At 35.7% G+C, this 72,089-nt stretch overlaps 1 protein-coding gene across 1 annotated transcript; it reads right to left on the bottom strand.

Moving 5' to 3' along the window:
* Positions 1 to 31,213: 31,213 nt before the first annotated feature.
* ugt8 (UDP glycosyltransferase 8) lies at positions 31,214 to 63,986 on the bottom strand. The gene is made up of 6 exons (XM_073842979.1): positions 63,815 to 63,986; positions 53,033 to 53,859; positions 45,073 to 45,215; positions 39,442 to 39,518; positions 36,342 to 36,561; positions 31,214 to 33,615 (listed from the first exon to the last, which is right to left on the bottom strand). The coding sequence occupies exons 2-6, from the start codon at positions 53,855 to 53,857 to the stop codon at positions 33,255 to 33,257; spliced, it is 1,626 nt and encodes a 541-aa protein (XP_073699080.1). The 5' UTR covers positions 53,858 to 53,859; positions 63,815 to 63,986; the 3' UTR covers positions 31,214 to 33,254.
* Between the last annotated feature and the right edge of the window lie 8,103 nt (positions 63,987 to 72,089).

The raw sequence follows: 72,089 nt of genomic DNA, 5'->3' as shown, positions 1-72,089 counted from the left end.
TATGACCATGTCTTACATAGTGCCATGGAGGACATTCTTTGTTTGCGGTTTATACAGGGAGGACACAACTATTGTTTATAGAAGATAAACAGGTTTCCGTGAGCACATTTGTTCAACCGAGGGTTATGGCAGGATTTCTTGTTTGTTTGTTTTCGATTTGTACTCTTTGTCTTTGGAAGCACTGGTTTGTGTTTGTCTTTGTATTAGAGTTTACGTGTATGTGTGTGTGAGTATGTATAGTTGTTTTGTACATAAAGCGATTAATCTGTGTGTGTGTGTGTGTGTGTGTGTGTGTGTGTGTGTCTCACTGTGACAAGGTTCCAGCAGCCGCAGCCATCTTTTCCTTGTAGCCTCCCCTCTCCTCCGATCAATGCGGCTCCTGTCTTAGCCTTCACCTCCAAGAACACACATTAATTTCACACACACATACACACCCTCGAACAAACCGCTGACTTTTCTGCAGAGCCCCAGCACACACACACATTATTTATGACCTGATGTGACAGATGGATCAATAGTTTAATATCAGTGTTTGTGGAGTGCAGTGCCTCTGTCTATCAGATATCCAGACAGGCTACTAAACGCACACACACGCAGAAGTAGCACTTGAACACGCACATTTGAGTGCCATCTGTTTGGTGGACAGACCGCTGCAAAAAATCATTGACACTCACTGACCCTCAAACATGACAACCACATGAGCAGCCCATCAGTGGGCTTTAGCAGCAACAGCCCAAAAGCTATACTAGATGTCTGAACAAAAAAAAAAAAAAAAAAAAAAAAAATTCTGTCTAGAGACAGGCTTTTGAAGACCTCTAACCAAACAGAATGTGATCTCAGGCATGGTTACTGGTCATTCATTATAACCGAGACAGATGCTCCAGACTTTCATCATTGATGACTTCTGATTATGTAAAATAACCAGATGACACAATTAGTTAAGTGGGACATCACATTTGAAACGTAAATTCGGCGCATGATTCACAGCAAATTTTTGCACGTGGGGTAGACGAGTTACATATGAACTGAAAAGAAAACTCTGACAAAAAATATATCTGGTATGACTTTCTTTCTACCATGGAGCACAAAAGGGAAAGGGATTTCTGGGTGACCTGTAGAGTTGGAAAGCCCGTTTCCGCCACTGAATAATAGTAAAAAATAATAATAACTGTGAAACATAACTGTGGTTTATCACACCTGAGTTCAGTTTCTCTAGCCACACCCAGGCCTGATTACTGCCACACCTGTTCGCAATCAAGAAATCAATTTAACAAAACTTAAATTTTGTAACAAAATAATATTTTTAAAAAATATATAATATTTTTTTTCCTGTTTATTAATGTTTTTTCTCCACATTTGTGCAGTTTTCGTAGGATTTATGCTATTTTTTTAAATATATATAAATTATTAAATAAATATTTATTTTTAATAGTTTTATATGCAAAAACAGCTTTTTATGTAAAATTCACTTTACAAAATACCCACATTTTAAACTTTCATTCATGGGGATAACATGGATAATTTGATATGGTTTAGTGTAAGATTTTTGGAAAATACAGTTTTAAAAGTAAAAAAATATAACTTTTACCACTAGATGGCTGCTGAGCACTACTAGTAACTAATTGCTATTTGACCAACAATAAGATATTTTTTCACAAGTCTTTTTCAGTTGAGTACATATCTACATATTATGAAATCACAATTATAACAATAAGAAATGCTTTTTGTCAAAGTTAAGCATTTTTTGTACTGAAACAAAACCAGTTCTATTACATTACATTACATTGAGTAGCAGTACACAACATGAACATAAGAATGCAACAACAACATCTTTTTTTCTTTTTTTTGTGACAAATTATAAGAGAGCAGTTTTTATGGTCTCCAAATGTAGTCCTGTGTGTTTCATGATATGTAGATATGAACTCAACTGAAAAAAACTTGTGAAAAGATATCTTTCAAGTGGTCAAATAGCAAAAAGCATATAGTGGAGTTCTGCAGCCACCTACTGGTAAAAGTATTTTTTTACGTTTAAAACTGGATTTTCCAAAAGATGGGCAAAAATCTTACACTAAACCATGTGAAATTATCCATTTTATCCCCATGAATGAAATTTAGACATGTGGGTTTTTTATGAAAGGGAATTTTACAAAAAAAGCTGTTTTTGTGTACAAACCTATAAAAAATATTTATTTATTAATTTACATATATTAAAAAATATCCTAAATCCTCCAAAAACTGCACACTTGAGGAGTAAAAACATTAATAAACAGGAAAATAACATTTGTTTTGTTTTTTTAACTATTATTTTATAACAAAAAATTGCATTTTAGACCCCAAAGACCATGAACGTGAGTATTTTTTTCACAACATGGAATTGTGAGATTGAGTTCTCAATTCTGAGATAAAAAGGCACAATTGCAAGATATAAACTCGCAATTCTGGGAAAAAAATCACAATTATGAGATATAAACTCACAATTCTGAGAGAAAAAAGTCAAAATTGCGAGATATAAACTCGCAATTCTGAGAGAAAAGTCATAATTGTGAGATATAAACTCACAATTCTGAGAAAAAAAGTCATAATTATGAGTTTATATCTTGCAATTCTGACTTTATAACATGTAATTGTGAGTTTATATCTCACAATTTTGAGAAAAAAAAGTCAGAATTGCAAGATGTAAATCACAATTGCGAGAAAAAACAAGTCATACATATGAGATTAAATTCGCAATTACCTTTTTAAAAAATGTCTTATTCAGTGGTTTCATAGTAAAGGGATGGTTTACCTGAAAAAACAAAACAAAACTCTTTCATAACTTACTATTTCATGTTGTTCCAAACCTGTATGACTCTCTATTCTCTGTGAAACACAGAAGACAATATTGTGAAATTTAATTTATTTTATTTAAAAAAAAGACATTATCCATAATAGAACAGAAAATAAAATTAATTTAAAAAAAAATTTAAATGTTAATTTTCTTACCCACTGACAAATGTTTTCCTGTTTTCAGAATAAACTGTGCTAATTATTAGTACATTGATGCTTAAAACAAGATTATAAAGCAACATTTGCCACTGGGGTAAATAAACTCCAGTTTTTGCTTAAAATATTAAATTCTCAGAAAAAAAGTCTTAATCTGCAATCTTGCTTGCTGAAGTATTTACTCTTTTTTTCTCATTTGAAGCTGTTTAGACATGTTTACTGGCAAACAAGGCTAAAAATAAAGATAAATCAAATGACTCTGTGATGTAATACACTGTAGAGCACATTGTTAGCTTTTTACAGCATTGCCTTAACACCAGGCGAGAACTTTATATATCTCATATGCGGCTTATTTGTCTTCTTGTTTAATGTTTTGTTTAGTCTGTTTTACAGCCAATCGGATCTCAGCCTCATCCGGGTTATTGATTGCTTGCGTGCCCTTATCCTCCAAGGCTGTTCCTTTAATAGACTACAGAGGGCTGTAAATATTATTGCTTACTGTGTGCCCGGCGCACAACAAATGCAATCACGGTTTTATGACAAATATAAACACCAGTGAGCCAGTAGATCAGAAGTTATCTGAGGTAAGCTTAAAAGAGGGATTTTATTCTTTTAATGTGTCACCCTATTTCCTTTTCCCTTTCTTGTCTTCAGTTTTCATTTAAGCAGGTTGATTTGACAGAGACCTTTTCTCAGAGCACCTCAATTGCATTTTAATGAAAATAATAGGAATAGTTTTTCACATTTATAATATTATACACTTTCAGTGAAATGCAGGTGAACTGCATTTTTAACCTGTTCTGCTGTTTTAATAATACATTATTTGTTTTTAATATTTCAGTAATCTGCTGTAATGTTAGACATTGCATCTACATATCAAACATTTATAGACTATGTACTACCTCTGCAGTCATACTTGCACTGCTCTTTATGAATATGATTGACATGGCATCCTCAGCTAAGGGATGTCAGAGGCTAAGCACTTGAAAGCATGTTGTGCATCTCTTATGGTTCCCTTGCTGCATTTTTTCCCCACATTGCACATTTTCTATCTGTCTCATTCTTTCTGTTCCTTCTGCTTGCTCTCACTCTCTGGGTACGGCTGACAGCGAAGAGTGCCGACAAGTTTGGGAAGTGTGTCTTCAGAGTTAAAGTGGGTTAAAGTACTGCAGGTTTCAGTGCAGACTGTATGTTCTCATAGTAATAGCTCAGATTATATAGGCAATTTCAGTAAAGTGACACTGTTTAATTTCACTTTTTTTTTTTTTTTTTTTTTTTTAACAGTTTTAGACCACGTTCACACTGCAGGCAAATGTGGCCCAAATTTGATTTTTGATTTTTTTTTGCTCATGCCACTCAGATGTGTTTTTCTCATGACAGTGTCTGTTATCAAAACAGTTGCGAAAGGTAGTCAGTGGAAGTACAGTGATGCATCAGAACTCTTAAGTATTACAGTGACAACTCTATATACAAGCAAAATAAGGGCTCGTATCATAAGAGTTTTAAAACCTTGCTCTCTTCTGTCACATTCCTGTCTTTATTTTTCATGTTGCCTGTGCATAATTTCACTGGCTTCTGACATAATAATAATAACACATAATTGCTTACTTTATGTCCTCCATGCTTATTAACGTATGACAGTGCGCTGCATAAGTGTTGCCAAGACCACAGTTTTCCTGCGGAATTGGGCTACTTTTCTTAATGTTGCCTTGGGTTGAAGCGACCGCACTAATGCGACACTGACCCTCTCGGAATGCAATTGGGCTAGTTATGGACTAGTTTTGAAAGGCAGTTTGGTAGATTTTGTTGTGAAAACCTGGCAACCCTGTTCATATTGTAGTTTTGTTTGTTTGTTTGATTTTGGATATTATTATTATTATTATTATTATTATCATTATCATCATTATCAATGTTTTTGTTTGTGTTCTTCTCAGTCCTTGATCTTGTGCAATGTTAGTCATGGGGTTGTTCTTCTGTCACATGTGGGGTTTGTGTTGGGTGGGGTGGGGTTGAGCATTGTGAGCTGGTGTGTGTGTGTGTGTGTGTGTGTGTGTGTGTGTGTGTGTGTGTGTGTATTATTATGCTGTCTTTGACTGTGATTTTTGCTCTGCTGTCTTGGTTCTTTTTTTTTCTTTTTACTGTGATGTACTGGAGGACCCCCTTGAAAACGAGATGTTTCATCTCAAGGGGTTAATCCTCGCAATAAAGATATGTTAATAAATAAATAAATAAATAAATAAATAAATATTGTTCTTTTTCTTTTAAATAATGTTGTTGTTTAATTAATTTTGATGTAACAATATGAAGCACATTTAACTTTTTTTCCACCCCCCTCAAAATGTCAAAGTTGTTCTTTTCCATATTACGAATATGTATGATGACCACTGGCTGTCATGTTCAGTTCAGGTTACACTTTTGCTTGGTTTATTAAAAATACATTACATATTAAGTCAGGATTTGAACTCAAGTTCCCTTGTGTGCACCGTAGCACTAGATAGCTTCATCTTGTACGTTGTAAAAGGTGTTATTTTTTTATTTCTAGGATACCAAATGATCCAAGAGTACAACTGGCACTCCTTTCAAACATTAAAAAAAAAAAAAAATTCATAAATAAAATAATAGCTGCATGATGCCTCTGAACAGAGATAATTGTGTGTAATATACATTTTTATTTCTTAAAAATGTGTAACATTAAAGTGTTTAGGCTCCACCCAAAGCAACTGTTTTGCCTTTTTCTAATTTCACAATGTAGTCACATGGGAATCATCATGGCCAAAGGTCAAACCCACTGAAAACCATTCTCTAATATCAATTGCGGGGTAGCATCAATACTACATTTCATTTATATTCATCGGTATGAAGTGAGGCAGTAATTGTTGCCAGAATACCTCATGCCCATTCTGGCAAAATTGTCCCCTATTAGAGCAAGGAACCATGCATGACCAGTGGCTCTGCCATTATGATGCAAATGACATAATGAAGGAATCAGTCAAACACATTCTAAAGTGAATTTGTAATATTCTATAATATTGCTTTTCAGTTCTGGAACCATTACCCATGGTTCCATTGTCTCTTCACTCGAGGTGAACTGATAGGGGACGAAATTGACTGTGACACTTCTGATGATGTGACCGGTTTGGAAACACAACTGTCAATCAGTCAGAGAGAAACAGTTAGGCAAATGAGGTGCTCAAAAACAAACATTTGAATAAATAACAAAGCATCAACCAAGAGCTGTACCTGGAGTCTGCACAAGTTTGAAACGGCAATCGACAACAACTGCAAACTTCACTTTGATATTTTGAAACCAAAACCAGCTTCCACAGTCGAAGCCAAAAGTTCACATACACCTTGCAGAATCTGCAAAATGTTAATTATTGTACCAAAATAAGAGGGATCATACAAAATGCATGTTATTTTTTATTTAGTACATGAAATACGTTTACATAGCCCACAAGAGAAAATAATAGTTGAATTTATAAAAATCATTTTTCCCTTCTGGAGACTGAGCATAGTGTAATAGTTGCATAATGTATGAGTCCCTCAGTTGTCCTCAGTGTAAAAAGATGGATCTCAAAATCATACAGTCATTGTTGGAAAGGGTTCAAACACACAAAAAAGTCAAATGAGTGGTTTACAATGGTTAAAGCATATGTAACATTTTACCTTACACTATCATCAAAAAACTAAGACCACAATGTAGTGTGTTTTTATTCCAGTAACCAGCTATTATTATTAAAAGTCATCTCTTCCAACTGTCAGTTAACAAGTACTTTGTAAACACAGCAAGAAGCAGTCTCTTTTTCAAAACGATAACTGTAACAAAAGCAATTCTTTTAACACACACACACATACACACACACACACACACACACACACACACACACACACACACACACAAATCTTGTTCTCTTTCTTATTCTTTTCTGCATCTGCTCTAGCTTGTATACTAATCTAGCTAATACTTGAAACTTGGCATTGTGTACAGCAAATATTCTTGGCTGTAATGATAAATTGCTTGCAGTGTTCCTCATTTGTAATTCGCTTTGGATAAAAGCAACTGCTAAATTAATAAATGTGAAACGTAATGTAAATGATGGCGGCAGGCACAAGGTACACCTTTAATTTAAAAGAGCTTAGTGCTTGCTAAAAAAAAAAGTTGCTCATAGATCTTCATTTGAAGTAATTTCCATTCAGATGAGACCAAAAGTGATAATGTCTAAGTGGGTGAGCTGTTTACTTTTAGTTATTCTGTCTGTTTCCATCAGTTTCACTTATTCAGGCAAAGCAGCTGTGAACATGATAGTCGGTTGTTTTCGCATTGACTAATTAGCCAATCACAACAACGTAGAGGCACTGTATCCTCTCAATTGATGTTATTTAAGAAAAATGAGTGCTTAAAAAAGGCCCGTTCACACCAAGGACAATAACTATAAATATAACGATAAAGACATAGTTCTAAAAATCGTTCTCAATATTAAAGAATAGCAGAGTCCACACCACAGCTACAACGATAAAGGCACAGAGGAATGATATCATTGGAATCACTTTCAGAACAATTTTTTTTTTCCGGCTAATGACGATAAATGACGATAAAAACATTGACACCCAATCAGAATCAATCCTACTATCATGAGCTCCAGAATTTAAGATGCATGTGCACTTAGAATACACAGATGATATCCTCTGCTGGTGTGGACCCTCAGGTGCATCTCAATAAATTAGAATGTCGTGAGAAAGTTCAATTATTTCAGTAATTCAACTCAAATTGTGAAACCCAATGCACACAGACTTAAGTAGTTTAAGTCTTTGGTTTCTTTAATTGTGATGAATTGCCTCACATTTAACAAAAAGGGGCTCCTTTTACTTTAATTACTGCCTCAATTCGGCGTGGCATGGAGGTGATCAGTCTGTGGCACTGCTGAGGTGGTATGGAAGCCCAGGTTTCTTTGACAGTAGCCTTTAGCTCATTTGCATTTTTGGTCTCTTATTTCTCATTTTCCTCTTGACTAATACCCCAATTCTCAATTCGTTATGGGGTTCAGGTCTGGTGAGTTTTTCTGGCCTGTCAAGCACACAACACCATGGTCATTTAACCAACTTTTGGTGCTTTTGGCAGTGTGAGCAGGTGCCGAATCCTGCTGGAAAATGAAATCAGCATCTTTAAAAAGCTGGTCAGCAGAAGGAAGCATGAAGTGCTCTAAAATTTCTTGGTAAATGGGTGCAGTGATTTTTATTTTTTTTTTAAACACAGTGGACCAACACCAGCAGATTACATTGCACCCCAAATCATCACAGACTGTGGAAACTTAACACTAGACTTCAAGAAACTTGGGCTATGAGCTTATCCACCCTTACTCCATTCTCTAGGACCTTGGTTTTCAAATGAAATACAAAACTTGCTCTCATCTGAAATGAGGACTTTGGACCACTGGGCAGCAGTCCATTTCTTCTCCTCCTTAGCCCAGGTAAGACGCCTCTGACGTCTGTGGTTCAGGAGTGGCTTAATAAGAGGAATACGACAACTGTAGCCAAATTCCTTGACACGTCTGTGTGTGGTGGCTCTTGATGCCTCAGTCCATTCCTTGTGAAGTTCACCCAAATTCTTGAATCGATTTATCTTGACAAGCCTCTCAAGGCTGTGGTTCTCTCTGTTGGTTGTGCATCTTTTTCTTCCACACTTTTTCTTTCACTCAACTTTCTGTTAACATGCTTGGATACAGCACTCTGTGAACAGCCAGCTTCTTTGGCAATGAATGATTGTCTTCTGGACAACTGTCAGATCAGCAGTCTTCCCTATGATTGTGTAGCCTAGTGATCCAAACTGAGAGACCATTTTGAAGGCTCAGGAAAACTTTGTAGGTGTTTTGAGTTGATTAGCTGAATGGCATGTCACCATATTCAAATTTTTTGAGAGAGTGAATTGGTGGGTTTTTGTTAAAAGTGAGCCAAATCATCACAATTAAAAGAACCAAAGACTTAAACAACTACAGTCTGTGTGCACTGAATTTATTTAAAACACGAGTTTCACAATTTGAGTTGAGTTACTGAAATAAATTTCCATGACATTCTAAATTATGGAGATGCACCTGCATAGTTATCATTCTTGGTGTGAACATTTCTTCTTTGATGAAAAAGCCCATGCTGTGTTAAAGGGACAGTTCACCCAAAAATTCAAATTCTGTAATTAATTACTCACCCTCTTTTCATTCCAAATCCGTAAGACCTTTGTTCATCTTTGGAACATAAATTAAGATATTTTTGATGAAATCCAAGAGCTTAATTTTTCAAAAGAACAACATTAGAACGTTAAAAAATATGAACCTTACAAAGTCAGATTCAGGACAAACACAGGCCTATAGACCCATGTTAAATTAGCATACTCAAACTTAAGCCTGAGGGATATGCTCACAACCCACTTAGAGCGCTCACAAGTTAAAAACACAATTTCGTAAAACTGAATAAGAGGTTATTCAAGGTTAATTTGAAGCCATTTCCTCTTATCTTTTGTTCTGATCTTAGTACTAAAGTTATGGAATGTGTTACTCATCATTTATGGACATGTTTTGTTCCAAAAAATGGCTGCCTGGTATCATCTCAGAAATGAGGTTTGTCTTCGAATGGGGGACTAGGATTATGACAGCATGAATCTGTCCTCAGTCCAATATACTTTAAAAGGACATCTCACACTTGGTGACAAATGAGGGTAGGCTCTCAAAGCAGGGTTTAAACAGCGTCACAGAAAAGGTTGGAGGAGAAACATCTATCAAATCCTGGCTCAATGTTGAAATTCACTGACAGTGATGGAGAAGACGTGTTAGACTATCGTCAAGGGTGAGAAAATTCCTTGTCTTTTTCAAAGCAACAAAAATGCTGATTAGAGGAGATGAGACGTGACTATATAAGACGAGAGAAGACAATGTAGAACTGGGGAGAAAATACTGATTAGAATTACTGAGAATTAAGAAATAGACAGATAAAGGGAGCATGTCAGGCACAAATCAGAGAGCTGCGTCACAAAGTCTTACAAGACAAAAGACAAATAGACAAAGAAAGGGAAAGGGAGGGAAAAGGAACAGGGATAAAAAGAATGATGATTCATGTTGAGTATGCTGACATTTGAGAAAGCTGGTGATGAAGACACATCAGAGGGAGTAAAATACAGCTTGACGTTTAAACCGATCACTTTTCATATGTTCATCCATCCACCACTATGACTTTCAAATCTTTTTGGCAGGTTTGTCACATTAAAGATCTGACTGTCAAATAACAAGTCACAAGTCAACATAATAAAGGTGATCATGAACATTTGGAAGAAAACCAGCATATTTTCAAGTTTAACAATTTTCTGAAATTAAATAAAATGTAAACTTATTATAAAATTATTATCCTATTATTAGAATAAAATGGCAAAAAGTGATTACATTTACATTTCATTAAGCACATGCTGTTATCCAAAGTAGCTTACAAATGAGGAATACAAGAAAATCAACATATTTTCAACAGTATTTCTGAAATTACTGTAAATTAAATGTTAAAAAAATCCCATGCCAATCTATTTCAGAGAAATGATGATGTATGATCATCAGAGAAATGATGTGTGAAATGTGAAACGTGAGCCGCCGGTCTGAAGTTTGTAGTTCCCCCAGCAAAGCAGCCCATCACCGGTTTAGATTTCAGTGACACAATGGCATGAAAACTAGCACTATTTCAGTGAAAAGTGATTACAGAGAACTTATTAACTACACTTATTAAAATGCTACTTTTAAATGTTACATTTTTTATTTCTAAAATGACTGTTAAAAAGTTTAATGGTATATAATACTGTAAACTATGTTGTATTCACCCAAATAAATTAAGTTTGTCCATGGGTGTTCTTGCTTAACCCCTTATCCCTCCTTAATTTTTTCAAGTTTGACATCAACTTTCTTAGTATTCCTCAATCTATTCATTATAAATATTATAACAAGAAATAAATAACAAAATATAAAAGAATGTCTCTTTTCTGATTATTTTTTTTGTAAAAAGTGTATAGGGTCGCTAGAGATAGAGGTGTGTAATAGTGCAAGTATATTTTTGGCGCAAAAATATGCAAATATCTGATGCCTAAATACATGCAATTCACCTTTATTGGCAAGTAAAAAGTAATATGAATTACATAATCTGAGACTATTTGTTTTGCATTTGAATTGGTTTAATTGAAAGTAGACATTTCACTCTCTATAGATATATTTTTCATGTCTGTAAGGCAAGTATACACAGAGTTCCGAAGTTTTGTGCTCAAGTTCACAGAAACCGAGACGGCAGAAAGCACATCCTGAATGCTTTCATTATTTTACAAAGGCGCAACATTTTGTTATTATTGTGAGTGTACACAAATAAATGTAAAGTCTTTACAGATTTGAAAGATGTATTACTTTTATCTGTATAAGCCAAAATGATGAGTACTTTAAGAACAGGTGACCGCACTGGTGCCTCCATCTGTCATGCAGCTTCGACACTCAATATTAGATTTGGCTGCTATGTAAAGTTGCTACTACTTACATCTTTCAGATAAAAGGTCGATGAATGATAGGTGAGCATTCAGATGCCCTGCCCAATGTACTATATTACCACACAGACCAGCCGTTAATGATCTGTCTGTCACGGATTGCGTGACTTCGCTACTTTCGCTACTTTCTGTGGATGATTTTTTTTCTGCGACTAAGCCACTAATAACATTTTGGTCAACCAATCCTCTTCTCGTCGACTATTAGGGGGCAGCCCTACTTTCTATTTCTTTTTACATCAGCAGGACACAGTTAAGACTAGTTGGTTAACATGCCGGTCACATAGTCTCTTCCTGTCTAAACAGGCATTCCTTGGCCAGTATCCACCTTTTCCTTCCCGCAAAAGTGGGAACGGCCATTTGTAAATTTTATGGGTCTGGCTTCCAATCTTATCCGCACCCAGCAATTTTTAGCTGTACAAAACAGCTTGTTTTCCTGCCTGATATTGCAAATTGGTGTGTCTTATGACGTTATTTCAATGTACCATCTTAATTATGAGCATACTGGTTTGTAGTGCAAACAATTTTACCATTTACTGCACGTTGTTATTCTTCTCGTTATTTCCCGATAGAAGATAATGAACCGGAAGTCTCGGCCATAGGCTTACTTCTGCGTTGAGGAAAAAGGTGGATAAGATGCAGTGGGGACCAGATGTTACGCCATTAAGTCAAAGGTCTTGACTAGCCTTAAATCAACATCAACAATCCATGTAAATATGGAGTGAGTTAAGATCAGTCGTAAGCCAATCTTAAAACGTCATATCTTTTAGAGATAAGACATAGAAAGGAGACAAGGGACGCTGTTAGGCTGATGGAGGTCAAGAGATGGGTTGGAGGAGAGATAGAGATGGCAGCGATAACATCTGAACCTTTCAGCTGAGAGAGCCCAAAGCAAGGGTTGATAGAGGTGGTGCGATAAAATCAAACCTCCCTCGTGCCAACTACTAAAGGAGAGCAAGACAGAGAGAGACAGAAAGAGAGAGGAGGAGTAAGAGAGAGGGGTCATATTCAGCAGTCACCTCTCCTCTCCAGACACCTCCAGACTTTATCATCAGCCCATCAGAATGGCCTGTGGTCAGCACAGAGAGAATGACTCACGACTCTAGTCTTATGAGACCACCTGAACGTAGCACAGACATTTAATTCACACACTTCAGCATAATTTTATCCTTAGGTTTACCTGCACCTTTTTTACTTGAAGTTGAAGAAGTTGTAATATTTCGTACGAAAATGTACAAATTTGGTCACATAAAAACCTCCTACCCAATCCCTAAATCTAAAATTGACATACAAAATATTTCTATTTTAAATAAACTCTAGTTATGACTAGGTCTGTAAGTCCTGTAACATACACACAATACTACACTCTTTAAAAAATGCTGGGTTATTTTTTTAACCCAAATGCTGGGTTCAGCCTGTTGGGTCACTTTTAGGGTTATTTTTAGTACTTCTACCCAGGTGTTGGCTAGTTTTTCTGCACTCTAAAATTGCTGGGTTTTTTTTTTTTTTTTAATGCAAATGCTGGGTTCAGCCTGTTGGGTCATTTTATTGGGTTATTTTTAATATTTTTAGCCAGATGCTGGGTAGTTTTTCTGTAGCCAAGCTGCTGGGTCATTCTTAATGGGTTAAATATTGGGTTATTTTCTTTTTCTAAAACCAAAACAACCCAGTCACAGTCAGAGCACAGACTTTTTGCGTTCTCGACAGGAGATTTTATTCATTATAATACTAAATTTAATTGATTAATTTAATTTAACTTGATAAAGTTAAAATATTTTCTCAGTATTGTTTGTTTATGGGCAGGTTATGGAGTCAGTCATGGCATCTTTCAGCTATGAGTGAAACGCAAAATGGCGGTCTGAGGTTTGTAGTTCCCACATTGAACAGCAGCCCATTATCGGCTCAGATTTTGGCAACACAACGGCATGAGAATTAGCACTATTTTGGTGAAAAGTGATTACAGAGAACTGTTAAAGACACTTACACTTATTAAAATGCTACTTTTAAATGTTATATTTTTTATTTCTAAAATGATTGTTAAATAAGTTTAATAGTATATAATATTGTAAACTAAGCTGTATTTACCCAAATAAATAACATTTGTTTTAGATTTTTGTCCAGGGTGTTCTTGCATAATAATAAATGTTCATCTTTTGATTATTGCTGTTGCCTCTGTGTGTGATTTTTAATTTCCAGCCCATTTTAAGCCAGCAAAATAATATTTTTTTTAAAACAATAGTTTAAATAAAACAACCCAGCGTGTTGGGTAAAAATAATTAACCCAAAGCTGGGTCTAAATAACCCAGCATGTGTTCAGCCCAATATTTACCTAGTGCTGGATTTCCAAATAACCCAAGTTGGGTTGTTTTTAACCTAGCATTTTTAGAGTGTAGGGCTGGGTTTTGTAAATAAACCCATAAAAATGGGTTTTTATGATTCGATTCAATTTGAATTTACAAGCTTGCGATTCGATTTGATTTCCTATGCATTTCAATATCGATTATTTTGGATATGTTAGATAAAGTACATGCCAAATTTTCTCAAGGAAAAAATCTCTCTCAACTAATGTGAAACATAGGCTACACAAGTTAGTTGGTACTACATTACTATAATATTAAAGGTTAAAATGAACTGATTTGTATACAAAAACATAAATTACACTCAATAAGTTTTTATAATAAAGTTACAATTACATAAAATTTTATATTTCTAATCCAATTTGTTTTTTTGTTTTTTGAAAGATAAACATGTAAATGGTGGGTGTCATAAAAATTGACTGATTTATTCAAACATAAATATTAAATAACAGTACATTTAAATTGTTTTTAAACTGTATATTTAGCAAAATGCTCCTCTAGAGATCATTTTTCTAGCTGAGTAACAAGTTTATGGTCACCAAATATGTTTTTTCTGAGGTAAATGTGACGTTACGTGACATTATTTACAAGCTGTTATACTGACATCTTTCAGCGGTTGAAACACTGATTGAACAATTACATGAGACAGGATACGGATTTCGGTACTCTTTATTTTTACATACCTTCAGATGTTTATTCATTTTTAGTTTGAGACTTTGTTTCATATCAAAAGTAAGAAATCACAACGCTTATTGCGATTTATTGGATGTGAGGTGTGCCACAATGTTCATTTCATTAAGTGAAAACCAGCTAGACTAATCGATTGGCATTTAAGGATCGATACTGTTTCATAAAAAATTACTCGAAAAAATCGAGGGAAGGATACCATAAAGGGCTAATTTCTGGTAAAATTACATTGGTAACGCATAACCAGGTAGGCTATTCATCTAACTAGAAAAGTATTTCTGAAATGTTGATTTAAATAACTGTACTGCTCAATAACACAAACAATATAGTATTTTGTACAGAGGAATTAATATAAGTGCTTTAACAGAACCATTAAACACAATTTTGGCTTGTTTTTACAAACTGTTTATAATAGCCTATATCACAGATGCAGTCAATTGAGCTGAACTTCTATTGAAAAAAGAACGTTCCTATGAATTTTAACACAACAGTTGTAAGCTACCACTATTCACCAAATGTCCTACAATAGTGCACAAGAGGGTTTAGGAGTAAATCCTTTTGCTGTATAGCATTGATTGTTTTGTGTGTGTGTGTGTGTCCAGTGTTTTGCCCCGGACTCCAATTTTACTGAACAGTATCCTGTCCTATTTTTCCCTCTCTCTCCATCTTTGTCATTGTGTTGAAATATCCGCACCCCAAATAAACGATTTGTCTTGATGAGGTCACCATACCCTGCATGAGATGACAGGAAAAGGACAGAAAAGCCTGCAGAATTGAGGCTGGTATAATCAGAGCCAGGACAACAGTTGGCTGACCATGTCCACTGGTTCTCTTCCAGCTCTCTTTTGTGTGTGTAAGTGTGTGTGTGTGTGTGTGTGTGTGTGTGTGTGTGTGTGTGTGTGTGTGTCGCCTGGTGTAGTTCCAGCTCATTTCAGCGTTAAACCTCCCAGAGATGATTCCTGTGTGTGTGTGTGTGTGTGTGTGTGTGTGTGTGTGTGTGTGTGTGTGTGTGTGTGTGTGTGTGTGTACCTGGTATTCATCACGTTGTGGGGACCAAATGTCCCCACAAGGATAGGAATACCAGTAAATTTTGACCTTGTGGGGACATTTCTCAGGTCCCCATGAGGAAACAGGCTTATAAATCATGCACAATGAGTTTTTTTTGAGGAAGTAAAAGTATGCACAATCTCCTGTGAGGGCTAGGTTTAGGTGTAGGGTAGGTGTAGGGCGATAGAAAGTACGGTTTGTACAGTATAAAAACCATTATGCCTATGGAATGTCCCCATAAAACATGTAAACCCAACATGTGTGTGTGTGTGTGTGTGTGTGTGTACGTGCATGTCATGTCTAAGCTGTTTTCGGTGCTAAATCTCACTAAGACGACTACTGCTGGAAATGAAGAATTTAATCTTCAATCTACACACAACCTGTAAATATAAATCATAAACACTCTTACACACACACACCTGACTTTGACTTGACTATGACTCAGTTGTCACAATCTGTGTGGGTTTGTTTGGGATAATTCTATGTATTTATATACAGAAACTGTGATTCTGCACAAATATCCACACAAGGATGATAAAACTAAAATCATAATTAACATGTTAAATAATTCAAATGCAGAACAGTTTGTATGAGTGGTATGTGCCCTTCAAGTGGATTTTTAATTATGAGTTCTGAGCACATGAATGACTGTGAGAGTCATATTTATGAGTGGGAAAATCTGAATTCTAGATGATACATAAGTCGCCGAGTTGACGTTATAAGAGTCAGTTTAAAACATTGTGTAAACATTAATGTAGATAGAATATTGATGATTTCATCTCTTTGTAATTTACAATGTAAAAAAAGTATGTTTTACGAAACAACTATTTAGGTTTACCACTTTAAAATTTCATGTGTACTTCACCATTTTCAGTTTCTTTGTAATTATTACTAATATGTTTTAATTTACTACAAATTTCTGAAGGAATTTTTTATTAATAAAGTAAATCCTACAGCATGTATAGAGATCAGTGAATGTAATGTGAGTCTGTAGTGCATATTATAAGGAAAGATTTTTCAAGTTGCTTTCATTTTACATGCTGTATTTCAATTCCTTCAAATGTATGGAATAGTGTTTTCACAAAGCCTCATCAATCGGCCATATTGGCAGCACTGAACATAAACAATGCCACTGAACTGAACAAAACTTGCATATTTTGCTGTTCATTGCTGTTGAAAATGGTCAATTATTGTCATGTTTTGGGATGTACTATTCGTCACAGACTGCCAAAAGGGGAGAAGAATGCAAAAAACAAAAGGTGTTTGTGGTTGGCCAAACTGAACCAGGATTTCCAGGGCAAGAATCTTGACAACATTTGTGTTTGTTCTTATCATTTCTGGTCCAGTAGATGAAATATTAAACGTATATCCAAATTAATACTGCTCATACGCATCTTTAGCACCTGTTAACTTTAGTTTGTCAAAATACAGTATTCCTGCTCCTGCTCCTATATGATTTAGCAGCTTCCACACATTTATTCTGTGGTTTAGACAGCATAAATTAGCAGAGCAACATATTCAGTAGTACATTAACTGTGCAATTCATGCTGTTATTTACATCCAAGTATCGCAAACATGGTTGTGCTTCTAAGTAACTGACCAAATTGTGACCTAAGTGCAAACCCTCTATACCTTTGTATGTATGGAATAATATTCAACAAGTTAATCACTCGACTTTCCTGATTTGTTAGTGAAACATTCAATTTTAGGAGTCAATGTATAAATAAGTGTTAAATTCAGAGTTATTTAGGTTTATCATTCACAAAATAATTCTGTTGTTTAGGTCCTTCTGTGTTATGTTTTCTACTGGAATGTGTGATGTCTTTAGGCCTATACGCAAGTAGATAAAACACGCTTCATCACAGTTCACAACCTAACACAAGTAAGCAGTGCATTATCAGTGATGGGTGCTGTAAAGGCAAATAGTGTAAACAGTATGAACTTTGATGAGCAAGTTAGTTAAAGTGTGTTTGGTACATTCATAGCTACTTACCTGAACCTGAAGATACCTGAAGATATTTAATTAAACTCAGTCGCCTCAGGTTTGTTATAGCCAGACCAATACAGGAGGACAGGTCATGCGTTGACAGCGGCTGCATCCAAAAACCTGGACAGCTGACTTGTTGCCTCGCTGCCTTGTCCAGCAATGACTTCGCAGACAGCGTTTGCGGATGAAGGCACCTCCCAAAATGATTTTTGCTTCTGACATGCTTCTGAGGCAGCGTAATGATTTAATGATCTACAACAAAATAGAACAAGCTTTGGTGATAACCAAATGAATATTTAATTACTATGATACTGATTTCTCAGTATAAATAACATCAAAAGTACAAGAAGTTGGTCATAAACATACATTTAAACACAACTGGCCAAACGCAACTTTCAGACGCCATCTTTATTTTTTGCTGAACCGTCACGGAATGGAATAGACAGAATTGTGGGATATCACAGGACACATCAATGCTGCCTACAAAAATCGACCAGAAGATATCTCAGGAGGCAGAGAGTGGAGCTAACATTGAATTTGAATCTGCCTTGATGATTTCCTACCTTGAAATGTGGCCGTTTTTAAATGCAGCCAGTGAGTTGGCCAAGCGTTTGCATACTTGCGAAAGTTTCGATGGGAACGCATCCGTTTTAATGTCAGTCATTAGAATGTAACTCTATCGCCCCCTTGAAGGTTTACCGCGTTTAAAGTGCGTCTTTTAGAGCCTTCCTTCGCGTCCTTGCGTTAAGCATGTGTATACTATCCATCCTAACTTCTATGTGATATTAGTAATTTTCAATACTACTTAGGACAGATAGGGTGGATAGCCTATGCACATTGGGACGCAGGGCATGTTTACATTTTCATTTAACCACGTTTTTGGCCTTAGGGTTAGGGGAAAAAATATATAATTAGCTCATTATAAAAACAATAGATGTCAAAGACCTCACCCACTATCGAATTAACAAACGTGAGAGTGTTTCAACTGACGGCCAGTTTTTTCCTCAGTGTAATGTCTTTGCTACTATTATCTGAGTGAACAAAAATTATATGGTGTATGATTGATAGTGAGCGCGAATTTATGTGTGTGAGTGCTGCATATTTTATCAGCAGCTCTTCCCCCTCCTGTATTTGACCCAACCTTGATTCTTTTTTAACACTGTTCTAATCACAAGGTGAGGTGTCTAGGCTAGCAGATGCTTTTAGATGATTACAGCAAAGAGTCTCTCAGCTGAAATAAAGCAATGTCATCTAAATGCACAGCAATATTAAAGCAGTGATATTATTTTTCCTTCCCACACACACTAATTCTCAATATTGCAGTAGTTTACATCAGAAAAGCGGCCGTTTACTAATTCATCAAGAAGTACATGAGATGCAGTTATAAGAGTTAATGAATGGAGAACAGTGCACCAGAAATGAAACGGGAAATACCAGCGTCTGGCTTCATCTTGCTAAACACTGTCTCGTGCGGGTAAGGTTTACTTAATGTTGGAAGCAACATGTTGTTCAGATTGCCTACATTTATAAATCAACACTGCCACCTGGTGTTTTCAAATAAATACCGCATCATTTAGGACCATGGATGCTTATGTAGAAATTTACAAGACACACTCAAAAAATATTTACAGCAAAAATAAATAAATCAAATTTGAATCCAGTCCCATCCGAAATCCAATGAGATCATATAAAACTGTCTTCAAAAAGTTACAAAAGCTGTCGCTGTGGTGGTAAAGGGTGCATATTAGTACCTTAAAGGTACATATTATTACCTAAATGGTACACTTAAGTACCTTTTGAAAGAATACTGCCGCAGCGACAGCTTTTTCTTTTTTCTGTTTTGTTAAGTTCATTATTTAGCTAAAAACCCAACCTCCAAAGACATGCCAAATAACCTGAACATATAATAGACAAAGACAGAGCACGTTCTCTATTCGGACATAATTTCTTTTTTTATTTAAAGCAAAGGGTCAAGGATTGGCTGGTTAGCATGACCCCGTTAGCCCCTGCTGATAGATTTTAATTAAACCATCTGGCTACAGAAAACATCATTCTCCATTGCCATTCAAAAATGGTCATGTATTCTGAAAATTTGTGTTGTTTTGCAAGTCAAATATACAAAGCAGCTATATCACTATATTTTAATTTGATTAACAGCTTGTACTGTATAAATATGAAGCTGGCATATTTTTACCTGTTTGCTGCATATATATATATTTTTTTACACTGTGTATACCCTTTGCAGCTATAACAGATTCAACTCTTCTGGGAAGGCTGTCCACAGGGTTTAGGAATGTATTTATGGGAATTTTTGACCATTCTTCCAGGAGTGCATTTGTGAGGTCACACACTGATGTTGGACGAGAAGGCCTGGCTCTCAGTCTCCGCTCTAATTCATCCCAAAGGTGTTCTGTTGGGTTGAGGTCAGGACTCTGTGCAGGCCAGTCAAGTTCATCCACACCAGACTCTGTCATCCATGTCTTTATGGACCTTGCGTTGTGCACTGGTGCACAGTCATGTTGGAAGAGGAAGGGGCCAGCTCCAAACTGTTCCCACACTGTTCCTTTCACTGGAACTAAGGGGCCAAGCCCAGCTCCTAAAAAACAACCCCACACCATAATTCCCCCTCCACCAAACTTTACACTTGGCACAATGCAGTCAGACAAGTACCGTTCTCCTGGCAATTGCCAGATGGAGAAGCGTGATTCGTCACTCCAGAGAAGGCATCTCCACTGCTCTAGATCCAGTGGCGGCGTGCTTTACACCACTGCATCCGGCGCTTTGCATTGCACTTGGTGATATATGGCTTGAATGCAGCTGCTTGGCCATGGAAACCCATTCCATGAAGCTCTCTGCGCACTGTTCTTGAGCTAATCTGAAGGCCACATGAAGTTTGGAGGTCTGTAGCGATTGACTCTGCAGAAAGTTGGCGACCTCTTCGCCTCAGCATCCGCTGACCCCGCTCCGTCGGTTTACGTAGCCTACCACTTCGTGGCTGAGTTGCTGTCGTTCCCAAATGCTTCCATGTTCTTATAATACAGCTGACAATTGACTGTGGAATATTTAGGAGCGAGGAAATTTCATGACTAGGCTTGTTGCACAGGTGGCATCCTATCACAGTTCCACGCTGGAATTCACTGAGCTCCTGAGAGCGACCCATTCTTTCACAAATGTTTGTAAAAACAGTTTGCATGTCTAGGTGCTTGATTTTATACACCTGTGGCCATGGAAGTGATTGGAACACCTGATTCCGATTATTTGGATGGGTTAACGAATACTAGCAATATAGTGCTAGTATTGGTACTGTAGCTGCGCGGATCTCGCGGATCTCAGGCTGCCTGGCGGATATCTCTGCATGGATGAAGGAACACCATCTACAGCTCAATCTAGCAAAGACTCCTCATCTTTCCTGCCACTGCATCTTTACAACATGAATTCTCCATCCAGTTAGGTTCATCAACAATTACCCCATCGACTTCAGCCAGAAATCTGGGTGTAATCTTTGACAACCAATTGACCTTTAAAGATCACATTGCTAAAACTGCTAGATCTTGCAGGTTTGCATTGCACAACATCAGAAAGATCAAGCCCTTCCTAACAGAGCATGCTACACAACTCCTTGTCCAGGCCCTGATCATTTCCAGGCTGGACTATTGCAATGCTCTTTTAGCCGGTCTTCCAGCATGTACAATCAGACCTCTACAAATGATTCAGAATGCAGCAGCACGACTGGTCTTCAATGAGCCCAAAAAAGCCCATGTCACACCTCTCTTTATATCTCTGCACTGGCTACCGGTTACAGCCCGCATCAAATTCAAGGCACTGATGCTGGCATATAGGACAGCCACCGGCTCATCACCTGCCCACCTCCATTCACTACTACGAATCTACACTCCCTCCAGATGTCTGAGATCCTCTAGTGAAAGACGCCTCATTGTACCACCACATAGGGGTATGAAATCACTTTCCAGAACATTCTCGTTCAACGTTCCTGCCTGGTGGAATGATCCTTCCACCCCTATCCGGAATTCAGTCTCCTTAACAGCTTTCAAGCGACTGCTGAAAACCCATCTTTTTCGACACTATGTGACTATAAAAAAAAAATTCTCCTCTCTTTCTTGATCTTCCCCTTCTAGCCTGCACTCTTCTAACAACGCCTGATATATGGTATTTTTGAGCACTTCCTATGTTGATCTGCCTAATGAATAAATGTAAATGTAATAGTGCATTTCATTTCAGCTTTATTTCAGTTACCAATTAAAAAAAAAATATATATATATATATATATATATATATATATATATATATATATATACACATATACATATATACATACATACAGGTATTTTAGTTAACAATAAGAACCCTCTATATAACATAACAGCTGTAAATTGATGCCCAATTTATGTTTAAAATGGGAAACACACACACACACACAAATAAATGACAAGTCCTGCTCCCTCTAGTGGAGAAAAGAGTCTTTCACTCATCTAATATTCTCTTTTGTTATGACCAAGGGGTCAAATTTTGCTTGGCTAGGTAGAGATACAATAGTTATATAAGGTGTCAGAATACAAAGTGCAGATCAGTCAGGGTGCCCATGGAGGAAGGTGGCCAGGTCTGATGAATCACATTTTCTTTTACATCACGTGGATGGCGGGGCGTGTGACTTACCTGGGGAACACATGGCACCAGAATGCACTATGAAAAGACACAAGCCAGCAGAGGCAGTGTGGTGCTTTGGGCAATGTTCTGCTGGGAAACCTTGGGTTCTGCCATCCATGTGGATGTTAATTTGACACGTACCACCTACCTAAGCATTGTTGCAAACCATGTACACCCTTTCATGAAAACAATATTCCCTGGTGGATGTGGCCTCTTTCAGCAGGATAATGTGCCCTGCCAAAAAGAAAAAATAGTTTAGGAATGGTTTGAGGAGCACAACAAAAAGTTTGAGGTGTTGATTTGGCCTCAATTCCCCAGATCTCAGTTCAATCAAGCGTCTTTGGGATGTGCTGAACAAACAAGTCAGATCCATGGAGGCCCCAACCTTGCAACTTACAGGACTTAAAAGATCTGCTGCTAACATAACACCACAGCACACCTTCAGGGGTCTAGTAGAGTCCACAGGTCATAAATATATACTCGACTATTTTATATATATATATATATATATATATATATATATATATATATATTTAAATATATATTAGCGCTGTCAAAAATAACGCGTTAACGGCGTTAATTATTTTGTTGTTGTTAATTACGTACATTTTTTTTAACGCATTTCACGCATGCGCAGTGTGATGAATTATTTGTCAGGAAAGTGGTTGGGGAGCTAGAGGCGAGATGGAGCAAGGTGAGCCTTTGGACATATTCAAATATAAAAATAATGATGATGGTACAGTTAACAAGTACAAGCATGGGCGACAGCCCCTCTGCAACTGGAGTGGTTAGCCAAGCTTAGGCCCGGTTCCACTGGGGTAGACGGTGCTATATACCCTCAAACAAAAGCAAAGCTATTGAAGATCTGGCAAACAATCCAGCGTGTATTTGCAGCGTTGAGAAGTGTTGATTTCGAACAATTAGAAACAGATTGTCAGAATTCACTGACCGCTGAAAGCGCCGGATCGGTTTTTATTGCCGTTTTGCGTGAATCATCTCATGACTAAGTGCAGACGCGATGTAAATAAAAGATTCATTGTGTAGTTTAGAAAGCTTGATTGTAACGGAACTTTGTGAGATCTCTATAAACTAAGATTTGTGACGCTTTTAGTGATAATAAAGGGAGCACGCTTTGCACTTTCCATGCCATAATCCATTCAGAGTTTGCATGAAACTTTCGTTTTTCTTATGTTTTGGGAATTACATCTGCATAGTTATGCTCGGTTCATTCTCGAAAGAGCGGTGACTGACACAGTGATATCAAAGCAATTGCCGGGGAAAAAAATCCCCCTTAGTTCAATTCTGTATGCAAAGTGTATAGATTTAGTTTAGTTTTTTATTTAGTTAATTTAGAAAAAGGTTTGGAGCATCGTTAAATATATTTTTTTTTTGTTGTTGTTGTTGTTTTTTAACGAACAGCGCCCAGCAAAAGACTGATCATAGTCTGTTTGATCAGTTTGCCTTCTCAAATCATCACGACTTGCCTAAAATAAAATCTATAGATATAAAACAGTTCAAGTATAGTTTAAACGTTAAAGATAAATGTGCACGATTAGGCGCATAATTTGTGCAGAGAGTGGAAGATAAAGGACGCTTTGCAGGTCATCGTGGCACCAGCGCAATCACTTGCATTTTTTCAGTGGAAGCAATTTAAAATTATCCGTCATTTTTGCTCACAAAGGAAAGAGTAATACATCAAAAAACGTTACAGTGTTTTTATAAAATAAAGAAAACAAAAATGATGCGCTTTCTGTCGTCTAGTTCTTGAACAGGAGTGCTTAACAAAAATAAAGCAAAATGCATGCCAATATTTACCTTTTGAATGTTGAACGTTATGAACTGTTGAATAAATGCTGACGCGGGACAAAATGCCCGATTTCCCAACACGTTGAACTGAGCAATGCCATTGTACCATTTTAATAGGCTACTTTTAAACGCATATAGCTCAGTAATGTCAGCTTTATGTATTTTCTGAGAGGGGGTGGAATTTTTGTTGGGAAAGTCGTGGGAGAGACGCACACTTCGATTAGACTGGATAAACACATGCAGCATCTTAATTGTTAAGAAAATGGTATTCCTAATAAATGTCTCGAATATTTTGATTATGTCCAATGCTTCTCTTTCTTTTTGGAATTATTAGACATATTTCACTATGTCTTTTCAAATGCCTAGGTCTGTTTAATTTCCTTAATTATAAAATTTCTAGCGCTATTTTTAAACGTTTATTCAAGCAATAATATATAAATTATCTCATGTATATGCTTGTTTAAAACCAGGGATATAAAACGAAATCCAAGTAAAAACTGTATTTTTTCTTTACATTTCCAGAGAGCGAAACGAACGAAATTAAACATTGTTTAATAAATTCAAGGCACTGTAATTTCCTTATTGATTTGATACAACTATTATAGCTATACAAATATAGAATAATATCAATTTGTCATATTCGTGATTCCTGAATTTATATATGAAAACTTCGTTTTGAAGTGCATTCGTTATGTTTGTATAAGAAAATTCGGTAACCTTGCCTATTAAGTTGCTTTAATATTATTGATATTTTTTTAGAAGAAGTTAAAAGTTAAGAAAAAATGAATTAGCTTGTAGTCTATATATGTTTAGGGGTATAGGCTAATCTTTTTCTTAACTTTTATTACACTGTAGATCGAAATAAAATAATTCTTGATCAAATTTAACATCGGAGAATCACTGACATAATTTAGAGTACTTCAAAAATGAAATCTGTATAAAGCAAAGACAAAATAAATCACAACAAGAACAATCTTGTAATCAAGAACATTTCTTTTGACAAAATTACCTAATTAATGACGAATGATGTTTGACAGTGAACGCATCTCCACCGCACAGCCGCATATAATCGCTGGTGTCATATTAAACATGCGGGTCAGGAAGCAGGTCGGGTACAATATTTTCTTTTTCTTTTTTTTTCTTTTTGCGGTCCGAGTTGCGGGCGGGTTAGTTGAAAACGTCGGTCGGGTTCGGGTTGTTTATACATTGACCCGCGCATCACTGATATATACAGGTCCTTCTAAAAAAATTTGCATATTGTGATAAAGTTCATTATTTTCTGGGTAACACTTTACAATAAGGTTCATTAGTTAAACATTAGTTAATGTATTAACTAACATGAACTAACCATGAGCAATACATTTGTTACTGTATTTACTAATCTTTATTAACGTTAGTTAATGGAAATACAGTTGTTCATTGTTTGTTCATGTTAGTTTACATTGCATTAACTAATGTTAACAAAATTTGAATAATGCATTAGTAAATGTTGAAATTAACATTAACAAAGATTAATAAATGCTGTATAAGTGCAGTTCATTATTAGTTCATGTTAACTAATGTGGTTAACTAATGTTAACTAATGAACCTTATTGTAAAGTGTTACCATTTTCTGTAATGTACTGATAAACATTAGACTTTCATATATTTTAGATTCATTACACACAACTGAAGTAGTTCAAGCCTTTTATTGTTTTAATATTGATGATTTTGGCATACAGCTCATGAAAACCCAATCTCAAAAAATTAGCATATCATGAAAAGGTTCTCTAAACGAGCTATTAACCTAATCATCTGAATCAACTAATTAACTTTAAACACCTGCAAAAGATTCCTGAGGCTTTTAAAAACTCCCAGCCTGGTTCATTACTCAAAACCGAAATCATGGGTAAGACTGCCGACCAGAAGGCCATCATTGACACCCTCAAGCAAGAGGGTAAGACACAGAAAGAAATTTCTGAACGAATAGGCTGTTCCCAGAGTGCTGTATCTAGGCACCTCAGTGGGAAGTCTGTGGGAAGGAAAAAGTGTGGCAGAAAACGCTGCACAACGAGAAGAGATGACCGGATCCTGAGGAAGATTGTGGAGAAGGACCGATTCCAGACCTTGGGGGACCTGCGGAAGCAGTGGACTGAGTCTGGAGTAGAAACATCCAGAGCCACCGTGTACAGGTGTGTGCAGGAAATGGGCTACAGGTGCCGCATTCCCCAGGTCAAGCCACTTTTGAACCAGAAACAGCGGCAGAAGCGCCTGACCTGGGCTACAGAGAAGCAGCACTGGACTGTTGCTCAGTGGTCCAAAGTACTTTTTTCGGATGAAAGCAAATTTTGCATGTCATTTGGAAATCAAGGTGCCAGAGTCTGGAGGAAGACTGGGGAGAGGGAAATACCAAAATGCCTGAAGTCCAGTGTCAAGTACCCACAGTCAGTGATGGTCTGGAGTGCCATGTCAGCTGCTGGTGTTGGTCCACTGTGTTTTATCAAGGGCAGGGTCAATGCAGCTAGCTATCAGGAGATTTTGGAGCACTTCATGCTTCCATCTGCTGAAAAGCTTTATGGAGATGAAGATTTCATTTTTCAGCACGACCTGGCACCTGCTCACAGTGCCAAAACCACTGGTAAATGGTTTACTGACCATGGTATTACTGGCTCAATTGGCCTGCCAACTCTCCTGACCTGAACCCCATAGAGAATCTGTGGGATATTGTGAAGAGAAAGTTGAGAGACGCAAGACCCAACACTCTGGATGAGCTTAAGGCCGCTATCGAAGCATCCTGGGCCTCCATAACACCTCAGCAGTGCCACAGGCTGATTGCCTCCATGCCACGCCGCATTGAAGCAGTGATTTCTGCAAAAGGATTCCCGACCAAGTATTGAGTGCATAACTGAACATAATTATTTGAAGGTTGACTTTTTTTGTATTAAAAACACTTTTCTTTTATTGGTCGGATGAAATATGCTAATTTTTTGAGATAGGAATTTTGGGTTTTCATGAGCTGTATGCCAAAATCATCAATATTAAAACAATAAAAGGCTTGAACTACTTCAGTTGTGTGTAATGAATCTAAAATATATGAAAGTCTAATGTTTATCAGTACATTACAGAAAATAATGAACTTTATCACAATATGCTAATTTTTTGAGAAGGACCTGTGTATATATATATATATATATATATATATATATATATATATATATATATATATGCACACACATACGGTCATATGGTCTTATCTTTTTCCCTGTCTGCTACCTTTTAGACCTGTCATGGTCAGTAGGGAAGTACTTGAAACCACATGTTCCCTGTGACGCCACCAGCCAGGGAGCGTTGTCATGACATCATTTCCCCTTGGTTCTAAAGTGGTTAGTGTCATGACATTTACGGCTCAGGTAATTGGCTCAAAAGCAAGCAAGGTGTCCCACTTTGTGCCTGACAGGCTGATCAGGTTAGGTTAAGGGGTTGAGGCCTCATTAGCTTTTCAGGCTGAAATCGTGGCACCTTTCTGAATGAAGAAGAAAGAGTGCCTCCCAGAACTCTAATTGATGCTTGTTTCTTTGCTCCTCTTTCAGCCTCTGACCTAGAAATTGATTAAAGTTTGCCACCATGAAGTACATATCAATTCTCTGAACACACTGAGGACTCAACGACTGTAGAGAGAGTAAGCTTCCAAAAGAGTTAAAAGCTTGTGATTACTGAACAGTGTAGCACCACTGATTCACTGCAGTTTCCAGCTGAAATGAACACTAGTGGTAGTAAAACACAAATAACTTTTAGTCCTGTTTACACAGATTATGACTATAGGACCTGGTTATTTATTGCATTTTTGCTTGGTCCCCTACACAGTATTATGTTATAATCTCAAAACACTTTTACCATAGTGCATGATTTGTTAACTAATACATTTTGACATCTGTATCACATCATCAGCTTCATATAGAGTGTTTTCATAACGCGTTATCAATCGGCCATTTTGGTGGCAATAAACATAAACAATGCCACTGAACTGAATGAACCTTGCATATTTAGCTGATTATTGCTGCTGAAAATGATCAATTATTGTCATTTTTTTGGGCTGTACTAATTGGTCGGACCGAGAAAAACATTTGGAGAACTATAGACTGTCAAAAGTTATAACAAATAAAGGAGAAGAGTGCAAAAAACTGTCTGAGGAAGGCATTTGTGGTTGGCCAAACTGAACCAGGATTTCCAGGACAAGAATCTTGACAACATTCCTGTTTGTTCTTATTATTTTCAGTCAGGTAGGTGAAATATACTGCTTGTATGTATCTTTACCATCTATTAACTTTAGTTTGTCAAAATATTGCACCCTTTCCTGTTTACAAGTCCTTTTCTAGAACAACATATTCAGTAGTACATTAACAGTGCAATCCATGCTGTTGTTCGAGTATCGCCTATATGGCCGTGCATCCAGGTAACTGACCAAATCATGACGTAAGTGCAAACCCTCTATACAGCTTTTCTAATGTGTTAAAAGTGCTCGGTAACTAACCTTGTACAGCATTGCACTTGCAGTTTGGAGCGCTTGGGTACAAACCTGTGAAACACGAATCACAATAAAAGCAAATACTATTTATATCCCATTTGCTTTTTTAATAATGTTTAGTGTAGGGTTAAAGGCACAGTGTGTAATTTTTTAAGCTAGATGGTGCTTATTTAAAACAAACAAAGAAACAAAGGCGTAGTTTGATGATGTTGTGATTGAGTGTGGAATCAGTGTTGTCATCTTCATCCCAACAGCCGATGCAATCCGACGGGACTCTGGCAAAAATCATATTCATGGCTGAGCTAATGTATAGAAGATTTATTAACGTCACTATAGTTCGAAGCAGGGTGTCGCTGGAGCGATTGCTAATGAGAGACAAGCGCAACACATGCTCAAAAGCTTTTATTATGGCACAGTCGACCGCTTCCACTCTTTTCCTGTGTATGTGGAGTAGAGCAGCGCTGGTTTGTCATACTAGATATGAGTGTTTTGAAAGTTCTTTTATAATGCTACTTTTTAAAATGCATAACATATTAAAGCGTCTTTGGTGTTTCCATGTTTCCTACAAAATACAACCCCAAGTTGAGGGCCTACACTCTTAAAAAAAAGTGCTTCACAATGCCATAGAAGAACCTTTCTGTTTCAAAAAAGGTTCTTTGTGGCAAAAGAAGGTTCTTCAGATTATAAAATGGTAAGAAAGAGACGGTTCTTTAAAAAACCCTTGGACTTAACGGTACTGTGTGGAACCAAAAATGGTTCTTCTATGGCATCGCTGTGAAGAACCTTTTAAAGCACCTTTATGTGTACATGATGCCACAGGTCAGCTGGTTAAACGAGTAAAAAATTATTTCACTAGATTTAAACATCCTTGGAAACATTTGGGATCATAAGTACACAAGTCAACTAAATATATAACACTGCCCTAGTGGATTTTGTACATTTTAATCAAAAAACTTACTTATTATGCCTTTAAGTGTATGTGGTGCATTATTTACCTTTTTGAATTAGCCAGTGTGTGGGGTGTATGTTTGGGCATAAAAAACATCTACAAAGTTACAAATCTCAAAGTCCACTCCAAAGCAAGATATTTAGTTTATAAAAATCCCTTTTCAAGAACTACAATGAACAGCTCCTTTGGACTACAGTGTTTGTTTTCCGGATGCTATGATGTCACAACGTGGTATCCCGCCTACGAAAATTCAAATCGTTGGCGGGTGGGGAGGGACGAGTTGGGGGATTCGCCTAACTTTAGCAATGTAGCTTCTGAGATGCTTCAGCGAGCCGCAGAGTGGCTTGTATAAACGCAAGCATTGACTAAAGTGTCCGTGAACTTGCGCAGTTGTACACGGAACTTACTGCTTTTGGATAGAGCCGTCTTAGCTGTTCGCCAATCGCAACGCAGTGGGACTGCTAACCAATCAGAACACATTGCGTATTTCGGAAGGCAGGCCTTTATCAAACCCGGAACTAATTGAGCCATTTGTGCCAGGCTGAGGAGAAAGCTATTGTAATAATGTAAATTATGTGAAGAATAATGCGTTTTTCAAACCACCAAGCATGAGAGCATGTTCTAGTGCACAGACAAAAAAAAGACTTTGTAAAAGAGCATAATAAAGGACTCCTTTAACCTTTATGTACACCAGTCATTATAATAAAACATTGGTTCATGGTTATAAACTGACCTTTTATCGATGCTCACTGAATATTTCAGTTCAACATTTTGCAAAACATGCAAGAAGCTGTGTAATATCAATTTGCAGAAACATCGCCACAGGCATGTTTTTCAATGAGCCTGGATTGTCTAATTGTGAAATCAGAAAAACAGTCTAATTAAACACTAAACAGTCTTCATACACAAACACGCATACTGAAACACACATCACATGCTAAACTGTCGGTGAATAATTAAGAGAAAGATGGGATAAAGTGTCAGTTTATCTCTTAATCAACACACACACGCACACAAATGTTCAGGATACACACCCATCTAATGTGACAGTGCTGAAAACATAAAGACAACACCTGATACCTGTGGACCAACCGGCGTGTAGTTTTACACTCCCTCATCTCCCCCTGTAGTCATCTATTAACTAAGAAATCTGAAGTCGCCCGCTGTTTATTGTAAGCTGTTAATTGTATTCAAAGCTCTTCACCATTTTCAACGGATACAATAGTGAGTTAGCAAACCCTATGAAACTGATAGCACCAAATGCACATTTTTCAGAATAAGGGTTATCAATGAGGTCATGGGAAAAAAATGAGACGAACCACTTCGGGACAGTGTAACTTGAGAACACAAGTGAGACGCCACGCATGTGCTCTGTAACTTTCAGACTAACTCACTGAATTTCCTTTAGTGTTACACACTCTAAAAAATAAAGGTTGCAAAAGGGTGTTTTTGCAGTGATGCCATAAAAGAAGCATTTTTGGTTTACTAAAAAGACAGTTACTAAAAAGAACCATTTTGAAGAACATTTTAATTTAATTTAGACTACAAAGAACCTTTTCCATGGATGTTCAAGGTGCTTCATAGAACAACTGATGCCAATAAAGAAGCTTTACTTTGAAGACTATAGCTAGGTTCTTATTTCTTACAATGCAATGAAGAGAGATTAATCAGACGACAAGTGTAAGCAAACAAAATATTTAATGTTTATTTACCATTAGTATTTTTGTTTGTCTTTTTATTTACATAACACAGACACACATTAAATCATTATGAAAAAGAAAACTAAAAAAATAAGACTAAACTCCTTCAAGCAGCCTTTATCAACTACTTCTAAGGACTTTATCAGGAAACAGACTATGAGAGACAAATGTACTGTAAGTGAACTGGAGCATTGGTTTTAAATTATCAGTATATAAAGCCAAAGCTGGACACAAGTAGGCTCAAGCAATCCCATTCGAATGTACACGCATACACGTTTCACATATAAGAAATCGCAGTCTATAACCACTCACACACACAGCCTTAAAGGTTAGAGCCCATCTGCAGCTTTTTCCCCTGTTGTTAACCATCTACTATTAATACTGAAAATCATACAAAACAAACAACTAGAAAAAAACTATTATAATGTTCAAAGTGTGTGAGTGTGCCTCACTGTTTCACCAGTCATAGCTCTGATGCATTTGCAGCCATATTGCAGCCAGTGTATTTTCAAGTATGGACATTCTAAAACAGTGCTTGGCTGAAGAAATGCTTTAAACCTCGTGGTAAAAACAGCTTCAAATCGTTACGTCAGTAAATCTTCATTTAAGTCATTTAGGGTTAAGGTGATCTGGGAAATATGAACAGTATTGTTGTGGTACATTTAAAACAATCACACTGAGAGAGTATTGCTGGCAACAGTTCAGTCTGACATTGAGTTGTAAAACCAGCATGTGATTTTATAACAGGTTGTCCAGTGGCATTTCTTCAAATAAAACCTCTGAGGCTGAGAATGCACTTTAACGCACAAATAATTGACAGAAGTTCTGTTTATTGCCAGCTGGTGAAAAGTTACACAACTAAATGTTAGATTGACATGTTAACCAAAATATCACCTTCCACTGATGAAATGGCTGAAGGTTAAAAGAACCAGTAGAGCACCATGGGAAATGTTTATTACAGTACCAAATTCTTCCAGGTCACTCTAGGCCTACTGATTTGTGGGAACATGTCAGCAACACTCATCTGATACACGTTCTAATAAAAATAGTTTGTTTGGGACATTTCGAGACACACAGGCACTCACACATAAAAACTACTGTATACCCCCCTCCCCCCATTAAAAAAAATGTTTCTCCTAAGCATGATTTGCTTAATAAAATAAAGCATCGAGTAAAGATGAGGAAGAATTTAACTTCAAATTTCAAAACCTAAACATCCACGAAGCAACATAATAGTATGGGTAATCATTAGCATATCTGCCAACATGAGGATTGTGTGAAGGGATGTTCCACCTTATCCGAAACAACACGGAAACGCGACAAAGATGCTCTGAGACTGTTAGTATACTAGTATACTGGCTCTTAGCATTTCAAAATTATTCAAGTTTAACTATTCCCAACAAAATCTCTAGCATTAGCTAATGCAGACTTGTGTCTACAAGGAATGCGAAAAGGAAAAGCATGTTAAAAGATTAAGGCAAGGCTGGCAACATAAACACTAGCAAGTATGCTAGCTTGCTAGCACTACTAACGTCCGGGAGTTAATATTCCTGAAGAAATGACAACAAAGTAGGGACGGAGTGCGTGAAACATAAATATAGAACATAAATTAAATTCAGTGCACAACTGTGCTGTGTGCACAAAAAAGTATGAAATTTATATAAATAGATATAGATCTCTGTTGTATTTGGATGTAGTAAAACCTGATGCCCCATAGCACGATAGCTTCTTGTTAAAAACATTAATTTCGGAACTTTTTCCACAAGGATAAACTCAACATTCAGGACCGCAACTGAACATTAACTCCATTCACCAGGGGGAAAAAAGGTCCTCGGGAGCTTTCCGTTTATGTTTTCTGGTTTCTTCCTTCCTTACTTTGGCTTCCCACTTACAGCTTGTTATAATGGTTGGTTTGTTTCTTTATTGACCCATGTATTTATTTCCTGGATAGGCCCTGCTTTGAGTGAAGAGTAGTTAATTCCTCTCTTTAGTGAAGCGTTAGTGTTGATTTCTCCTAGTGCTTTACTTTAGTTTCTTCTCCATACTTTTAACATGGCCATTTTTTTTGTGCTTGCCATTAGGAATTCCATTATGACAGTGTCCGTTCACCTTGTCTGCTGGAGATGAACCGCGCCCCAGTCGTGATTGGATGTACTTGCCTATTCGGTATAGCAAGTAGCCGAGTAGAAGCAGGCACACTCCTATCACCACAGCCACGTCCAATAAGAAGTACTGGTAGGTGGGGATCTCATAGACTGCAGAGCGGAGGTGATCGGCACCGCGGTGACGGAGTAAATAGCCTATCCAATAAACTGCCCGACTCACTGGATGACCTGGCTGATCTTTATGAATCTGAGACAGCAGCTGTGCTCGCTCACGGTACCTTAACAGAAACAGAGATGGAGAGGTTTCAGAACATTTGAGACAGCATGCGTATATCACCAACAGGATGTTGATCTTGATATAAAGGCCACAAGATGGCACTGTACCATAGTTTCATGAACCAACCTTAAAGATAGACCAGCTTTTCTTACTTTTGTGAATGTAAATCCAAATAATTAGCTAATATTAATATTACTAATAATTTGGGGGAAAAATGATTGAAATAATGTAATATATCACTCTAAAAAATGCTTGGTTAAAAAGGTTTTATTATACAGGCTGAATTTTAGGGATTTAGTAGTATTGAAGTTCATTTCATCCCAAAATTAACATTCTGTCATGCTTTTCCTACCCTCATGTTGTTCCAAACCTGAATGTCTTTCTTCTTGCGTAGAACAGAAAAAGAGATATTTAGCAGAATAGCCAAGCTGCCTTTTTTTATACAATGGTGGATGGTGGATTGAAGCCCATTAACGTTCACTCTTAAATACAACCCAGCGGTTGGGTTAAATGTTTAACCCAATCTTCTGGGTAGTTTTATTTAACTTAGCTATTGCTTAAAAATAACTATATTTCTGGCTAAAAATGAACCCAAAATAGGTTGTAAATTAAAAATCAGACACATAATTACTAGAGGCATCAGCAATAATCATTTGAAGGTGAACATTTATTAGTCACTTGAATAAATAATAATTAAATAATTTAAAAAATGTTCAGTTTTTTATTATTGCTGATGCCTCAAGTAATTATGTGTCTGATTTTTAATCATATAGTCATTTTTAAACAACAGTTGAGTTAAATAAAACAACCCAGAAGGTTGGGTTAAACATTTAACCCAACAGTTTGGTCAAAACAACCCATTCGCTGGATTTGTTTATAATTCACAATTTTTTAGAGTGAATGTTAATGGGCCTATATCTACGATCCACCACTGTATGGGGAAAAAAAAAAACCAGCTTAGACATTCTGCTAAATATCTCTTTCTACTCGTTCTACGCAAGAAGAAAGTCATACAGGTTTGGAACAACATGAGGGTAGGTAAAGGATGACAGAATGGTAATTTAGGGGTGAACTGAACTTTAAAATGCCCTAATTATGCCATTTCAAATATTGCCTTTCATGCAGTGTGTGATGTAGCTGTATGTGAATGTAAATGATCTGCACAGTTGTAAAGTCGAAAGTGTTCAATACATAAAGTTATTGTCTACCAAAAGAAAGAAGCGACTCTGAACAGCCTGCACTCTAAAAATGCTGGGTTTAGCCTGCTGGGTCATTTCATTGGGCTGTTTTTAATATTTTTATCTAGGTGCTGGGTAGTTTTTCTTCACTCCAAAAAATGCTAGGTTACTTTGCTGAGTTCAGCTTGTTGGGTCATTTTATTGGTTTATTTTTAGTATTTTTACTCAGGTGCTAGGTGGTTTTTCTGTAACTAAGTTGTTGGGTCATTTTTAATATGTTATTAAATATTGAGTTATTTTTTTCTGCCCAGTCGCTGGGTAGAGCATGTCTCCAATGAAACCCAGCTGCTAAGTTAAAGTCAGAGCGTGAGCTTTTTGCTTTCTCTAATCTCTACAGGAAATAGTATTTTGAATCCTACTTGCGTGACAGCTAAATGTCATGGTGTAACACATAATGCGCAGTGTCTATGTTGCACATTATCTGGCCCACAAATAATTTGACCCACTTTTAAACACATCATTTGACTGCTTCTCTCATCTCAGGGAGTTTAACATTCACAAAATGCTTGCTCCAAACCAGCTGGCTCCACTGAATCACCTGTAGGTATGACAAATAATATATGTTTTTTGTTTTCTATTGAGCATTCAAAATATGGAATTATGACAATGAGTGTATTGTTTCTGACACAGACTGAACCATCTGACCAATCAGAGCAAAGTAGGCTTACAGAAAGGAAGGGTTTAGAAAGATTGAATCTTTGAACTGCTTTGAACAAATCGTTTGAGAATCAGAGGAAAACGAAGTGATATCAAATGCATATTTTGAGAAAACAAAAGCATTGTTTAACCTTGCATGCATGTAAACCTATTGTAGACTCCCAAAACAATATAAGAAACCTTAAAGTGGCATAATAGGGGCACTTAAATACTGGTAAATCTCTAAAATTCAGCCTGTACACTCTCAGAAATAAAGGTACAAACGCAGTCACTGGGGCAGTACCTTTTCAAAAGGTACACTTTTGTACCTACAGTATTAGGTTCAAATATGTACACTTTAAGTACTAATATGTACCTTTAAGGTACCAAAATAGACTATTTAGGTACAAACAAGTACCTTTTAAAAAGGTAGTGCCCCAGTGACAGCTTTTGTACCTTTATTTCTGAGAGTGTAGAATGAAACCTTTTTAGGCTACATTGCTCTTTAGCTCCCTGGATTTGTTAAAACACTAAGGGTCTGCAAATATTGACACCATTGCAGGGTTTTCAACAGGTCTTGTTTATCATTAAACTTGAGTAACCCCAATTCCAGTCATTAAAGATTAACCCAGCTCTGTGTGTGAGGGTTTGAATTTGTATTACCTGTTTTTAATAGACATTTACAATGACTTCAGATAGTGTGTGTGTGTGTGTGTGTGAGTGTGTGTGTGTTTGTGTGCGTGTGCGTGCGTGTGTGCGTGTGTGTGTGTGTGTGTGTGTGTGTGTGTGTGTATGTGCTTATCAATGCACTTTTATTCATTTTATACAGGCATTTTATACACATCTGAATTACCTTTTGTCTGTAATGATATTAACCATGGCGGTATAAAGGTCTTCTTCACTCATCCTTTTCCACTCAAGCATTATGCCCATGCCTTTAGCCTGAACTCGCGTCATTGTGTCATAATGATCTCCAAACAGTGGAACACCCACCACAGGAACACCATGATACATGGCCTCATAGATGCTGTTCAAGCCCCCGTGGCTCAAGAAGGCCCGTGTGTTTGCATGGCCTGTGAGTGAACAACAGATACAGTGTAAGAAGTAAAGACAACCATTATTGAAAAATGTGCAATTTACTAACAAATACCATGAGCCGCTGAACATTTACCATAGTTTCCCCACAGTAATAATCATTTAACTGTGGTATTTTGAGTGAGACTGTTGTAATAACAGGGTTACTGTAAGGATGGCCTGGATGGCTCCTCTTTACTAACATTAACAACTGGTTCCTTTAAAGGGAACCCTGGGTATTAAGACTTGCATGGCTTAATATAACATTAAAGATGTCTCTTACTGAAATATGTAGTAGAAAACCCATAATTTTTCCTTCTGGAGCTTTAGTGAGTGTTTGAACCTTCTGTAATAGTTGTATATGAGTCCCTCAGTTGTCCTTAGTGTGAAAAGATGGATCTCAAAATCATACAATCATTGTTGAAAAGGGTTAAAAAAAATGCTGAAAAACCAAAGGATTTGTGGGACGTGAAGGATTTTTCTGAAGAACAGCAGGCAGTTTAACTGTTTAGGACAAACAAGGTACTCATGAACAACTAATCACAAAAAAATGGGGTCATAAATGTAACTATTATTTTCTCTTGTGGACTATATGTAAATATCTTCTATGTGAAATATCTTATTCAGGTCAGTACCAAATAAAAAATAACATACATTTGGTATGTAAAATAAAATGTAAAATAATTATGTATTTTAGACTATGCAGGTGCCATTACTTCGATTACATCAAATAATTGCACTCAGTGAGCTCCTAAAGCTTCCTCTTGTTTTTTTTTACTGCAACACAACTCAGAAAATAAAAAACTGATTTCAGTTGTAATTTACAGTCCAAAAGCAACAAGAGAAGCGATGTAGGTCTTAACTGCTTTCCTAGTGATAAGAAGAGGAGAAAAGAATGGAAAGATCCCTGTGGACGAATAAAACTTCCTAAAGATTCGCCTCTTTGTTCTTTTCACTTAAGCCCTGATGCCTTTGAGGCTTTTAGTAGACCACTGCTACTGAAAGAGCTTACAGGGAGCAATGGATATAAGCATAGTCTTAAACCAAATGCCATACTATCAATTTTTCACCACAAGGAGTCTAAACATCTCCGGATGTTGAGTGAAATCCGCACTGAGAAACTCCTTCGGTGGCTGCCGCATTATGACAAGTGTTGGCATGTTTACATCCTGAAAGGATGGCATCTAGTGTTTCTTGTCTCTGCCATCTGTAGCTGTGGTCTACTAAAAGCCTAAAAAGCGTCAGGGCTTAAGTGGAGAGAACAAAGACGCAGGTCTTCAGGAAGTTTTATTTACCCACAAGCATCTTCCGATTCTTTTCTCCGGTTCTTATCACTAGGAAAGCAGTGAAGACTTACATCGCTTCTCTTGTTGTCCTTCGACTAAAAATTACAACCAAAAAGCCACTCAATGTGGCATTGTATCAGTATTATTTTTTCCAAGTTGTGTATTCTGAGCTGTCGTGTGGTAAAAATAGCAACAGGTATCTCCAGCACCACACCGAGTGCAACCATTTCACGTCATTAAAAATAATGGCGCGCCCCATAGTCATTTATGTTATATTAAGCCATACAAGTCTTAATACCCTGGGTTCCCTTTAACAATTATATGTAGTTGTTCTGAATGTTTTTATACGTTGCTATTGTGTTCTAAGTGGTTACTGGCTCAAAATGTGTCCACTCCTATGATAATCTTGCTCCTAGACTTGGGTGCCTCCTTCAGTTTATCATCAGCTGCTTTGATTGTTTAGAAAAATAAAGACACACCTCTCATTAATAAGCAAATGGAGGTGAGATGAGTCACCAAAGATTAATACTGGGGATTTTGTGTTCAGACAATAGTGATAAGTGCCTTATAAAAGCGTTATAATTCTACTAAAAATAAAAGTTAACAAGACTGATCTAATAGTAGCAGTTCTTCATTCAGATGCTCCTGTGTGAACATGAGCCACTCTTGGCCTTTACACTCGTCCCTCCCTGTACATGCATGTACAACTTCTTCCTCTGGATGTGTCACAGTGAACAAAGAGTTTTATTGACCTTTCAGAGTCACTAGTTGTACATTAGCTCATCTAGTACCCTTATATCTCTTTAAAAATACATTTAAAAACACATAGGAAAATCAAAGACATTTGCATATGTTTTTGTAAATTTGTCAGAGGTTTCTCACGGATAGGGTGGGGTGTGTACAGTGTACAGGTACTGACATGAGGCAGGATATTTTCATTTTATGCATAAAGTTGCATACAATGTGTGCAATTTCATTTTGCACTCTGATTAAACTGTTTTTTATTGTGTCGACCGTGGGCAACTGATTTTGATGTTCAATCCAGCTGAATTTTAAACAAGTAAGTGTTTGTTTTAAACAGCTTAGAGTCCTCAGAGAAGAAATGCCTCAGGCCCATCCTGTCTACTGACTTTGTGTATCAGTCTTCATTTCTTGTCGTTATCTTTGGTTGGATGAGCAATTCAAACTAATTTGAGATCACAGCACAGAATGCATCGACTAGCTCATCAGAGAACAGGAAGTGTGGCAGACAGCAAAAAGACAGTGAGAGAAAGAGAGAAAAGAAAGAATGATGGAGACAGAAAGGCCCTCTGTGACCTCAAGCCCATGGTGCACAATGAAACAGAAACTCATTCACACAAACAAACATGCACAGGCTTTGTGTCCTCTAGTACAACAGAGACATTATCCTAAGAAGTGCTGAAAAGAGCAATGAGGAGGATGAGTTCTCTCTCCCTCACGCACACTGGAAAAAAAAAATCAAGTTAATCGGTTTCCCAGTAAAAATATATAGTAGGTCTTTTTATAAAAAGAAAAAGAAAAATTCTATAAGAATTCTCAGTGGTATTTAGTAAGCGATAGGATGATACTTACCCAACAGGTCGTTCTGTGGCATCCAGTCCACTAGTTTAGTATTGTTGCCCAGATTGGAGGGAGGAACTCCAGAGAACCTGCAGAGAGATTGAACTCATTGAGATACAGGCATCCCATTCTACAAGCTCTTCAAACATTGTGGATGAGACAACCATCAGCTGACAAGAATGAAGAATTTGTTAGTTATTCAAAGTGTCATAGATATGAGTGAGATCAGGGGAGTGTGGTATACTTTGGAAAGGAAAAAGCACATTAGAGACAGAGTATGAGAGAGACAGAGACCAAATATTTTGCATGCATAGATTAGATAAATACCAACGCTTACATTCAGAAGGCAAATAAAAAGATGAAATACAATGAGCCAGCACCAAAACGAAACCAGATCCTTCTACCTTGTAAAGCATGGCTCCAAAGAGATATATATATATATTTTTTTTTTTTTTACTTTTTTGCAGTAATGCATACCATATATTACATGTAAACATGATAGTTATACTATATATAAACATTACATGAAGTTTGATGAAACATGAAGAGCTACAACCATTGTACTTTTGAGAAAGGCACTGAAGGCAACACGAAACTGTATTCACAACCCATTTGACTATGTAAAGTGATGGATTTTGAAATGAAACAGAATATTCAAAGAGCAAAAGCAATGTCGGATGGGACCTGGATGTTGTAGTAAATTACTGTGGTAACTACTGGCAACATTATAGAAAAGCTGCTTTACCTACAACAGTAAAAAGCAGTAACAGCTGTAAAATGCTATTGGTTAGCATTGCTGACCACATATGTGACCCTGGACCACAAAACCAGTCTTAAGTCGCTGGGGTTTGTTTGTAGCAATAGCCAAAAATACATTGTATGGGTCAAAATTTTTGATTTTTCTTTTATGCCAAAAATCATTAAGAAATTGAGTAAAGTTCATGTTCCATGAATATTTTTTGTAAAATTCCTACTGTAAACATATCAAAATGTAATTTTTGATTTGTAATATGCATTGTTAAGAACCTAATTTGAACAACTTTAAAGGTGATTTTCTCAGTCTTTTTGATTTTTTTGCATCCTCAGATTTCTGATTTCAAATAGATGTATCTCGGCCAAATATTGTCCTATCCTAACAAACCATACATCAATAGAAAGCTTATTTATTGAGCTTTCATGTGATGTATAAATCTCAGTTTTGTCAAATTCAACCTTATGACTGGTTTTGTGGTCCAGGGTCACATATGCAGAAAAGAGCATTATTGTCAGATTATGAGGACAAACAATTTGTCTTCAGAACCTGCACTGATAAATCAATACAAAAACACCAAGAACACACACCACACAAAAGATTTATATTTTAAACAAATGCTGTTTTTGGAACTTTCTATTCATTAAAGAATTCTGGAAAAAAAAATCATGAAAGTTTCCACTAAAATTGAAAAAAATTAATCAGCACAACTATTCCTTTTAAAGGAAACGCAAAAATGAAATTTGTGTCATCATTTATTCACCCTCATGTCGTTCTAAACCTGTATGAGTTTCTTTCTTATGCTGAACACAAAAAAGATATTTTGAAGAATGCTGGTAATTAAACAGTTCATGGTCCCTATTGGCTTCCATAATATTTCTTTCCCTACTATGAAAGTCAATGGAGACCAAAAACTGTTGAGGTCTTCATAATATTTTATTTTATGTTCCACATACAGTTGAAGTCAAAAGTTTACATACACCTTGCAGAATCTGCAAAATATTAATTGCTTTACCAAATTAAGAGGGATCATACAAAATGCATGTTATTTTTTTATGTAGTACTGACCTGAATAAGATATGTCACATAAAAGAAGAGAAAAGAATAGTTGAATTTATACAAATGACCCCATTCAAAGGTTTACATTCACTTGATTCTACATACTGTTATTTTATATTTTTTTGTTTAGTGATAGTTGCTTATGAGTCCCTTGTTTATCCTGAACAGTTAAACTGCCCACTTTTCTTCAGAAAAATCCTTCAAGTGACACAAATTCTGTGTTTTTTCAGCATTTGTGTATTTTAACCCTTTCCAACAATGACTCTATGATTATAAGATCCATCTTTTCACACTAAAGGCAACTGAGGGACTTATATGCAACAATTACAGAAGGTTCAAACGCTCACTGATACTCGAGAAGGAAACACAATGCAGTAAATCAGGGTAAATTTAAATTATTTTGTCTTCGGAGAAACATGCATCTTCTGTAGCTTCTGAAGGCAGAACTAAATAAAAGAATATTATGGCAAAATAAGAAAAATTTACACATCTTCATTCTGTTCATCTTCAAAAGTTTACAATGCATCGTTTTTCCTTCTGGAGCATCAGTGAGCGTTTGAACCTTCTGTAATTGTTGCAACTGAGGGACTTATATGCAACAATTACAGAAGGTTCAAACGCTCACTGATACTCGAGAAGGAAACACAATGCAGTAAATCAGGGTAAATTTAAATTATTTTGTCTTCGGAGAAACATGCATCTTCTGTAGCTTCTGAAGGCAGAACTAAATAAAAGAATATTATGGCAAAATAAGAAAAATTTACACATCTTCATTCTGTTCATCTTCAAAAGTTTACAATGCATCGTTTTTCCTTCTGGAGCATCAGTGAGCGTTTGAACCTTCCGTAATAGTTGCATATGAGTCCCTTAGTTGTCCTCAGTGTGAAAAGATGGATCTCAAAATCATACAGTCATTGTTGGAAAGGGTTCCAAAACACAAAAATGCTGAAAAACCACAGAATTTGTGGGACCTGAAGGATTTTTTTCTGAAGAACATCGGACAGTTTAACAAACAAGGGACTTATGAACAACTATTTGATTTGGTAAAATAATAGACATTTTGCAGATTCTGCAAGGTGTATGTAAACTTTTGACTTAAACTGTAAGAAAGAAACTCAAGAAAATAAAAGTTTAGAATGACATGAGGGTGAGTAAATGATGACAAATTTTTAATTTTTGGGTGAAAAACTATACTATTCCTTTAACATTGATAATTGATAATAATAAGAATTGTTACTTTAGCATGTGATTTCATATTTGCTTTTGGACATCTGCTAAATAACTAATTAAACTAATACAACAAGAGTACTTGAGATCATATGAAGCCTTTGTCTTGAAGTCTGGCTTGAGACTTAGTAAAGAGCAAACACACAGAGCTTAAAGGCCAGTATGTGCCAAACCTAATGACAAACATTCTACAGTTACTAAGAAACCTGACAGCAGTCAGTGACTCTAATTACCATTACTATAATCTATGCACAGTGTGAGAGGGAAAGAGTTGAGGCCATATGTTCATGACTTCATGTCTGAATACGTAACAAGAGTGGTATATTGTTGCAGTTCACTGGAGTGTATATGTCTATCTGTACAGTATATTTATATATGTGTGTGCGTGTATGTGTGTGTGTTCCCTGGGCATTTCCACTCCCAACAGTATCCTCATTAGTAAAGTCTTGCCATGGCACATTTGCATGAATGCAAGAACGCAACTGAGATTATATGGCATGACTACAGGAGTCATGACAATATGACTGCCTATGACAACAACAGGTGTTGCTATTTATAAGCGTGCAGGTTCACTTAGGAAAAGACAAAGAAGAAAGAATTATGATTGTAGACATAAAGAAACAAAATTAATCCAATGGGAAATTTAAAATGTACATGCACTTGTGACATATTTTTTGAGCTGGGCTAACTCAAAAGTGTATCACATTTAAAATACAAAATTATTTGATAGATTCTGCTTCATATAAAAGACAATTTTATATATATTTAAAGTAAATAAATAATTCCATTAAATATGACAAAATATAATTGTGACCCTGGACCACAAAACCAGTCTTAAGTCGCTGGGGTTTGTTTGTAGCAATAGCCAAAAATACATTGCATGGGTCAAAATTTTTGATTTTTCTTTTATGCCAAAAATCATTGAGAAATTAAGTAAAGTTCATGTTCCATGAAGATTTTTTGTAAAATTCCTACTGTAAACATATCAAAATGTAATTTTTGATTTGTAATATGCATTGTTAAGAACCTAATTTGGACAAATTTAAAGGTGATTTTCTCAGTCTTTTTGATTTTTTTGCATCCTCAGATTTCTGATTTCAAATAGATGTATCTCAGTCAAATATTGTCCGATCCTAACAAACCATACATCAATAGAAAGCTTATTTATTGAGCTTTCATGTGATGTATAAATCTCAGTTTTGTCAAATTTAACCTTATGACTGGTTTTGTGGTCCAGGGTCACATATATATATATAATATGTTTTTTACTAACCCTCATGTGGGTTAGTATTTCTTCCAGTGTGGTTGCTCCATTCCATACAATTAATCCCTTATGGGGACTGAGGCTTTTTGCAAAATTACCATGATTATCATTAGTGGTTCCATATTTAAATTTTCGTCTATTCCCCACACAAAGCTATAATATGGCTTCAGGTGACTTGGAATATACCACACAAGTTAGTTCCAGTCATTGTAATTATATGGTAAAAGAACAATTCTTTACAATTTCTGTCTTTGTGTTCCAAAAAATAAATTCAAAGAGTTTTATAACATGAGAGTAAAGTAAATAATGACAGAATTGACCGTTTTGGGTGAATGACCCCTATAGAATTCCTATAAAAATTAAGTTGGGGGTTTCAAAAGCTATTTGTAAACCATTTTAGAGAGTAATTGTCTCTAAGCCTATTGTATTAAAGGGATAGTTCACCCAAAAATGAAAATTCTGTCATTAATTACTCACCCATATCATTCCAAACCTGTAAGACCTTCGTTCATCTTCTGAACACAAATTAAGATTTTGATGAAATCCGAGAGCTTTCAATGTTTTTGTTCTCTTTAAACACAAAGTATTCTCATAGTTTCATAAAATTCAGGTTGAACCACTGATGTCACATGGATGATTTTATCAATGTCCTATCTTTTCTGGGCCTTAAACGTGGTAGTTGCATTGCTGTCTATGCAGGATCAGAAAGATTTAATCAAAAATATCTTCATTTGTTTCCCGAAGATGAACAAAGGTCTAACAGGTTTGAAATAACATGTGGGTGAGCAATTAATGACATCTTTGGATGAACTGTCCCTTTAAATTTGTATTACAGAAAAAAAAAAATTAAACTCTTCCAACAATCTAAAAAAAGAAATTATGATCAGAACAATTGTCTAATTTTCTTTTATTGTCCTTTTTAGATTTTAAGTGGATCATGACCTGTGGAGGGATTAAATATCCCACTGCCAACAAAGGAGGAAGATGTATTGGGATTTAAAACAAAAACACATAGATTTATCATACTTACTGACAACACAACAAGTGAATCTGGACAATGCTTTAGTCCAAAATGAATTCATAAAGTTTTGCATTTAGAAACCATTGGAAAGTCTAACGAAACCACCAGATAATTTTGAATGAGGCTTTACTGGTTTGGAAATGGAAAACAAAATAGTTAGTTGTAGCCACAAACTTATCAGTGACCTGCCACCACAGGTCAGTTGCCAATGGATACTAAATGATAAAAAGAAAAACTATAATGGAAGGACACGCAGGTGATTTGATCTGTTGGCACAATGGTTCTCTGATCACATGAAAGAAAAAAAATGAATGGCAGTACCTCCAGATGACTCTCTGGGGAAGACGGCTCAAGGCTCCTGCAAGTTTTCGAGCAATGTCTTCTGACAGATACTTCACTCCTGCACCAAATGACACCACTACGAAACCTTGTTCATTTGTATCCTTCACCCAGGCTTCAAACTCCTGCAGACACGCAAATCAAATACAAAGTTCAACAATCTAGGAAGTTTGTGATCACTATATTCACAACACAAAGCAATTCAACATTATATTGAAATCAAAGAATTGCATTTGTTTCATGGTAGATGTGGTCTGTTGTGATTTCCCACTTCTTCAGTTGAAGAAACATTCTTGAGTCTCGGGTTTTGATAGCAGAAAGAATAGACTTCTCCATAGAAAACCAGACTCTGCTGCCGAAACAACCAAGCCAAGCCATCCATAGAGAACTAGTTCAGCTTGGTCGAGGAAGGGTTCTTATACCTGCCTTCTCACACAAACATGTCAAACTGAGTTATTGGGGGTCCTTGGATTTACCATTATAATTTGAAACATATGTTCTTCCCCACAATGGCCTAGCTGGAGGCCCCTAACATAACAAGTTCTTCTTTACCCTGGCCTCTCTAGTGGGCCATGGCCCAAACATATATGTGACCCTGGACCACAAAACCAGTCATAAGGTTAAATTTTACAAAACTGAGATATATACATGATATGAAAGCTCAACAAATAAGCTTTCTATTGACGTGTGGTTTGTTAGGATAGGACAATATTTGGCCGAGATACATCTATTTGAAAATCTGAAATCTAAGGGTGCAAAAAATCAAAATACTGAGAAAATCACCTTTAAAGTTGTCCAAATTAAGTTCTTAGCAATGCATATTACTAATCAAAAATTAAATTTTGATAGGTTTACAGTAGGAATTTTACAAAATATCTTCATGGAACATGATCTTTACTTAATTTCCTAATAATTTTTGACATAAAAGAAAAATCAATCATTTTGACCCATACAATGTATTTTTGGCTATTGCTACAAATATACCCCAGCGACTTAAGACTGGTTTTGTGGTCCAGGGTCACATATTTTGCCTAATATAAAACAGATCATATGTGACCCTGGACCACAAAACCAGTCTTAAGTCGCTGGGGTATATTTGTAGCAATAGCCAAAAATACATTGCATGGGTCAAAATTTTTTATTTTTCTTTTATGCCAAAAATCATTAGGAAATTAAGTAAAGTTCATGTTCCATGAAGATTTTTTGTAAAATTCCAACTGTGAACATATCAAAATGTAATTTTTGATTTGTAATATGCATTGTTAAGAACCCAATTTGGACAACTTTAAAGGTGATTTTCTCAGTCTTTTTGATTTTTTTGCATCCTCAGATTTCTGATTTCAAATAGATGTATCTCAGCCAAATATTGTCCTATCCTAACAAACCATACATCAATAGAAAGCTTATTTATTGAGCTTTCATATGATGTATAAATCTCAGTTTTGTCAAATTTAACCTTATGACTGGTTTTGTGGTCCAGGGTCACATATAGCTTCACCATATGAGACCCACCATACACTCCTAAAAACAGAGGTGCTTCACGATACCATAGAAGAACCCTTCTATTCTAAATGGTTCCACAAAGAACCTTTAACATCTGAAGAACCTTTCTGTTTCACAAAAGGTTCTATGTGGCAAAAGAAGGTTCTTCAGATTATTGAAAGGTAAAAAAAAAAAAAGAGATGGTTCTTTAAAGAACATTTGACTGAATGGTTCTCTGTGGAACCAAAAATTGCTCTTCCATGGCACTGCTGTGAAGAATCTTTTAAAGCACCTCTATTTTCAAGAGTGTATGTGATTCCTGCAATGTCTGCACATTTCATTCATTCGTTTCATACATGATTATAATAGTAAAATAACTTGATGCCAAAATGCTTGATTAATTCACATTTTGACCAATAAAAATATTCAATAGGTTGCATCTAAATTAAATACATTTGTTTGACTTATTAAAAATATAATTTTAATATGACTTCATACATCAAAAGTTATTTCAAGGGTTAGATAAGCTAGAAATACCACTGTACATGAATCTAGTAATTATTCAGTACCATAAAGTACCATAGTATTACCATCTGATACTATAGTAAGCACTCTGAACAGAAGAGAACAAAGTTTGTTAACACAATACTAAACATTTGTTTTATGAGGCTCTGCTGTCGTAAACATGCAATGAAATGGCTGAAGAATGCAACTTATTATTGGTGTTTACCAGCACATTGCAACAGTTTGTTCAAGTCTTAAAGGGACATTACTCACAACTTTGAACTTTCCATTTTTAAACAAGTGAAAACATTTGGTTCCTAATTTAAAATCTCAAGCTGCTTTACCTTTGACTAAGACAGACTGCATGTTTAAAAATCCCTCAACCTGAAACAATCATGATTAGGATTGCTCAAAACCTGTTTTACCTATTATGTCAACCATAGAGAAATGGCATTTTTGAGTGGTAACTGAAATGCCATCACAATGGAAAACGTCATTGTCTTTTTTAAGTGGTGTAAATAAGACTTTAGACCACACTGTAAAAAGTTTACCAATTTCAACTTAAAAACTTAAGTTTAGCAGCTGCCTTAAAATGTTAAGTTAAATCAACTCATTTTTATTGTAACTTAGATTTTTAAGTTGAATCTGGTGAAAACTTTTTACAGTGCAGATGTGTCAACCCCATTTTTGATTAAGGACGAGACTGGACAAAATCTCAGCTTGTTTCAGTTGATTTTTAAACAAAAAAAAATTATTAAACCTTGGTACATCTGCGAAGAGCAATCTGGAGCCTAAAAAACACTTCTTCCTGGTTTAAAAACCAATACTGCGGTAAATCAAAAGGTATTACTAAGAGAACTTAATGTACACATACAGAAATCACAGAATATGAACCAAACAAAAATATCCCCTCACTGCTCTTGGGTGGATTTAGTATTAAAAGATAACCTTAGCTTTAATAAGCCACCTAAAGCAGAACATTAACACAAAGTTAAGACTAAAATGAGACACTATATGGCTAATATTAAATTCCAAAGTGGAAAAATTAATTAGATGGCTCTTGGACAGTTGTGTCAGCCAAAGATATTTTGTCATTTGATTTCAGATAATTGTACATTGAGGCGAGAGCAAGCCATGTGATTGTGAAAATGTGTTCTGTCATGACATATAACATCTATATACAACTTTATCTAGTTACTTAAAAATCTGATAAATGTTTATTCATCTTGCTTATTCAGTTGATGATGATTTTTGGTTTAACCTTAGTTTAGGTTTAACTAATTTAACCAACTAAAAGCTTGAACCACACATGGAAGACTACAGATTATATATTTTTTAAACTTATATACTGTACACAGCAATAAATACACACAGAGTTTTATTATTATAGCCGAAAGATTTAAATATTACATATGACAAATGTAAATATTTACTGAAAATGTGTGCAGATGTACAGTACAGAGCAAAAGTTTGGACACACCTTTTCATTCAGGTGTGTCCAAACTTTTGGTCTGTACTGTAGATATGAATTCAACTGAAAAAACTTGTGAAAAAATATCTTTCAGGTGGTCAAATAGCAAATAGCAAATAGTGGTGATCTGCAGCCACCTACTGGTAAAAGTTATTTGTAGTCATGTAAATTATCCATGTTATCCCCATGAATTAAAGTTAGAAATGTGGGTCTTTTATAAAGTGAATTTTACGTAAAAAAGCAGTTTTTGTACAAAAATCCATTTAAAAAAATATTTATTTATTAATTTAGATATATTTAAAAATATCACTAACCCACTGAAAAATGCACAAATGTAGAGTAAAAACTTTAATAAACAGAAAAATATACAGTACAGACCAAAAGTTTGGACACACCTTCTCATTCATTTGAATGAGAAGGTGTGTCCAAACTTTTGGTCTGTGCTGTATTCAATGAACTTTGTGGACCTAATTGCGACATAATGTTGTTGAAACACAGTATATGTGCACACAATATGTGCAAAATTACTAGAAAAGGGACATAATGTTACTATCTATAATACACTGTTTACATGGAGTAAACATTGTTAACACATAACCAGAAGTTCATTCACCTAGACCTAGAAAAAAAGTATTCCCACAACAAAAACAGATTTACAGCTCAAATTATAGACTTAAATTATTATGAGTAATAAGTGCTTTACCAAAAACAAGAGCATGCCATTTTAACCTTTTAATTGTTTTTTAATTGTTGGTTCACATTTTTGAGCTTTAGCTGTTGATTATTATATTACAGCATTATTTACATATTCGAAAAATGCTAGATACAAATCTAAGATGAGTAAGGCTTTGTATTAGCATTTAGCATTCAATAAATCATGACTGTGGTCTATTACAATACTTGCAATTCTAAGCAACTCGATTCTGAAACTGAATGTATTATGGTAAGTAGAAAGTGCATTGTTAGAACTGTAGTGCAACTGTTAGCACAAAAAATATGGTATTAATGAGACTTAGTGTAAGCCTTTTGTGTTAGCAGTTAGCTTCAGAATAAGTAGTTTTTTTTGTGTGTGTAAGACCTGCTTTTTTGCTGGTTGAGGGAGTCCAGCTGCAGCTGAACAGCCTGCATTGGCCTGGCACTGACTGTCCGCTCCTCACACTGGTCTCAGTGTCCTTCATACACACCCGACAATGGCCACATTTACACACATTAACACACACACTCACACACCCTGCACTGACAAACACGCTATTTGCATTATGGCTCCACAGCATACAATGAGGCCATTTGGGCGCTTGGTATTCCAAAAGTGCAAGCTTAGGTTCAGAACCCCCACTCCTATTCAATGGACAGCTCCGCGCAATCACCCGCATTGATAAGAACAGCCTTTGTGAGCATAACGCCCGCAAGACTTCATATTATTGAGCAGAGATAATAATGACTTAAATACACTGGATTTTATAATGTTTATATAGCTACTTGTTTGTTTTCACCACTTCCGGCCTAATGATATTTAAACTGGAAAGTGAACCTAGGTCACTTGTTTAAGAGAGTGGGTTGTGGCATTTTTGTGTGAGGCTGGAGATATTTGGCATTCCTGTAAATCTTTAAATAAAAATGTGGTTCCTGCGTCAGTCGATCCCCTTATCAGGACATGATGTCATTTTCTTGCCATTCATGAATGCAAGCGTCAAAAGCACTGCATGTGCACACAATGCATTTACTGAAAGAACAAGGGAGCTTTGGAATAGAAATTGTAATTGTAGTTCCAACAGTGGATTGTGGAAAAGACAAACACATGTTTTGTTGTTTAAACTGATCCAAATATACAGTTCATTAGCTTTCCATTCAGGATGTGAACTAGTAGGCAATTTAAAAAAGATAAGCTGATAATTATTTTCCTGCTATGGCCAAAACCTGATAAATGGGTGATAATATAATTCTGTACTAATTTGTCTAAATAAACAAAAATAAAACACTGAAATCATTCATTTTAAATGTTAAAATGAGGAATCAAATTATAATGTACAGTATGAAAAGGGATGTTATTGTACTTGCTAAAGATTACATTTGACAGTGTTGTTAAAATATTCATGTTTTTAAAGATTAAGTGAAAACTAGATAAAAAAAAAGTGTCAAGACAAACTTTGAAGTTGGTTTAAAAAAGCCAGACCAGAGAGGTTAAATAAGTTTTATAAGCTAGAAGTTGTAATGTTTTCAGTTTGAAGTAGTTTAAAGCTTAAAGTAGTTTTAAAGATTAAAATTTGAATGTTTTGAAGGCAATACAGTCTGTTGCTCAATTTTTTTTTTTATTATTATTTGAAATTTTAAATATTTTTTCAGAAGAAAGACAGACAATTCAAATTTTAATGATAATCTTCTTCAGACATTGTTCTTTAAATAAAATAAGTATCAGCTGTATACAAAGTGACCAAAAATTGGTTTTCAACCACTGAAAATTGGTAATATTCAACAATCTGGGCATGGAGCCTAATTGAGATCCCCATATCTCTGATACTAAATGATATTGGGCCTTGAAAATTAAGGTTTCAAAATAAACGTTTATTTACAACTAGAATCTAAAAAAAAAAAATGTTATAGGCGTCCAAACTTTGGAAAAAGAATATTTATGGCACTCAGAGAGGTATGATCAATGCAGTTGTCTTGACAGAAAGAAACATATAGATAGATCTTTAGTTTCAAGATTATTTGTTCTTCAAACATTTCTCTTTAAAAGAAAAGTAGTACCACATTTTTGAAAACTTAACACTGACAATGTGTATATTTTAATGATTTACACCTGGAGGCATATTGAAATTCCAATATCTCTGGAACCGAATCTCATAGGGCTTTAAAAATAAAGATGCCAAAAGGAACGTTTGTTGAGACCCAATATCTAAAGGGGCAGTAAGATATCTTTAAAACTTGAGTTACATGCATGCAAACTTTGGAGAAAAAAAAAAAAAGCGCTGTTTCCCCATTTTTGAATGGTCACCACTGGCACATAATGCAACAAAGATTGGTAAAGTCAACTGATTTTACTAACAGACCTACCAATCTCTGTGTAAAAATAACATTATGATGTTGCTATCTTTATGAAGTCATTTTTACCCCCCTAAAATTTGGCTTTAAATCTCAAGTGAAAATTGCCATTTTGACCCCCCTGTACAAAACAGTGGATTACTCAGTAAATATTCATCCATGGAATTTATTATTTTGGGTTTCATCACTATACATGTATATCTTTCTTCAGAAAAAATATTAGCAACATCAAAAATTTGAGTCAGAGACCTCTGATTGAGTTGACACTGAATGTCCCTATTAGAAAAACAGATGTCAATATAAATCTATGGGATATTTATCATTTTTAAACTTCAGTTTTATGAAAGCCATAAGTCTGATCAGTTAGAAACGATATAGCACACTAAGTCAAAAAAAAGTCAGAAGAAGAAGTTGTTTAAATAGCAATTTCTCATTCGCATAGAGGGTGGGCTAAAGACACTCGGACAAACAGTTCAAGTGTCTACAAAAATAATGATGCCATCGAAACTAATCAAAATGTGATTTCATTAGACCATCGCCTCTAGTATACAGTCTGAATGTTAGCTTTAACGCACCCTCTATGGTGGCCCGGAAACATCACCACAAAATCAGCTGATTGCACAATAGTCGGCTTTGTGCTTGTTGGTCCATATGCAAAACTCAAGTGTTCATAAAAAAAGATCGGTACAGTAAAACTGTTCTATATTTTGTTTGCCATTGCTCCTATGAAGCACTTATGTTAGCTTTAACACACTCCATGTAGAAACAGCACCAAAAATTGGCCTTAAGCAATAGGGTGATTTGTATTGTCTCATATGGGAAGTCCAAGTATTGAAAATTAGGATTTTGTTAGACCATTACAATGTATGATGCCAGTTCAACCATGAAGAGAGCTAAGAAAGGCCAACTCAAACTGACTGGCGCATTCAACTGTAGTAATTAATATATATGAAGTACAAGTGTCCACAAAAACCATAAAATAAAATAAAAATTCTAAATATATATTTTCTTAGATAATTGGAAACTGCATTAAACTCTTTTGTCAGATTTATCACACCTTTACAGGTGGTAGAACAATAATTAAGCTCATTCAACTCATTCAAGGGAAAGTTCTAATGAATAACTAGTTGAAATTTAGCCTTGTGATAGATAGTTAAAGGGGTAGTTTACGCAAAAATGAAAATTCTGTGTTCTTACAGTTTTGGAATAACATGAGGGTGAGTAATTAATGACAGAATTTTTAACCCTTTGAGTACAATTATGCACAGGAGCATTTCCATCGGTTTGTTTCCATTTTTGTTACAGCTTGATTCCACTGTGTTAAGTAACACTTCCTTTTTATGCTTGCATGCTCCTGCCATTGTAGTATGGTACTAATATTTGTGCATCCCTAAAAGTGATGCCCCAAAAACAGTAAAACAATGTTTAGAGATTGTTTCTTACCTGTGGCAAGGGGCTAGGGGGTTTGGTGAGGATGCCACCTACATAGACAACATGTGGCAGAGTTGGTCTTGGAAACTCGAGCGCCATGTCAGTACACAGCATCCAGAGTCGACTGTTCTGAACTAGATCATGCATAGACACAGAAGGCTGGATGTTGTATTTCCTCATGATGCGATCATACTTGGGTAGTACCAGGAACTGGACACCAAATCTGGAAACCAGGTAGACTGCTGTGTTAGCAACCCGTTGAAACAATGACATATGGTCCGTTAGTAGAGAGTTAAATTCTGGAACGTAAGATAGAGGTGCCGGCGCCCCAACTTCCGCAGGGTACCACAGTCCCGTGCTAAACACTGCGTACTGGACACCCAAAATGTGAGCTATGACAAATCCACACATTTCATTGGGATCAACAAGCAGGAGGTCAAACTTTTCACGTTTTAGCTGCTCCATGACAGAAGCACTCCCAACAACGGCATCACAGTTTTGAGAATAATGGTCCAGGATGTCGAAAAGCTCCAGTGCTGTGAGACGCCCCGAGAAGATGTTGTGAACTTTTGATTGGAGGAAGTCATCGGCTGAGGTGCTGTTAAAGATCCCAGGGTAGCGCTGGAGACGATAATGGTTGGAAGGTGGGATCTCGCGACCTTCGGAGACCAGGAAGACTGTGTCGTGGCCCTCAGCGTGAAGAGCAGAGGCCAGGGTTTTAAAAATATACAGGTGGCTCTCAAACATAATTGGAGGAACTACCACGATCTTAGCTGCCCACGAGAAACTCGTCGTTAAACACCACAGCAATGTGGCAAGCAGGAAAAAAGCCTTCATGACTGCAAAGGGAAAGACAACAAATGATTAGTGATTTGTCTATCATTGACCCTTGTACTGAGCAACTACACAAATCAATACTTGTGTTAGCATTTTAGCATCCATGAAAGCATAACTGAGTCTTATTACAATATTGTGGCTAATAATGAATATTACAAAACAATAAATGGAATTAATAGTAGTGTTAATATCAGAACATAGCCTCAGAATGTTCAAGAGATTTTAGCAACATTAAACGTATTGGATAAATTGAATATCATTGGATATTAAAGGGATAGTTCACCCAAAAAACTTACTTATATATTTAGTTTAATAGAAATAAAAGGCCGTAAAAGGTAACAAGTGGAGTTACTGTAAAAAGAGTGCACTTTCAATACTGTTTCCTAACACACTTAAATACACATTTAAAAAGTAATAATGTAACAATTGTTTGTTATAATAATTTGTAATAATGTATATTTTCCTTCATGATTATTTAATTCAAGTTCCAATAATCTTTTGTCGTGATTTAAATAAATATACTTCACATACTATATAAAGACCTTGACTATAATTTTAAAGGGATAAAAATCCATGTTTTACTCACCCTCAAGCCATTCTAGGTGTATATGACTTTCTTCTTTCAGACAAATAAAATTGGTGTTATGTTATGTAAGGGATAATGTACAGGCAGCCGGTAGTTATCGCAGAAATAAGCCCCGACAGTGTGATCAGTCTTGTATCACACTGAAGGGGCTTATTTCGCGATAACTACAGGCTGCCTGTACATTATCCCGCTTATTACACGGCTACTTGCCACATAAGGAAAAAAACTGGACATGAATATGAATTTGAAACCTTTTATTGGCATATTTGTTTTAAATTAACATTTTTATCCTTCCGCAAAACGATATAGTACCACGTGACTAACATTCAAACTATGTACGTTAGTAAGACAATTTAAATAGATTAATGTCGAAATTTTCCATTGTTAATTGTGGTTGTCCAGTGTTTGTCACAAGATGGCGCCAAACGGTAATCTTTGTTGGCACGGAGGGATTTTAAACATACAAGTAGTACCGGCTATGCGTTATTACTTTGGAGCGGTGATTATTTGAAAAGATCGAACCTGCAAATGTCTCAACTGACCAATCAGAATCAAGCATTCCAAAGAGCCGTGTAATAAAGAGTTATATTATTCAATGTGCTGGCTTTTTCAACCTTTATAATGGCAGTAAACAGGTGTTGGGATTTAAAAGCAAAATAAAGTGCATCCATCTATCATAAAAGTACTTCACACAGCATGTGGTGGTGATGGACGTATGGCAAAGGATGTAGCCGTAGTGTAAGCGCCGGTGAGAAGTGGAGTGGAGTGCAGTGGAGAGAGCAAAACTAAACATTGGTCACAAATTACAAAGTACAAAACAAGTATTTTTTTAGAACTAATAAAACATAGAGTACAGCTAAAACAGTTAATTTCTTCACATGGTTTCCTTTGCTGTAAAAAAAACTTGGGTTCTCCCGAGACTAGTATATTCTTACCGGAGCTTGCGCTACACTTATATGTCATAAAGTTTTAAATATGGATATTTTTCCTCACACAAATGCATTGTTTCGCTTCAGAAGGTCTTTATTCACCCCCTGGAGCCATGTGAAGCACTTTTTATGATGGATGGATGCCATTTTTGGGCTTCAAAGTCTTGACCCCATTCACTGGCATTATAAAGCTTGGAATAGCCTAAACATTTTTAAATATAACTCTGATTGTATTCATCTGAAATAAGGAAGTCATATACACCTAGGATGGCTTGAGGGTGAGTAAATCATTTTTGGGTGAACTATTCCTTTAAGTACTGTTGCACGGGATAAGCTAAAGTGCTGGAAAAACTGTTTTTATTAAATGCTATTGTTAATGATTTTAAAATGTGTTTGTGAATGTTATGAGCTCTGATCATTCACCTGAATCTCAGCTTCATAACAAAGCCATTGCATAGTCATAAAAGTGCAAATATTCTAAACCTAAATTATTCATTTTGGCTGTAGTTACAAAGCATTTGAATCCAAATACAAAGGGATAGCATTTAGAATCAGTGACTGATTTAACCCGCTGGCCCAAGACGCACAGACGCACACTGTGTTCTCTGTGTCTGAGAAAATGTGCGTCATGACTGAGGTTGTATGTGTGGGCCTATGACACTGTAGATTGTTTCCTCTAATATAATGAGCAAAGTTCATTGCGCATTCTGCAAACACACACTTACACACACATTCAAGTTAATTCACCTTTACACGCACATTTCACACAAAACAGCTTCATCGTCCTCCCAACTATATTGAAATGTTTATAGGTTGTTTACACTGCACACAGTTCCTATTTGTTATTTCCTATTAGGACTGTTTAAAATAATCAGGTTTCCCCACACTCTTTTCAAACTATTGAATACAAGGAAGAATTATATTTCATTTATTCCTATTTTCATTTATATGTACACTACCAGCCAAAAGTTTTTGAACAGTAAGATTTTTAATGTTTTTAAAGAAGTATCTTCTGCTCATCAAGTCTGCATTTATTTAATCCAAAGTACAGCAAAAACAGTAACATTTTTAAATATTTTTATATTTCCAGTCCCATGATCCTTCAGAAATTATTCTAATATTCTGATTTGCTGCTCAAACATTTATTATGTTGAAAACAGCTGATTAGATTTTTTAGTTTGTTTGATGAATAGAAAGTTCAGAAGAACCGATTTTTTCTGAAATAGAAATCTTTTGTTACATTATAAATGTCTTTAATATTTATCTTTGATCACAGAAATAAATTACATTTTAAAATATGTTCAAATAGAAAGCAGTTATTTTAAATTATAAAAAATTTTTCACAATATTACTGCTTTTGCTGTATTTTGGATCAAATAATTGAAGGCTTGTTGAGCAGAAGAAAATTCTTAAAAAAAAAAAATAAAATCTTTTGACTGTATTAACTAAAACAGTATGATTTTGTTGTTGTTGCTGTTGAAAGAAATTTATAATTTTATTCAGTAAGGATGTATTAAATGGATCAAAAGTGACAGTATATATTTTTACTCAGTTACAAAAACATTGAGTTCATATAAATGCTGTTCTCCTGAACTTCTGCATACACTGTAAAAAGTTTTCACTGGATTCAACTTAGCTGCCTTAAGTTTTTAAGTTAAATCAGCTTAAAACTACAAGTCATTTTAACTTATTACAATAAAAATCAGTTTATGTAACTTTGAATTTAAATGACTTAAGTTGATTTAACTTAAAATCTTAAGGCAGCTGCTAAACTTAAGTTTTTAAGTTGAAACTGGTGAAAACTTTTTACAGTGTATTAAGATGATTTCTGAAGTGACACCTAAGACTGGAGTAATGTCTGCTGAAAATGTAGCTTTGCCATCATAGGAATAGATTAATTATTACAATTAGTTATTTTAAATTGTAATCATATTTCACAGTATTGAAATGAATATTAGCATATGTTTAATAAATGAAAAAAAAAAATCAAACTATAACACAAACATTTTCAAATGATGACTAACTAATCTTTGAGGAAACAGTTTGAACTGGTTCATGGAAGTGACTCAAACTTACCAAATCTAACATTGTTTTAGCTACTGAGGTTTAAATCATTAAATCTCTTTTTTAACATTTCATGCTTGTAAGTCATAAGACTATTCTAATTAAATGTTAATTAAACAGTCATAGTTAGTTATTGCCTTAAAAATACAACAAATAAAATACAATGACCTATTTAGCCCTGGTGCTCAGGAAACATCTGCATGCCTTAGCAGCCCTAAACATTAATAACATGTTTTAAACAATCCCTAAGGCTTTGGTGTTCTAGTCTGGCATCTTTAAGCCTCTCTTTAGTCTCACACCTTAATTAAAGAACATAACCTACAGCAGGTCATGAGCCTGGGGAGCCAATAAACAGGTGTGTGCCAATGGTGTGAGGGGAGAAAGACAAAGATTCACATAAAGAACAAAAAGGCATAGGTTTGTTTAGAAATCATGAAGTCTCCATGTTGTGGTCTGCGTTTATAAATTGGATCCTTTCAAACAATAGTACTGTATCTTCATTTGGGCATTCATCCAAATGAGGTTGACCACATTTCTCATCCCTCAGGTAGCTAAAACAACGATGCTGCAGGGACAACCCCTCTCTAAAAACAAAAGCCAATGTCCGTGTCAGTAGTGGAAGCTATGAATGTTGCTGCCGTGTTTAAGATTTATCTAGAATGACTGTCCTAAAATAATAAAACATGTCAAGTGTGATGAAATACATCTATGAAACCCCTACCTGTAAATAACAAACAGGTGTTTAGTGGTATTCAGTCACAGTAAAGCTTCAGAACAAGGAGACTTAAGAAGGTATGTTTCCCAGGCCATATAAACCAGCTGTTGAGGTAAATTTCCCGTTTCTCTTGCTTTTAAATGACGGCTGTTGTTTCTAACGTGACCCTTCCACCATTTGGGTCTCTCGGTTTCAGGTGGGCTATCACTATTACAACATTTTTATACCAGACTGTTGACGGTTCCCATGGTAACCCCGCCAGAGTCAAGCTGTACCCTAGCAACGTCATAGCTTGTGTTACTAATGGTTGGTTCAGGTTTCCTGCCCATCAGAAAGGAGAATCATTCGCTATTAAACACATGGAAAACGCTGAGATGAATGATAAAACCGATATTGTGCTATTTAGGCTGTCACACACACAAAAAAAAAATCTCATAAAAATATATTATTTTGATTAAACTACTGTTTAATTTCCATACTTTTCTAAAGTACATTCAAAAGTAACCAATTTTCCACAAGAAAATTTCCAGAATATTACAACAATAAAAAAAATTATATATATTTTACAAATACTTGATTGTAAAATACAAATACTGATAAATGTTGTTGTTATAGTTTTTATGATCTAAATAGTTAAAAAGAAAATTAATATTGGAATTTAAAAAAGTGACTATAAAAGGTCATCGGTTAATTTGGTTTATTAGTCTAATCGGTTTATTGGACAATCAGTCTCAAAACGTCAGTCCATTTTTCCTTAATAACAAGGTCTCAGCTTTAAAACGTTTCAATTTTTAAGAAATGCACTAGGGCTGCACGATATTGGGAAAAAATTACATTGCGATATATTTTTTTCTGGAGATATATATTGCGATGTGTACAAATTCATTTATGTTCATCAGGTTGTTTTGAACTGCTTAAAAATCAAACAATTCAAAAATAATTGGGGTAAATTTGTAAGCATTTTCAAAGAATAAAAAATGTAAAAGTACAGTATAATCAAAACCTTGAAATAAAATACTTTTTAAAGCTTATTTTGGGTAGTTTCATAAACAGTTTGACTCACCTTATTCACTGTCAATTCAGGCAAATCAAGGCTCTAATATGAAATTAATAATGAATGTAGCTTTTACCCTGATAAAAGGGAAATCAGCTTCTTCCTTTCACGAAAAACATTAAAAGCTTAGCCAAGATGGAGGAACAGCTAGCTGATCAAAGCTGTTACAGGGATAACATTTTTTAGCAAGCAATTTTTAGTTTTGGAAATCCATTTATCTTTGCTGAAATTTCATGGTTGCTTAGCAACGGCAGACGCCACTCTGTCACTCAAGTTACAGAGCGCTTTGGAAAGAAGGAGAAAGTGGCGCGCCTAGCGTTTTCCACGCGTTTTTAGGGCCCGACATGTGAACGGTCCATTAAATTCGTAGTGTTTCCGCAAGTTGTGGCAACAACTGCCAGGCACTCCCGACAAAGCACCTGTTTTTGATCAGCAGCATCCTTTTTGTATCCAAAATACTTCCATATGACCGACGTTGCGTTTCTTTTTGCGACCAAATCTTCCATTTCGGCGCTTTTCTCCCGTCCCGCGCTCATTTCGCCATGCGCACGCAGAGACTGCATGCATGAAGTAGGTGAAGCAACGTGTGCATTGTAGTTTTTAAAGAACCTTTAAACATGAGTTAATTACTTTATTTTAGACAAATATAGATCCGTGAATAGAAAGTTTAGAAATACAAAAATTACATTTTTAAATCAGACACACATCATTTTTTTTTTTTTTGCCCTGCATCACGACTGCTACGATGTGACTATCGCGCATGCGTACATCGCGATGACGATGCTGAAACGATCTATCGTGCAGCCCTAAAATGTAATAATTAATTAATACCATTTTGTGGCTCTTTAATGTTTTGTGACAGATCACTGTATTGACTTATTAGATCAATCGACACGTGAAGCGATTGTCTTTTCTTATATACTTAACGCACAAAATAAACATGAATGAACATCAGAACGTATTTTATTTTAACCACGGAAAGAAGTTTAAGTCCACTGAAGTTAATCTACTCTCCACTGAAGTTAATCTACCCTGTTTGCAAAGGGTCAACTGAACAAACACCCATATTCTGAAGTATTAGCCAAAAGTTTAGACTAATATGAATTTGTATGCTATTTAGGTTAACACCTTAAGGGGATTTGTGATTTTGCACTACTTTTTTTAAATCTCTTTATTTACGTATTTATTAAACAGAAACACAGGGCTCTACAGTGTGACCATTTTAGTCACATTTGCGACTGAAAACTACTGCATAATATTTAGGAGCACCATGTGCGGCTGACCCGATTTGCGCTGAGGGCAGCTTCAAAGGTTTCTACATGTTTTTTCAACAGGGAGGGAGTTTGTAAATTAGATATTATTTAATACCTCTGTTAAATAAACAAGAAGTTAATATTAAGTGACTTGCATTGTCTGACTATAACACTATTGCCTGATTTTGCTCCATGTCGTCATCAAAAATGGTCTGAAACAAGTCACAACTGAGCCCCTGCGCATCCCCATTCAAACACAGTGTTGTTTAGTTTATGAATGAACGTGCATTTTTAAATGAATCTAGTGAGTCAGTGATTCAATTTCCCATTCATAAAGACAGTCACTTGCTTTATTCCTGAATGAATCAGCCATTCGAATTAATCAAATGAATTATATGATTCAGTAATTAAATCAGTGACTGGACACCACCTACTAGCAGATTTAGTTTCATTTTTAAAGTATCTTTTCAGTTATTTAAATCATTTAATATTTCTGTATTCAAAATTTCAAAATTTTGTATTTAAAACATTAATCTCAAGACGAATTTATGAATTTGATTGCACTCATGCCACCTCTGAGCCTTATTAAACACATTCTGTGCCACCTCTGTAGTACAAATGAATTTTTTTAATACTGATTTCATTTGATTGGTAATTTATTCTTATTCTACTTGTTCTTGTTGTTTTAATTAGAAATTTTAAAAAGCTTAAAAAAATTTTAAAGAGTCAATTTTTGATCCGATTTTTTATTATAGATTAGAACGTGCTCCTGAAATGTTGTCTGTGCCCCTAGTTTTTTTTAAGTTAGGAGCACAAGTGCTCCTAAAAAGAAAAGTAAGTGTAGAGCCCTGAAACAGTAACATTTTTAAGAGAAACTGAATTTTATATTTAAGTAGTGCATGTGTCCGACTTTAGCTCAACCAGGAACTTTCTAGGAGTTAGGGAAAGGTTATCAACACAAGAAGACATAACCTGATGTTATCAGCATGGCATTTTACATGCCTTTAAGACTTGACGTCACATTAACACACGTGCATTATGATCACGTGACACATTATGGTGATTGCGATACCTGATAAAAGATAATGAATACCTAGGCAATCTAGAACAAATCCAAAGGACTCACATGGTGTGATCAGAGCAAATGTGTGTTAGAGGTTTATCTAACAAAACTGGGGATTTCCCTGTTCATTAAAAAAAGCTTTTTATATTCATCAGCTGTTTTATTGATACTTTAAGACTAAACAAAAGGTACACGATTCATAAAATCAACAGTGGTGAACTGACCGTCACAGGTCTTTTTCTGCTAAATTAGGCAACAAATGAACTTGATCTAAACCTGTAATGATTCACTATGGCCACACAAATGAAGTACTACAGTTGGTCAGATACAACCTCATTCTAGGACCTTGCGTTGTGGAAAGGCCATGCTACTTAACTCAGTTGAGAGGTTAATGAACAAACCCCCATCTAAGACCCCCACCGAAGACACTACATACCTGGAAAGAATGACGTTAGTGAGAATAAGCGATTGGCTAATGGATGCTTTGCGTGTGGTCGGCGAGTTCGAATGGACTTTCAATATGCAAAGAAATGCAAAACCCACTAGGCCACATCCTTTTCAAGGAAAAGGTGTCCTCTATTCACAAGAGGACAAAACAGCTGATCATATCTTACAGTACTAATCCTAATGTCATGGAACACAGATAGGATTGCTGCGTATGAAAATGATATCTCACGCAAAGAGCTAAGCAATAATCTCTGTCCAAAACAAAGTTACATACAAAATCATAAAAACCCAGGTACATTAGACTTCTGCAATCACACCTTTTCTGATTCATCCTAGTACTTTTCAGTAGAATTTCACAACATATACACACAGGTATCATGTAAGCAGGAGTAAGGCGGAGTCCAAACAACAGACGCTCATAGAGCAACAGACCTTAAACTGGCCTAACAGGATCTTCCCTTCCCCCGCTGCACACATACAGTAAACACATACTAAATGCCCTCTAAAACATAATGCTTTGACGAGATTGGGAAAAATGAATGAAATAAGTTGTATGATAAGTCTATATGATAAGTTGTTCATATTATTTTTTATTCTTATTTATGTATTTGTTTGTTAGCATTACATTAAATGGGACACTCACCCAGCACTGAAGTGGGGACTGAAGGATGTAATTCACATATGATATTGATTTTAAGTAAAACCTAATTGTTAATTGCATTAATATTAGCAATATTAGCACACTTGCGTTCACCCAGATTGACCAGTCTTATTTTTGGATGCCTGGATTCATTAAGTTAAATGTTGGCATAATTCATTTGGCATAATCTTTTATTGTTAGTGGTTTTGCATTTTAAATATAGCATTAATATTATTCGTTTTTGAAATAATCAGTGTAGCATAACCATACATGCAGGTAGCCATTTTGTTGTCATGTGACAAGAAAGCCATTAAACAGGGAAGACCCTTTTAAACTCTCATGACATGAAGTTTTTATGAAAAGGCACATTTTGTTTAAGTCAAATGGAGGGGCACTATACAAAAACCCTTTTAAATCTAAAAAAACAGCCTACATCTAACAAACTTTTTATTTTGAAAAAAAAGCACTTTTACTGGTTACATGAACATATATATATATATATATTCAGACTTTCAACATATTTTTTAGCACCTTGGACATCCATGTAGGCTATACATAATATTCAGTTGTTTTTCATACATTTAGTTTATTTTGGGAAAAAGACCATGTCTGTGAATGTCATTCAATAGAAACACATCAAACTGGTCACAGGCCAAGTCAGTCAGAAACCATAAATAATAAACCCCTTATCCAAAAACTTAAAATTATGAAAACATATCGGAGACTAGGAAGATCAGAACTGGCTTTATCTCTTCATTTTAGTTTCTTTTAGATGGATGTTGAACAACTGGAATTGAATGTCAGTCCTACTGCAAGATGCCCCCTGCTAAACTATCGCTCGCCGGTTAAATATTGATGAATGAGGCCGGTAAAAGTGAGCAGGTAAATCTTTAGATCACGTCCCCAACGCTCACTGGTTCCTCAGTCTTCAGAAGACAATTTAAAAACATTATGTGGCAGGTACTCGATCATACCATGATACAGTCTTATATAAAACTCTATAATAAAAGCGAGTCGACTGAACACCGAGACTTCAGAACATGTCACATGCGAGCTTCTTCCATCTCCACAAAATAAACCAGAACCCAAAGGACACACCTAACCGTAGTCTACCTGTAAATAGAGAAGTATATTCTTTTCCGCACTCAACTGAATGTTGCGCGTAACACCTGTTTCTAACCTGAAACACCGCCCTTCGCCGCTTACCTGTGCAGGTGAACCCGGTAGATCGGTGTCTGAATGTCTGTGAAATTCACGTCCCCTCGCTCTCCTGAGCTTCTGACACTTTTACATAAATCCACAAATGGTGTTGGCCGGTTAAAACTGCCCGTTTGCCACAACAGGCGAGGTGGTTTTCCCAATGGCTAAGAGATGGGGCGTTGTGTATCAGAACTCCAGGGAGGGCGGGATATGCGAAACCTCAATTCACAGTCACTGCAGGGAGTGGTCGAGCCATAGCAGTGTAAACGCTAGAACAAAAGGCAGACTTCGGCCTTCCCTCAAATCCCCTGGGAAGCGTCAGGTGCGTCGTTTGCTCTTTCGACACAGGTATATTTGCATTCGAGGTGCGTCATCATGGCGCTTCTATTTAGGCAGAGCTGTGCTATAAATATGACGATACAGACTCACAGAGATTATTGACACAACTTCTCAAGAAAATAACATCATTCCACCTTTAACGTCAATTAAACAATACTAACTGACAAAAGGCTAATAAGCCTGCACTGTAAAAAGTTTTCACCAGTTTCAACTTAAAAACTTAAGTTTAGCAGCTGCCTTAAAATTTTAAGTTAAATCAACTTAAGTAATTTCAACTCTCAAGTTAAATCAACTAATTTTTATTGTAATAAGTTAAAATGACTTGTAGTTTTAAGATGATTTAATTTAAAATGTTAAGGCAGCTGCTGAACTTAGGTTTTTAAGTTGAATCTGTTGAAAACTTTTTACAGTGTGTAGAGTGCGTAATAGTCGTTTATAGTTCGACAAATAAATAATTTGTTCTGTTATAACAATAAGGGTGCCTGTTCACAATACTTACTAAAAGTTAATTATCACTAGTTCATAACTAAAGCAACTGAAGTAGCCCATTAAATGTGGTCTCTAAATCAAGTTTCCAAAGCACAAAAGCGAGAACTTTTGAAATAAACATTAATTTTCTGCCAAAACCTCATAGTTCTGAGATGAAGATGGGCACAACAATATCTCCTTTGTGTTTATGTGCGCGTGCGTGTTAGTGAGAGAGAGAGCGAGAAATAGAACATGAGGATTGTGTTTGAATCATTGATGATTCTCTTCAGTTTGTGCGGCTCGTGTTTCTGTGCACTGCTTCTGTGGGTGTTATACAGTTTAGAACCCCAACCCTTTAGACATGTATTCAAGGGTCAATAAAGTCACTGAAATGATAAACAAAGTGCCTCAGGTATTTAAAATGAGCACCAGCTGAAGAATATAGTGATGCCAGGGGTTGCTGATCATCTTGAATGCCTGATTCCTGAATCTTGATTCAAATGGGAAGATTGTAGCCAATGATTTTCTTAGTGATCAAACAATGTGCTGGAGTCAGATGCCATGACTGGCCGTAATGAATTGGGTTAAGATTAAGAAATATTTGATGATAAACTTCTTGAGATCTCCCAGGAAGTACAACTTTTGTTATGCCTTTTTAGCTATGTGGACAACGTCACCTTCCCATCTGAGCTTCTGAGAAATAATGATTCCTTGAAAACTAAAGGACTCAGCTGTGGTGACAGTTGAGCCCAGCAGCGCTGCTCCTAATTATGTGTTCAATGCCTCTGTAGACACTGCAGTGAGCTGTAGTTGTCAGATATCACCATTTGTTTTTTCAAGGCAAGTGTTGTTGAATATGTAGCTAATATAAAGTTGTTTTAATGCTAAAAAAATATATAATAATAATATATTCATTCAAATAATTTAAGACAAAAATGGATGGCATACTGAATGATATTTTCAAATGGATAGAAAAAATGGCTCTGAAAAGGTTAAAAAAACATGTTAAATATTTATTTCTGGCATTTATATTATAGGAAACAACCTCAACACATAAATTGTAATTAATTAAATTGTACTTAAACTTAAATATCTACTTGCTGATTCACAAATTTCCTGACAAAGCTTATTAATACACCTTTAACTCAGAATGAAGTTCTCTGACCTGTAAAATAAATGCAGACTGGAATTTCCAGTGTTCTTTCTTTGTACTTAATATAGGGTGTGGTATTTGATAGGTTTAAGGAAATCTATATCATCAAAGACCGTTAGCATTTCCATTCATCTCAGTTTCCATTCATCTCATCATCAATTGTCATGATGTCATGAGATGACACGTTTTCATCATACTTGGCTATACGTCTTAATGGGGAAGTTACTCATAGAATCGCTACTCATAGCATCGCATCTGTCAGCAGGGCTAACTGGCTAAAGCTTACTAGCAAAATCCTAACCATTTGTTTCTGTGTCTATTATCTAATCTAAAGTATGTTACTTGCCATTACTGAGTCATCATTAATTGGCCCAAACCCTTTGTGCCCTACCTCCAGTGTTTGCACTGTTTTTGCCAGTTAGATTAACAAGATTAGTCAGGTACATATAGTAGGTATTTATAACATTATGCAATATTTGCTTTATTTTTTACAGTAAATATGGGTAGTGTGTTACGTGTGACATATCTCAACATTTTCTGTGCTGTCCATCACATTATGACTTTACAAGACTTTACAAGATTCACCAAATGTTATTATAGGCAATAACATTTCCTTGGTTGCAATATAACTACTAGGAACAGTCATTTACAGACAGTGACATCCAAAGTTGCTCAAGCTTTCCGATTGTCTTGCCAACACCTAGAAAACAAAGTGTTGTAATCTCTATTTGTCCATCCAACGATAATCCCTGGTTGTAACCATTAAGACCACTTGTGACCATTCTTCTTCTGGATGTGTCCAAACACAAATAGCTATTTTGCATCTTAGTTCTATCCTATTTTTTTTTTTTTTTTACAGTAAAGTATTACAGTACAGTAAAATTATTTTAGATTGAGTGTTTTATGAAAGTAGTATTAATAAACAAGGATCTGTGTATATGAGTGTGGTATTGACTAGGATAATGGGTAGAGATTTCTTGATGACTGAGAGATTCTTCTTTCAGTCCGAAGTCTGTTGCTTTCTTTAAGTTACCTACACTCTAAAAAATGCTGGGTTAAAAACAACCCAACTGGGGTTTATTTGGCAGCCCAGCACTGGGTAAATATTGGACAGAACACATGCTGGGTTATTTTGACCTAGCTGGTTGGGTTAAATGTTTTCACCGAACTGGGTTGTTTTATATAAGTCAACTATTGTTTAAATTATATATATGTGACCCTGGACCACAAAACCAGTCTTAAGTCGCTGGGGTATATTTGTAGCAATAGCCAAAAATACATTGCATGGGTCAAAATTTTTGATTTTTTTTTTATGCCAAAAATCATTAAGAAATTAGGTAAAGATCATGTTCCATGAAGATTTTTTGTAAAATTCCTACTGTAACATATCAAAATGTAATTTTTGATTTGTAATATATACATTAAGAACCTAATTTGGACAACTTTAAAGGTGATTTTCTCAGTCTTTTTGATTTTTTGGCATCCTCAGATTTCTGATTTCAAATAGACGTATCTCAGCCAAATATTGTCCTATCCTAACAAACCATACATCAATAGAATGCTTATTTATTGAGCTTTCATATGATGTATAAATCTCAGTTTTGTCAAATTTAACCTTATGACTGGTTTTGTGGTCCAGGGTCACATATTATAATATTTCTGGCTTAAATGCACTGGGAATTAAACATCACACTCAGAATTATAGAGGCAACAGCAATAATCAAAAGGTGGACATTTGTTATAAGCAACAACACCCATGGACAAAAATATAAGACAAAATGAATTTATTTGGGTGACTACAGCATAGTTTACCATATTAGATACATTTAAACTAATTTGACAAGCATTTTAGAAATAAAATGTATTGTTTAAAAGTAGCATTGTAATTTAAGTGTATTCAACCATTCTCTGTAATCACTTTTTTACCAAAATAGTGCTAATTCTCATTCCGGCGTGTTGCCTAAATTTAAGACAGTGATGGAAAGTACGAACCTCAGACTGCTTGCATTTCATTTGTAGCTGAAAGATACTGTGATTGACTCCATAACCTGCCCATTAGCAAATGGTACTGAGATTAGAGAACATATTTTAACATCAAATAAAAATAAATTAATTATTATAACGAATAAAATCTGTTTACTATGTTATGCAAGGCAAAAGGCGTTTCCATCATGCAAAACAACCGTTGCTGACACAGCTGATTGACCTCATCCCTTTATGTTGCGTGGCATAAAATAATATAATTTACAGCACAGTGAAGACTTTATAAATGAAATAAAATGTATACAACCCTTTATTTCGCTGAAGAAGTGCACCAAATTGCCAGCGCTGAGAACCGCACTCTCCTGCAGAAGACGCAAAAAGCCCACTCAACAGCTGGGTGTTTCATCAGAATTAGGCTCAACCCAACGATTGGGTAGAAAAAAAAATAACCCAGCTTTAAACATGACCCAGCAGCTTAGTTACAGAAAAACTACCCAAAACCTTGGTAAGAATATTTAAAAATAACCCAATGAAATGACCCAACAAACAGAACCCAGCATTTGGGTTAAAAAAAAATAACCCAGCATTTTTTTTAAAGGTTGTATCAGCGATTTCTAGCCTAAAACATAAAGTGTCAATTTCAGCTGACCTGGACACAACACCAAACCCCTGACGCTGATTGGTTGGAACACTGTTTGTTTATCTGTGGAAAGGTTGGTAGTGCCGATTGTTTTTTTGGCATATCTCGGACCCTAGGCTGACCAGAGAGACGCGTTTTTTTCACAGACAATTTATGGGGCAGGCAGCGAGCGGATCGTGATGAAAGGTCAGCTGAATTTGACACTTTATGTTTCAGGCTAGAAATCGCTGATACAACCTTTAAGTGTAGAAGTGTCATTTTCAGCACACTTGTTTACACTTTGTTTGATGATGTGATTCATATTATAATTTTAGTTAAGAATAAAACTTCTTCTATATCACAACTTCAGTACATGGGACGTGAGTTTTAATGTCTTTAAAATCATTTTTGTGGCATACTGTAGCATTGACATTATGCAAATTAGAATTCACCCATGTTTCATTATGCTCACCTGTTTTCCATGTCCTGTTTGTTAGTATAAATAGTGCCATTGTTCAATTTACATATTTGGCTTCCTTTTTCTTCTTCACTTCAGTATTAAGTGTTGCTATCTTGTCTAGGAGGAAGAAAGGACCCTAAACCTTATACTTCCATGCATTATATTATTTGAATACTCATTTAACATTGAAATTTAGTATATGAATGGCACCCATTCAGGTCATCCATCCATCCCTACAGAGAATCCATTGGTGAGGAAGTAATGTAATAATAAGCTTCTCCAAATCTGTTCCGTAAAGAAACGGCATCATTTTGAATGGTATTATTTCTATTTATGGTATTATTACTGTTTCTTCAATGTGGAATAAAAAGACACAATTCTTCAAACTTTTGTTTTGAGTTGTTAGAAGACTAAAAATACAGCCTTTTGTATTTTTGTATTTGTAAATTTCATTAATTTTAATATATATCATGCTTGTAGAAAAATCAAACAGAAAGATCTGACTCTAAAACTTTTCCAGGACTTATTTTACTATCCGTCACTTGATCACAATTCAAAATTTACTCGTAATTTTAGGGCAGTATTGTATGTGTGTGTGTGTGTGTGTGTGTGTGTGTACTGTCGCTTGGCTGGTATCATATGAGACACCTGAGACTGATATCAATACTTAATCACCAACTGATACTCAGAGATAGAGAGAGGAGGGGTGGCTGGCAGAGTACAGTGTAGTCCAGGAAGAAGAAGAGATAGAAAATATGATCATTAGATAATTAGTGTATAAAAAGTTTTAAGAAAAAACTGTAAAAAAAAAAATAAAATAAAAAAATAAAAAAATTTGGTACCGAAGAACTAACTGGCGAAGACAGAAAAATTGAGAGAGAAACAAAGAGAGAGAGTGGTTTACGCAAGCTGCTTAATCATTCACAGCTACCACGGAGGATAACGTTTCCTGTTATCACATTTAGAGGCAGCCTTGTACAAAGTCTAGTTTGGAGTCCAGAGAATGTAAAACAAAGGAGGAGATAAATTTATCTCTGCTGCTAGTTACGTTTTGGTGCAATGTCGTACTTACCATAATTAAGAGATTTTGCTTGTAAAAAAGCATGTCCTCGTAGAACTCGTAATCACAGCTTGTAAACTTTCTGCTAGCCCCAACTGCTGCAACGTCTTGCGGAAAAACACAAAATGGCGGCAGCTCCAAATGTAGTGACATACTTATATCGTAATATTTCTGTTTAATGATTCCTGTAATTGATTCGGTAGCAGTTAGCAATAAGGTTTTATTAGTTAATGTTAGTTAATGTATTAAAGGAATAGTTCACCCAAAAGTGAAAATGTTATGTTTATCTGCTAATAAAAGGGCATCCAAGATGTAGGTGACTTTGCTTCTTCAGTAGAACACAAAGAAAGATTTTCAACTCAAACCATTGCAGTCTATCACAGTTGGACATTGCGGTGGATCACAGGTAAAAAATTATATAAATACTGTTCAGATTCTTGCACCGATCTAGACCGATTGTTTGGTGTCTTAAGTCCTCAATGTATCCTCATGGGCCTCATAATTTGGTTTTGTCTGTGTATGTGTTTTTTTTTTTTTTTTTTTTTGACACTCAAAGCTGTGGAGCCCATTGACTGTCATTATATGACTGACAGACTGCAACAGTTTGAGTTAAAAGTCTTTATTTGTGTTCTACTGAAGAAACAAAGTCACCTACATCTTGGATGCCCTGGGGGTAAACAGATAAACATCAAATTTTAATTTTTGGGTGAACTATCCCTTTAACTAATATTAAATATTAACATTATAATTTCTAAATAAGATATTTTTTTACCAAGATATTAAATAATAACTAAAGTGTATTGATAAAGCATTTGCATAATGACTGTTACTTTGTGGTTTTGATGATTCAAATTATGAATTAAAAATATTTGGCATTATTGCCAAGTAAAATGTTTGGGTTGTCATCAAATATTTACAGTACACTCTTAAAAATAATGGTTCTTCACAATGCCATAGAAGAACCTTTTTTGTCTAAATGGTTCCTACTTTGTAGAACCAAAAATGGTTCTTCTATGGCATTGCTTGAAGAACCTTTTAAAGCACCTTTATTTTTAAGAGTGTAATTATGACATGGCATGAACACACCTTAAATCAGTCACCTGATATTCAGTACAACAGCATGATTTATGGAATACTTGATACTGATTGGTCAAGTGTTTGTTTTATTTGAATCACCGTCAGTTTAAAATAGTCAAGTTGATTCAAATTTATGAAGCTCTTTTCACAATACACATTGTTCCAAAGCAGCTTGTTTTTTTGTTTGTTTTTATTAGAAAATGACCAATCATTACGCTAGATGAGACCCTTATTCCTCGGCTGGGATCGTGTAGAGCCCTTTGAAGCTGGATTGAAACGGCAATTTGGACCTTCGACCTGTTGGCCAACATTGAAGTCCACTATATGGAGTAAAATCCTGGAATGTTTTCCTCAAAAACCTTAATTTCTTTTCAAAATAAAGAAATAAAGACATGAACATCTTGGATGACATGGGGGTGAGTCAATTATCAGCACATTTTTATTCAGGAAGTGAACTAATTCTTTAATATATCACTGGCAACAATACTGCCCTCCAAAGGCAAAGCGCAGTAACTACACATTTGGTCAAAATTGAGTTAAGGCTTAAAATGGACTTTGTGACAACTGTTTTGTCTTGTGGCAAAGTCTCCTGGTTCAATTTTGTCCCAGAGAAACGAGAGTGTTTCAGAGAAACAAGCGTGTCAACATGTTTGACTAGCTGGCGTAAAAACTTTAAGAGCATTTTTAGTTTCAGTGTTGGCGTAGTTACTGCACTTTACCTTTGGAGGGCAGAATAGCTTACTATAATATTTCAATTATGCCCCTGATTGTTACAAATATATTTTAGTAGTTGACAACAGATAAAATAAGTCACCATGCAACACAAATACAGTCAGCCTTTCTAAAACACTTATGTAAATGGTGAAACATCCCAGTGCTATTATACCAATTATATCACCACTATCAAAAAGCCACTTGTTACACTAACTGTTACATTAATAGTCAGATTTATAAATAACGTCACTGTTTACCCACAAGCAGGTTCTCTCCCAAGAAAAGGAAAGGAGGTCACACATGGCAGAATGAACCCACTATTTCTGTTTTCATTTCACATATCACACTCTCACACACTCATGGACAACTCAACTGATATCCTCTTAAAAGTGTGTTTATGTTTAGGCC

The sequence above is a fragment of the Garra rufa genome, chromosome 6 (assembly GCF_049309525.1).
Source record: "Garra rufa chromosome 6, GarRuf1.0, whole genome shotgun sequence".
Lineage (NCBI taxonomy): Eukaryota > Metazoa > Chordata > Actinopteri > Cypriniformes > Cyprinidae > Garra > Garra rufa.
The sequence above is the reverse complement of the archived record's forward strand: the minus strand, read 5'-3'. Positions and strand labels throughout refer to the sequence as shown.

What these genes read in the sequence shown, in the direction of transcription:
- ugt8 (XM_073842979.1), bottom strand. Translation starts at nt 53,857, where the DNA reads ATGAAGGCTTTTTTCCTGCTTGCCACATTGCTGTGGTGTTTAACGACG. An exon ending in GCCACAGAACGACCTGTTGG is followed by an intron (nt 36,562 to 39,441) that starts GTAAGTATCATC and finishes GTTCACTCACAG; the next exon opens with GCCATGCAAACACACGGGCC. An exon ending in AATATCATTACAGACAAAAG is followed by an intron (nt 33,616 to 36,341) that starts GTAATTCAGATG and finishes GTTTCTGTTAAG; the next exon opens with GTACCGTGAGCGAGCACAGC.